At 31.9% G+C, this 63,937-nt stretch overlaps 3 protein-coding genes and 1 pseudogene across 3 annotated transcripts; 3 read left to right on the top strand and 1 right to left on the bottom strand.

Annotated features, from left to right (window-relative positions):
* Positions 1-18,515: 18,515 nt before the first annotated feature.
* Positions 18,516-34,491, top strand: LOC117908578 (annotated as a pseudogene).
* A 3,273-nt stretch (positions 34,492-37,764) lies between these two features.
* On the top strand, positions 37,765-39,138 carry LOC117908314 (disease resistance protein RGA2-like). The gene is made up of 2 exons (XM_034821919.1): positions 37,765-39,018; positions 39,131-39,138. Exons 1-2 carry the CDS (start codon positions 37,770-37,772, stop codon positions 39,136-39,138), a joined length of 1,257 nt encoding a protein of 418 aa, XP_034677810.1. The 5' UTR covers positions 37,765-37,769.
* Positions 38,885-51,324, top strand: LOC117908579 (putative disease resistance protein RGA1). Its single transcript, XM_034822227.1, has 11 exons — positions 38,885-39,837; positions 40,314-41,335; positions 44,152-44,296; positions 46,579-47,299; positions 47,454-47,639; positions 48,227-48,486; positions 48,803-48,941; positions 49,019-49,126; positions 49,387-49,482; positions 50,667-50,753; positions 50,853-51,324. Exons 1-2 carry the CDS (start codon positions 39,216-39,218, stop codon positions 40,607-40,609), a joined length of 918 nt encoding a protein of 305 aa, XP_034678118.1. The 5' UTR covers positions 38,885-39,215; the 3' UTR covers positions 40,610-41,335; positions 44,152-44,296; positions 46,579-47,299; positions 47,454-47,639; positions 48,227-48,486; positions 48,803-48,941; positions 49,019-49,126; positions 49,387-49,482; positions 50,667-50,753; positions 50,853-51,324.
* A 9,135-nt stretch (positions 51,325-60,459) lies between these two features.
* LOC117908313 (transcription factor JUNGBRUNNEN 1-like) lies at positions 60,460-62,058 on the bottom strand. The gene is made up of 3 exons (XM_034821918.1): positions 61,887-62,058; positions 60,968-61,281; positions 60,460-60,861 (listed from the first exon to the last, which is right to left on the bottom strand). Exons 1-3 carry the CDS (start codon positions 62,056-62,058, stop codon positions 60,460-60,462), a joined length of 888 nt encoding a protein of 295 aa, XP_034677809.1.
* Between the last annotated feature and the right edge of the window lie 1,879 nt (positions 62,059-63,937).

Raw genomic sequence — 63,937 nt, 5'->3', positions numbered from 1 at the left:
TCTAAATCCACTATATAAGATCAAGTTACACATCTTTACTTCACAGCTTTACCCTAAATACTTACTTTCTAGTACCTACAACTTGATCCACGTTCGTGATGCAACAACCTCCAATTACTCATTTGATTACACCTCAAGTTTGTTGAAAATGATGTAGGTCTTCAACCAACTAGATTCAATGCTTGAATCTTTCTTGAAAGTTTAGGATCTTTGTTAATAAAATTCATTAACAAAAATATATAAATAAGTTCTATAAGCTTTGCAACTTTAGCACAAAATCCTTAGGGAAATTAGCTAGATAGCTCCTCGTGATTTTGAAAACCTTTTTTAACTATGAATATCATGAAACAAAGGTGGTTCTCATTTAGAAAGATTCTTTATTCAATTTATAAAGGAATGAAACCAATTAGGCACTTGGATAATTTTAAGTTCTTAAATAAAGTTGTAATGCAATATAAACCCAATGCACTTGCAACCTTACAAAGAGATCCTTGAAAATAGGTCTTCATTTTTCTTCTTTTTGAGTCCTCTTTCTTCTTGATGTCACTTAGTTTTTATATCTCTTCAATTACTTCTTGGAAATCTTCTTACTTTAAACACAATTAGGATCAATCATTAGTATCAAATCTTGTTTTATTATCGTCAAAATCAAGATTAACCAAACTTTGGTTTAATAGAGCTTATAAGAAAATGAAGGATATTGGAAAGCCAAAATTTTATCTAGGCCTATAGATCAATTATTTTCTAAGAGGTGTGTTAGTCCATCAATTGACATCTATAAAGAAAGTCTTAAAGTATTTTTCGTATGGATAAATGACACTCATTTAGCTTTAATATGGTCATTTGTTCACTTGAAATGAACAAAGATACGTTTCAACCAAAGAAGAAAATAAAAAAGTGTTTGGTCCAAAAGTATCATATTTCAATGCAATTAACATAATGATGTGTCTTGCAAATTGTACAAATTAATGCCCTAGCAAGATATATATTTCTATCCCAACTCAGAGGCATTAGAACAAGATCAAACATATATTACAATATTTTGGAAATTCAGTTGAGCAATATTGAATTGTAGCCACCTCCTCAAATCATTCAAAAATAGCATGATTCATGAAGTCAATTGTGAATGTATGTAGTTAAGATCTATGATCAAACATATTTGATGGTGTTGTAAATTATCCTCTATAAAAGAAAATTCAATGGTAGAAAATAAATACCATATTAAATATATTGCATCATACATTAAAGATTATAAAACCAAGCATATTTCATCAAATTCTTCTACAAAAGTGTTGTCAAGTACAACACTTCAAAAGCTTATAGCTAACATTGAAGTGTGTCTATTACATGGATGAAAATGTGGAAATAGTTGAAATTTCGCTGAAATATTGCGTTTCAGTGACCGGCGATACAAAACAGGGGGACGAAAAATCGGTGAGGCAAAAAATCAGCAAAAATCGCTAAAATTTTAGTTGCAGTCGATTAATCAACGATTTTTTAAGAAAATCGCATGAGACACCAAAATATCGCCAATATTTTTGTAATTTATTGCCAATATTTCGGTGAAATTGGCAAAAAAGAATGTGAATTTTTTAGGTTGTTGACCGGTCAAACAAAAATGGAAAATTCTGGCTGCTACAAATACGGGACTCACTTGCGCACCACTCACCACTAGGCTAGCTTGTCTTTTAATATATAATGTGCACTAGAATAATATATACTAAGATAGTGATAAAAACAAAATATTTTAATAAACTAATTAATTCTAATTATTTTATTTTAAATATAATTTAATTGTCCACTAAAAATATAAAAATTACAATGATAATTTTCTTAAATTTTTTTTATATCATTTATATATTAATATACATATATTATCATTTATTTTATATCATTTAATACAATTGAATTCAATGGGTCATAATTTTAATATTAAATATATTTTAAAATTAGACATATTATAATTAAATATCATAATATTATTATGAAATAATATTTGATGTAATTTAATAACAAATGTACACTTATAAATTCATATTTTTTATTAACACATACGATATTATTATCAAATATGATAAATTATATATATATATATATATATATCGAATTCTTGAACGTAACAAATTTAAAATGTCTATTATGCTTTTAATTACATTTCTATAATATTTTTCTTACATTTTCATGAGTTTTGATCAATTTTAAGTTTATCGATATTTTTTCCTAAAATATCCATCGATATTTTTTCCCAAAATATCCATCAATATATTCATAAAATCGAAGTATCAATATATCTGTGATTACCGATATTTTCATCAATAGTCTATTAGAGTGCATGATTTACATTGTTAGCCCAAATCCTATAAGTTTAAGCTTTTAGAAAAATTGGTATTTCAATATTGGTATCAAAGTCAGGGTCATAGGTTCGAGCTACAAGAGCATCATGTTAGCAGAGGGATTGTTGGCGTGCAACAATATCGTTCTTAAGCTCAATAGATGGGTCAACTAAATGATGGTAGTCGAATGCAATAAAAGGCGTAGCCTACCATCATTGGATACCAATTAGATTTTGAATGAGATGATCAAAGTTTGATCCAAGAATCCCAAATCATACAATGTATATCATGTACTCTAATAACATCATAATCCAAAAACAGTAAATTTGATGGGCTCACAAAAGATTGTCCTAAATTGAAACTAATTGAAAGTATTTTAGTATTGTAATGCTACAATGAATACTTTTCTGATAATTATGAAGTTTACATGGATATCAAAAAGATATATTATGAGAAATGGTAACATCTATGAATTTTTGCACCTAATTAGAATACGCTCCATTGGATGTTAACCATTTTAGAACGTCTTATAAAACCTTGGTAGGAAAAACCTGGTGGAAAAAATATGAGTGAAAGAAAATGAGTATAATATTATTTTAACATTTGTATACTACAACAATTGTCTTATTAAAAACCATGTCAATTAAAACCCAATTAAATCAACTTGAGTGAAGAAAAAAATAATACAACGTGTAACATTCTTATTTATTTGTCCCCCATCGTGTTGACATGATTATACTTTCTCTAATAGGTCAACATGGAGATCTTTGAAGAAACATTATTGAACTATCAATTTCTTAAAAACTTAAGTTTGTAAGATTAAGATGATCAAATCCGATCCAAGAATTGGTATTAGAGCCTTTGTTGTAGGAGGTCAATAGTTTGAACCACACCACTGCATGCTTATTTATCCAATTTATAAAGCTCACATGTAAACCAAAAATGGAGGCTATTGTAAAGCAAAAGCTAATATATGTCATGCACTCCAACAAACATTTAAGCTTGTAAGATTAGATCTCGTAATATATATCATGCACTTTAAGAGACATTGACAAGTAAATTAAACCCAACTAAAAAATGTTTGTTCTTTAGTGTATTATTTTCTACCAAATAAAAACAAAAAGATTCTCAATTTATTGTTGAAACTTCCTTAGTTGTTGGAAGGAGATTGCTAATAAACTTGTTTGATTTGCTATTTTTTTAATATATAGTTTTTAAAAAAAGTTATTATTAATTAAGTCTATGCTATTCTTATTTTATTAAATTATAGTAAATTGTCTTCATATGCAATATTTAAATCAAACCCTTTTAGAATATTTTTATGGTTAAGTGGTAATTTGTACACTTAGTTACGAAATAAAAAAAAATGGGCAATAAGAAAAATAAAATATGAACATATAGATTTACGTAAAAAGCCCTAGACGAGAAAAACCACCGTCAGAGGAGAAGAAAATTCACTATGTCAAAAATTAGTATAAGATGAGAAAGTTACAAACGGTTACTACATAACTCTAAAACTATACATTATATATATATATATATATATATGCAGGATTAAATAACAAAGTAGCTCCACATGTGGAGGCTTCACACTTGTACCCCCAACGGGTCGGTGGTGGGCTACGGGATTAGGTCAATAAAAAATCTCATAATTTTATCTTCACCACATATATTGCATTGTGGGCTTTTCAGGTCGGACCAAATAAAATTCAAGTCACCAAACTCTAATATTTGTCAAATTTGCTATTTAATAATTTTTGAACTATGATGTCAGCAACTATTAAATTAAACCCACCTAAAAGATTTTTCTTTTTTGGTACAATATTTTTTCATGCAATGACAAAATTAAAACCCAAAAGATGCTCAATTAGCCATGGGAGCTTTCAAAGTTGTTGGAACTTGGTAGGTCAAAGTTGCTAGTAAGCTTCCTCCATTTAATAGTAGTTTTTTAATCTCTATAACACTATTCTATATCAAGGCTCTATTGGTTTTATGTATTAATTTATCATGCATTGTCTTCATGTATAATATTCAAATCAATCCCTTCTAAAAATATTTTTAGTCTGTTTCAACTTTCATGATCATAGTTAGGTAGTCTTTTTATAAGCTTGTCAAATTTGCTATTTTTAAATTTTGGACTATGATGTTTGCAATGACTAAGCTATTAAACTCACCTAATTGTTTTCTCTTACAATGACCAAATCAAACCTAAAAGATTATCAGTGACTTGTTGGAGATTTCATTTTGATTTCTTAGCTAATTGTCATTATTTTATCACTTTTTTTGCTTAAGTTTTGTCACATGTAGTATTTTACGGGTGAAGGTCACACTTTCATGTGACATTTTTTCCATCTTTATTATAATTTATTTTTAGTAAGTTTGAATTTTCATATTTACGGTTAAGTGGTATTTTGTACACTTGTCAAATTTTCTATATTAATTTTTTTTGAACTATGATGTCAGCAATGACTAAATAAAACCCACCTAAAAGATTTTTTTTCTAGTACAATATTTTCTCATGTAATGACTAAATCAAACTTAAAAGATTCTCGATTAGTTATGGGATAGCTTTGAGAGTTGTTGGAAGGAATTTGCTAGCAAGCTTTCTCCATTTGCTATTTTTTAATATATAGTTTTTTAATCTTTGCAATACTATTCTATATCAAGCCTCTATTGTTTTTATTGATTAGTTTACTGTGCATTGTCTTCACATGCAATATTCAAATCAATCCCTCCTAAAAATATTCTTAGTCAGTTTCAACTTTCATGATGATCATGGTTAGATGGTTTTTCTTTAAGCTTGTCAAATTTGTTATTTTTAAATTTTGGACTATGAGGTTTGTAATGACTAAATTATTAAACCCACCTAAAAGGTTTTTGTATTTTAGTAAATTGTTTTCTCATACAATGACCGAATCAAACCTAAAAGATTATCAATGACTTGTTGGAGATTTCATTACAATTTCTTGGCTAGTTGACATTATTTTATCATATTTTCTTGGCTTAAGTTGTCAAACATTTAGTGCTATACTGGTAAAGGTCACACTTTCACATGACATTCTTCCCATCTTTATTATAATTTATTATTTCTTTATATACATACATATATTGGAGAATCCAATGTCATATTAATTATAGATTTTTATTAATTCATAAAATTTATCACTTTTGATCATTGTGAGAATAATTAGACACAACAATCAGTATTTGAAATCCTATATAAGATGACTTTTGCTTGTGAATATAAATACATTATAGCGAAATTTTTATTTTAATAAGAGTGTATTTGGTAATGATTTTAAGAAATGTTTTTATTCTTTTTAACACTTCAAAATATTTATTTTTCAAGTATTAAAAATAATAAAAACACTTCTCATAATCAATATCAAACACACTCTAAATTAAATTTTCAATTATTTTCACTTGTTTATCCTCTCCTATAATGTTGATCGTTTGTAACAACAACGATACAACTCTTCCACATGGGATTCCTCCCATTCCGAATCATATTTGCTTGTCTACTTTTTATTGTTTTAAGGTAGTGGTATTGTTTTTAAATGTATTTTTCTAATTACTTACTAACATTTCCATGCTTAATATTGATACCCAATAAGAAAAGTGAGAGTAAAAATTTTTTAATTATAGCACACAGATGGTTTAAAATTTTTTAGATAATATTTAAAAAATTAGAATCATAATTTCCATATGAGTAAATAATTTTATAAGAAAAAAAATACATAGAGTGGATTCACTTAATGATCAAGGGTTGCTTCCACTTAATGAAGAAGAAAGTGGAATGGATTCACTTGTGGAGAGAGATGGTTCACATCATGCAAGAGAGATGGAAGAAGAACGTGATCGAATTGCAAATCTTCTTATATCTCATTGATGTTATATTATGACTCTAATATGTAAGAATATAATCCCCCTCCTTCCTTTTTTTTTTTTTGCTATGAAAATATTTATCTTCTTATTTACTTTTAATTAGAAAAGTTTTTTTTTTTTTGAGAAATTAATAGGTAATCATTTATTGTTTTACTTTGAAAATTATATTTTATTCAATGTTCTTTTTTTATTGATTTAGATGTTTTTTATAAATATTTTTTAAAATTTTATTATAGTGATAAAAAGCTATTAATTTTAAACTAATGTATAATCAAATAATTTGTTATATCATGATTGTATTTATTTATTAATCCAATTCTTTTTGTAAACATTTTTCAAAATTTTATTTAAATCATAAAAAAGATTATTTTTAGTTTTTTTTTAACAATATAAATGTATATATATTCTTTTAAGATAGATGTTTATATATTTTGTTGTAATGAAAAGTTTTTTGTTTATCATACTATTTTCTTTTTGTAATTTAAATTGTATGTCATTTTTGGTAATTTACTAATATTAAAAGTGTTTTATAATTATACAACATATTATCAAAAACACTATTATAATCATTTTTTCTGATTCTCATAAAAGTGTTTTTCACAAAAACACTAGAGAATGAAACATTTCCAATAAAAACACTTTCACTAGAATAACTATCAGACATACTCTAAATTTGACACAATTTTACTTCCAACATAATCTCCAATCTATGATCTCTTTAGTTTGTCTCATCCATGATATGTATTCATTATCCAGTTTGCAATTTTTCTCTTTTTTCAACTTTTGATCCTTTGGTCATTTTTCATTTTTCATTTTTCAATCAATTTATTAAAAACTTTGTGTAGTGCTTTTAGTTTTGATCTATTAATACTAAGATACTGAAGAATAGGAAGTTCAATGACAAACTAAAGCTGATTGGAGTTCACATTAGCCTCCTCAAAAGAGAATTTGAAAAAAAACAGATGAAAATGAAAAGAATGAGTTTATACGTGACACGACTGGAGATGTAACACCTTCGTTTTTTTCCAGAATACAGCATATAGAGGACCACGTCCTCTATTTAAACACAAAAGAAAACTGGGATAACAAAAAAAAAATAATAATAACAAAATTCTTCAAGATAAGCTCTGTTTTGAATCTGGGATTTGCTCAGTCAATTTGTTGAGATTTCCTTAACTAGTCAGACTACCATTTCGGGTTGAAGTTGTTGCCATTGAGACTCCTTCATCTTTCAATGTCTCTCCACTGTTGTAGCATTGATACCAAAAAGAGAAGTTGAAAAAACAGATGAAGAGGAAAAGAATGAGTTTATACGTGACACGGTTGAAGATGTAACACCTTTGTTTTTTTCCAGAATAATTCTGAATATTAGTTAACATACCTTGCTTACTTGTCATGTGATTTAAGGCTCCTGTGTCTGAGGTCCATTCCGTTTCAGCAATTGTGTTTTCCAAGGTAAGCGTTGTCAGTGCTTGTGGTATGTCATTTTGTTGTGTTGGCCTTTTGGGCACCCACCAACATATTTTTGCAATGTCTTACCATGCCACAGTATTGACATTTTTCTTCACGATAGAGGTCTCTTTTAGCAGGTGTCATACGTCGCTCTCCATGTTGTGGGGGGAGGGGGGTCGTCTCTGTTGAGTACTGGATGTTAGGCTAGGTGAGTAGCCATGGTTTTGGTTCTTTGATTGTTGTGCCTAGAATCCTCTTCCTGTTGAAGTGAATGTTTGTTTGTTGCCTTGATATCCTGTGGAGGATTGTGGATATCTTTGTTGTTGTTGTCCGTAGAAGGCCATTTGAGGGGTAAGTGCATGGGTGGCATTTGCATGGTTTGAGAACCAATTTCGTCTTTGATCAAGGCTTTGAAGTTGTGAGACAAGCTCAGGGTATGATGGTCTTTTTAGTATCAGAGCCACTATGACAACGACACAACCCAACATCTTACCCTCAAATAACCATGACTTTCCTCTCACTCAATGTTGGAAATTTTATTACTCTCAAACTCAACCCCACAAATTATCCATTGTGGCATGAACAAGCCTTGACCCTTGCAGAAAGCCAAGAATTGCTCTATCACCTTACTAAAGAAGATCTTGCTCCACCTCAATACACCATACCAGATTCCAGTAATACCCTAACTACAGAAATGTATGCACCAAGAATAATCGAAGCATACATCTCATGGCGAAAAACTGATCGTCTTCTTCGAGGGTGGATAATTGGAACACTCTTTGAAGGAACACTTGGCCTCGCCGTAGGCTTAGATACAACAAATGCCGTATGGGAAGCATTGAAAAATGCCTACGCTAAAGATTCACAAGAACGAGAATTCACACTCAAGCAATAAGTAACATATCTTCGGAAAGAAGATGACAAAACAATTAGAGAACATATTCGAACCTTCAAAAGCCTATGCGATAGTCTTACGGCAATTGGGAAACCAGTCCCAGACAAAGAAAAGGTATTTTGTCTTCTCACGAGTCTTGGTCCTCAATATGAAACTTTAACTACTACTATGCTCAAACCACCAAGACCATCATACTTTGAGCTTGTCTCACAACTTCAAAGCCTTGATAAAAAATGAAATTGGTTCTCAAACCATGCAAATGCCACCCATGCACTCACCCCTCAAATGGCCTTCTATGGACTACAACAACAAAGATATCCACAATCCTCCATAGGATATCAAGGTAACAAACAAACATTCACTTCAACAGGAAGAGGATTCCAGGCACAACAATCAAAAGAACCAAAACCGTGGCTACTCCCCTAGCCCAATATTTAGTACTCAACAAAGACAACCCCCCTCCCCCCCCCCCCCCCCCCCCCCCAACTTGGAGAACAATGTATGACATCTACTGAAAGAGACTTCTATCGTGCAGAAAAATGTCAATACTATGGCATGGTAGGACATATTGCAAAAATATATTGGTGGGTGCTTAAAAGGCCAACACAATAAGATGACATAGCACAAGCACTGGCAACACTTACCTTGGATAACACAATTGCTGAAACGGAATGGACCTCAGACATAAGAGCCTCAAGTCACATGACAGGTAAGCAAGGTATGTTAACTAATATTCGAAATTATTCTGGAAAAAAACAAAAGTGTTACATCTCCAGCCGTGTCACATATAAACTCATTATTTTCCTCTTCATTTCAAATTCTTTTTTTTTTTCAACGTCTCTCCACTATTGTAGCATGAATTGTGGGAGTTTTCAACCTTATCACTTCCAACCTTATCACTCATTTGACTCCCACAATTCACGCCAAGGTGTTGAGTTGTGCTAATACCCTCCCTCAAACTGTGTCGGGATGGGAGGCAGAGTTTGGTTCGAAAGTTACTGAGTGCAGCCTTTGACATTGGTTTGGTGAAGAGGTCTGCTACTTGCTTTTCAGTGGAGATATGTTGAGTGACAAGAAGTCCAAGTGCAACTCGTTCGCACACAAAATGATAATCCAACTCGATGTGTTTGCTACAAGCATGAAACATCGGATTTATTATCATGTGAAGAGCACTTGTGTTATCACAGTAAAGAGTTGGTGTAGAGGCCAACGAAATATGAAGATCTTGAAGAATAAATGACATCCATGTGAGTTCAGCTGTTGTATTTGCCATGGCTCGATATTCCGCTTCGGTGCTCAACCGAGAAACTGTATGTTGTTTTTTTGCACACCAGGAGATGAGATTTCCTCCAAGAAACGTACAGTATTTAGTGATGGATCACCGTGTGGTTGGACACCCCGCCCAATCTGCATTAGAGAAAGCACAAAGATCAAGTGTTGTATTAGAAGTAAAATGTAAATCGATGTCAATTGTGCCTTTGACATATCTTAAGATCCTCTAAACCATTTTTAAATGCACGACAGTGGAAGCATGCATGAATTATGATGCAAAATTCACACTGTATGAAAGATCTGGTCTAGTGAGGGTTAGGTACTGTAAAACACCAACAAGTCCTCTAAAATAACTCGGATATTCTAGTAAGACATCATTTGATGATGTTCTGGTTTTAGCTTCAAGAGGTGTGCTCATAGGCTTGCAATCGACCATGTTGGCTCTCTCAAGGATGGTAAGAGCATAGTGAGATTGGGACAAGTGAAGACCATCAGATGTTTGAGAGATCTAGATGCCAAGGAAGTAATGAATTTGGCTCAAGTCCTTCATGGCGAATTCAGAGCTCAAGAGTTGAATGAAAGTTGAAACTAAAGCTGTGGAAGAACTTGTGAGAAGTATATCATCTACATAAAGTAGGAGAATTAGTGTTCAAAGGTTAGAGTGAAAAATAAACAAAGATGGGTCGACTAGGCTACAAAAAAAATCCATATTTAAGAAGAAAAGCACTAATCGATCAAACCAAGCACGAGGTGCTTGTTTGAGGCTATAGAGGGCTTTTTGAAGTTTGCACACATGTGTTGGATGTTCGAGATCAGCCATTCCTGGAGGTTGTTCCATGTGTATGTCTTTTGAAATTAAACCATGAAGGAATGCATTTTTTACGTCAAGTTGACATATGAGCCATTTTTTTAATAAGAGCTATAGTGATGACCATTCGAATAGTTCCAAGTTTGATGACTAGAGAGAAGGTTTCAGTGTAGTCTAGACTATCCACTTGATGATACCCTTTGGCCACAACACTAGCTTTAAGGCAATCTAATAAACCATTGGGTTTGAGTTTTGGTTTGAATACCCATTTTGAACCAATAACATGCATGTCTGAGGTGCGTGGAACAAGCACCCAAGTTTTATTTTTATGCAAGGCGTCAAGTTCTTCATCCATTGCTGTTTTCCATCTCGGATTAGTTAGAGAAGCTCGTATGTTGTGAGGTTCACAAGGGATACTGGTTGAGTGTATGGTGGAAGTCAAGGCATATTTTGGATTGGGCTTAATGATTCCTCTTTGAGATCGAGTGATCATAGAATGTGAGGGTTGTGTTTGTGGTGGTTGTTTTTGATGATTTTGGGTTTGCAAGCCGAGTTGATTTGGTTCGATGTCATTATGTGGAGTGTTGAATGATTGTTCAGACAATTCAACCTGCAAGGGAGGTAACACATTGATCTCAGGTTAAATCCTGAGCTGCTGACTTCCATGTATGTTTGAAGAGGAACCTATGACAGTGTTAGAAACTGAAGTGAGTAATGGTATCACAAGTAGAGGACTTGTACATGGTGGGGTTAATGTTTGGGATTCAATTTCAACATTGTGAGTGGAGTTAGTATGAGGCAACCATGAGTCAAAAATGCTTATGACATGAGATGTAGGTGGTGCAATGCTTTGGTTCTGAGTGTTTTTATAAGGAAAAAAAAAGTTCATCAAAAACTACATGGCGAGATATAAAAAATTTTCTACTTGAGGGATGAAAGCACTTGTATCCTTTATGTTTATCACTATATCCCACAAATACGCAAAAAACAATTTTTGGATCGAACTTGTGTTGCCTTGTATCCCACGTATAAGGAAAGCATTTGGAACCAAAGACACGAAATGAAGTGTAATCGGGATGAGTTCCATGAAGTGCAAAGTATGGAGTTTCAGAGTTAAGAGCAGATGAAGGCAAGCGATTTATTAGATAGACAACAGTGGAAAAAGCTTCTACCCATAGAAATAGAGGAGCTCCACTATGAAATAACATGGTCATTCCAAGTTCTCATATTATCGTATGTCGCCTTTCAACCATACCTATTTGCTCTGGAGTATATGGACATGATACCTAATGTATAATTCCGGTAGAGAGGAAGTGAGATGATAACTTGAAGTTTATGAATTCTCCCCCTCCATCCGAGTGCAAGACCTTGATCTTTTTGTTAAATTGTCTGTTGACATATTGTTCAAAAGCTAAGTAAGCATTTACAAAATCAGATTTATGTTGTAAGGGAATTATCCAAGTATACTTGGAAAAGTCACCAACTAAACATGCATAATATCTGAATTTTCCAATAGATAAAATAGGAGCAGGTCCCCACAAATCACAATGGATTTTTTTCAAAAATGCTAGAACTTAGATTTTTAAAATAAGAAAAAGGTAATCTACTAAGCTTCCCTAATTGGCAACTGTCACAAATATGTTCGGATTTGACATTGCCAATAACATCAATCAACCCTTTATTTTTAAAAAATTGTAAAGCAGAAACCGGGGATGTCCTAAACGTTGATGTCAAATGTCTAAGGAACCGGATTTGAAACGATGAGAAAAATAGAGCTCCGACGAATTGGGAAGCACATAGAGATCACCCTTGCGTCTCTATGTGATCATTGGTTGTCCTGTTTGTCGTTCCTTTACACAAAAATCAACATTAGTGAATTCACAATTAACAGGAAACTGAGTTGTTAGTTGACTTACGGAGAGAATATTTTTTTTTTAAATGAGAGACTAGCAAGACATCATGAAGCAGTAAGACTTTATTCTTCTGCTTAATGCTAGAATCTCTAATACCAAGAATTGGTAGAGAAGATCTATCACCAATAAGAATTGAATCTGAACTAGAATAATTTCGAATATTAGTTAACATACCTTGCTTACGGTCATGTGATTTGAGGCTCTTGTGTCTGAGGTCCATTCCGTTTCCACAATTATGTTATCCAAGGTAAGTGCTGCCAGTGCTTGTGGTATGTCATCTTGTTGTGTTGGCCTTTTAGGCACCCACCAACATATTTTTGCAATATGTCCTACCATGCCACAGTATTGACATTTTTCTTCACGATAAAGGTCTCTTTCAGTAGGTGTCATACGTCGCTCTCCAAGTGGGGGAGGGTCGTCTTTGTTGAGTACTGGATGTTGGGCTAAGGGAGTAGCCACGGTTTTGGTTCTTTGATTGTTGTGCTTGGAATCCTCTTCATGTTGAAGTGAATGTTTGTTTGTTGCCTTGATATCCTGTGGAGGATTGTGGAAATCTTTGTTGTTGTTGTCCGTAGAAGGCCATTTGAGGGGTGAGTGCATGGGTGGCATTTGCATGGTTTGAGAACCAATTTCGTCTTTGATCAAGGCTTTGAAGTTGTAAGACAAGCTTAGAGTATGATGGTCTTAGTGGTTTGAGCATGGTAGTAGTTAAAGTTTCATATTGAGGACCAAGACTCGTGAGAAGACAAAATACCTTTTCTTTGTCTGGGATTGGTTTCCCAATTGCCGCAAGACTATCGCATAGGTTTTTGAAGGTTTGAATATGTTCTCTAATTGTGTTGTCATCTTCTTTCCGAAGATATGTTACTTGTTGCCTGAGTGTGAATTCTCGTTCTTGTGAATCTTCAGCGCAGGCATTTTTCAATGCTTCCCATACGACATTTGTTGTATCTAAGCCCACAGCGAGGCCAAGTGTTTCTTTAGAGAGTGTTCCAGTTATCCACCCTCAAAGAAGACGATGCGCTTTATGTCATGCGATGTATGCTTCGGTTATTCTTGGTGCATACATTTCTACAGTTGGGGTATTACTGGAATCTGGTATGGTGTATTGAGGTGGACCAAGATCTTCATTAGTAAGGTGACCGAGCAATTCTTAGCTTTCTGCAAGGGCCAAGGCTTGTTCATGCCGTAATGGATAATTTGTGGGGCTAAGTTTGAGAGTAATAAAATTTCCAACATTGAGTGAGAGGAAAGTCATGGTTATTTGAGGGCAAGGTGCTGGGTTGTGTCGTTGTCACAGTGGCTTTGATACCAAAAAGAGAATTTGAAAAAACAGATGAAGAGGAAAAGAATGAGTTTATACGTGACACAGCTGGAGATGTAACACCTTTGTTTTTTTCTAGAATACAACATATAGAAGACCACGTCCTCTATTTAAACACAAAAGAAAACTGGGATAACAAAAAATAAAAATAACAAAATTCTTCAAGATAAGCTCTATTTTGAATCCGAGATTTACTCAATCAATTTGTTGAGATTTCTTTAACTAGTCAGACTACCATTTCGAGTTGAAGTTGTTGCCATTGAGACTCCATCTTTCAACGTCTCTCCACTGTTGTAGCATGAATTGTGGGAGTTTTCAACCTTATCACTCCTTTGAGTCCCACAATTCACGCCAAGGTGTTGAGTTGCGCCAATATCCTCTTCATGGAAGTCTCAAAATATCTCTGCCAGAGGTGGGATTGTCCTAGTTTATACATCCTGTTTGGAATTGTCTCAAATCCCTAATTAGCAAAGATTCCTTTTTGTAAAGAATATTTTCTAAGTTAAATATATTATTGTAATAATAGATTTCCTAATAGAATAAGGAAAGTTGTTAGAAATATCTTTATAAATGTTCTAGGTCATGAAGGGAAAAAATTATAAGATGAAGATGAACATGTAGAGTATATACGACGTGGATAGAGATGTGAGGAAGAATGGAAAATACCCGAAGAGAACCCAATAGTTGTATCTAGTTCTCTTCTTTATAATATTCTCTATTATATAGTAGAATGATTCTCTTATTCGTGAAGGTAGGCATGGTTGGCTAAACCACATTAAAACTTTGTGTACCGTTTGTATTGAATTTTTTATTTTTTATCTTTGTGTTCTTGAATTAACCTTATTTGCATGAAAGCCTTCGCTATCACAACATATCCCACCACCATGATGCATTGGTCCATGGTCAAGCATCCACTTCGTTATTTGGTTGGTACACTTTCATCATGGTCTCTTAAGAATTCTCCACTTCGTCTGCATGCCTTTTTCAATGTTGATTGGGCAGGTAACTTTGATGATAGATCTTCAACTAATACCCATGTTGTTTTCCTCACGAGCAACTCCATTTCCTAGTCCTCTAAGAAGCAGAAGTCAATCGCCTGATCATCTACTGGAGTTGACTATTTGGTGGCTTATTTCCACCTCTTCACTAGAAACATAGCGTATTCAAACCCTTTTTGATACAAATTCATGGGTAATGCTGGTCTTTATCATAATCAAAATGTGTAAATATGATGAGAGATAGCATCCAAAGAAATGTATCATTTGAACATTTTGATATAATCAATTGGAAAAAATGTGTTTGGCATACACTTTTCAAATAAATAAATAAATAAATAATTTTTCAATAAATAATCAAAATTTTATATGCTCTCGTATCAAAGATATTATCCATTGGAATAAAAGTTCATAATATAATAAATATTTTAGAATTTCATGATATGAATTAAAATATGAAAAAATGAGTTTTCATTTTGTATATATTTTCAAATATGCTCATAGGGAAAAAAACATTAATTTCATGATTTTTTTATGATATGTGATCTTATATTTAATTTTAAAAAGATTTTTAAAGATTTTGACTTAATGTTAATATACTTTTATATGATTTTTTAATCCAACAAAATTTTGTGTCATTTCTAACAAAATATAAATATGCATGTCTACTTCTTTTTAAATCTCCTCCTAGGATTTTAAAATTTAAACTAGAGGTTAAACTTTCTATCCAAATTAAAAACAAAGACTCCAAAAATAAGTTTAAACACAAAAAAAACAATACAATATAATATAATATTGCAGCTTATATGAATTTATCATTTGATTACTATGATTTAATTAAAGGCTTTAATAAAATCAGTGATTTAATTCTTCAATAATTAAATTCTCATTTTCTTTGTAAAATAAAGAAAAGATTGAATCCATACATAACTAAATAAAATGGAAATATATTATTCATTCACATCACTTTAAACTTACATTACTTTTCAACTAACAACATAACATTGAATTTAATTTAGAAGAGTACAAACATGTGTCACTAACCATATATTTATTTATCATATTGAACCAAGTCACAAATAAACCAAGAAATTTTAAGATTGATGCTTCAAAAAGAGAGAAACAAATAAAAAACTAAATAAATTATTATGATACTATACTTTTAGTGTTAAATCAATTAGCATAGCAAAATTATAACAAATATAATTTGAAAAATTTTATTTGACGTAAAACAAGAATAATGACATGGTGTATCATAATTTTATTTTCTTAGACTAGTATCATTTTATTTATTATGTATTTTGATAGGATTAAGGTGTGTGGATCAAAAAATATATATTGATTTTTAACGTAAGCGTTAACATACATCAAATAAAATATAGAAAATTAATCAATTTATAAAATTAAATTTGATATATTTAATCTTATGGTACACAAACAATATTTGAAAAATTAATAACACTAAATTTGCTATATTTGGTTTATGCTTTAAAAATCTGTTTGTTATTTTTATAATTATTTTTAGTATTAGAATTGATACTAAGCTTTGACTAAAATTTAATATCTTTTTATTTAACTTTTCAATCAATAAATTCAACTGAAATTTTTAATCTTTTAACTTCATTTTATATAATTTAAGATTTTATTAAAAAAAAAAAAAAATCAAATTGATTTGGTTTGGCCATGAAAATTTTGAATTACCTTTTTCCCAACCCGACTCAAAATCCAAAGAAACCCTTCTCTTGGGAATTAACCTCATTTATTATCAAAGATTATAGTCTTTCATACCAAGTTTTACATTTATTTCTTTTTGGAGTGAGTGAACGTTCATATATGGGATTTTAAAAAATACAATAATTTAAAAAATTAATATAAAAATTGAAAAAATATTTTGAAATCTATCTAGGTGAGAGAAATCCAATCAAAAGTTAAATTTTAATTTTGTAATTGTCTTTTAAAATGAATAATTTAAATTAATACCTTAAAAAATATTATGACTATATTTGGTTCACTGAAGTTTTGAGGAAAAATATAAGAAAAATAAATAAATAAAGTAAAAGAAAATAAATAATGAAAGAAAATAAAAAATAAATTTAAATTTAATAAATTATTTTTAAATACTTAATCAAACTCATTTCACTTATTTCTCTTTTATTATATAAAAATTAAATGATTTTAAAATATATAAAATTTTAATTAATTTTAATTATATTTTATTTTTTTATATTTTCTATAATAAAATCATGAGAGCACTAGTTTCCTTTAGAACCACACACTCTCAAAGTTTGGGAATAGTTTTAAAATTATGATATTTACTAAATATTATTTCAAATAAATGATACTTTTGTCAAAATCATGATAGTACATGGCAAAAATTTAGCCTTTTTCTACGGACTTTTCACAATAGTACGGTAATTTAAAAAAATTATTCTTAAATTATTGTAGTAGAAGAAGTTATTACAAATATAAGGTAGTTTTTGTCACCTAGAGAGAGGGTGAACAGATAAATTTTTTTTCTTTAACCAAAATCGTATTTTCAAAAGACGATTTTATTTCCATTTAAAAAAAAAATTCAAAAGGGAAATCGTCTTTTTTTAAAAAATCCCAAATTAAAAAAAAAATCCCCAAGGGAAATCGTCTCTTGAAGAGACGATTTTCCATTAAAAAAATTCCAAATTATAAAATAAAAAAAAATCCTCAAGGGAAATCGTCTCTTCAAGAGACGATTTCCCATTAAAAAAAAATAATATTTTCTTTTTTAAAAAATCCCAAATTATAAAATAAAATAAAATAATCCTCAAGGGAAATCGTCTCTTGAAGAGACAAGTTCCCATGAAAAAAAATTAATATTTTTTTAAAAAAATCCCAAATTTTAAAAAAAAAAAAAAAAAATCCTCAAGGGAACTCGTCTCTTGAAGAGATGAGTTCCCATGAAAAAAATCCCAAATATATATAAATAAATAAAATAAAAAAATCCTCAAGAGAACTCGTCTCTTCAAGAGGCGAGTTCCCATGAAAAAAAATTAATATTTTTTTTAAAAAATCCCAAATTATATAATAAAAAAAATCCAAAAGGGAAATCGTCTCTTGAAAAGATGATTTCCCATTAAAAAAAATTAATATTTTTTTTAAAAAAAATCCCAAATTATACAAAAAAAAAATTTCCAAAAGGGAAATCGTTTCTTGAAAAGACGATTTCCCATTAAAAAAAAATTAATATTTTTTTAAAAAAAATCCCAAATTAAAAAAAAAATTCCAAAGGGGAAATTGTCTCTTCAAGAGATGATTTCCCATTAAAAAAAATTAATATTTTTTTTTAAAAAATCCCAAATTATAAAAAAAAAAAAAAAAAAATCCAAAAGGGAAATAGTCTCTTGTATTAATTTTTTTTAATGGGAAATCGTCTCTCTTTTGGAATTTTTTTTTTAAAAATAAAATCGTCTTTTCAAAAGACGATTTTGGTTAAAAAAAAAAATTATCCGTTCACCCTCTCTCCTAGATGGCAAAAACTATCATATATTTGTAATAACTTCTTCTACAATGATAATTTAAGAATAATTATCTTACTATTGTGAAATGTCCGTCAAAAGTATGACTTATTAGGCCCACTCCATGTGACTTCTTCTATCATCCTCTCACTAGCCTATCTGGTATTATCTCTCACAATTCTCTCAACTTCTCCTTCTCTTACCATACTTTGTTAGCGTTCTGCAGTTTGAGTTCTTCAAAAAATGGCTGAACAAATCCCATTCAATATTATAGCTGACGTTTTAACCAAGTTAGGCTCCTCGGCTATTCAACAAATTGGATCTGCGTTTGGGGTGGCAAAGGAGTTGACGAAGCTTACGATGAAACTGACCACCATCAAAGGTGTACTGGTTGATGCTGAGAAGAGGCAGGAGGAGAGCGATGCAGTAAAAGCATGGGTGAGGAGGCTCAAAGATGTTGTGTATGATGCTGATGACTTGTTGGATGACTTTGCAACCCATCAGCTGCAGCGTGGGGGAGTAGCAAGGCAGGTCAGTGACTTCTTCTCATCTTCAAATCAACTCGTATTTCGTTTTAAGATGAGTAGTAGGGTCAAGAATATCAAAGAAGAGGTTGATGAAATTGTAAAAGAAATGAATCTGCTAAATCTTGTTCAAGGGAACATAGTTCAGAGGGAGGTGGAGAGTAGTTGGAGAGAGACTCACTCATTTGTGTTGACCTCTGAAATTGTGGGAAGAGAAGAAAACAAAGAGGAGATAATAAAGTCGTTGGTGTCATCTGATAATCAAGAAATTCTTTCCATGGTTGCCATTGTTGGGATTGGGGGGTTGGGTAAGACCACCCTTGCCCAGTTGGTGTACAATGATGAGAAAGTGGTGCAATATTTTGAGCCTAGAATATGGGTTTGTGTTTCTGATAATTTTGATGTGAAGTCGTTGGTTAAAAAAATCTTAAAAGAAGTGTGTGAGCAAGATGTAGAATGGTTGGAGTTGAATGGTTTAAAAAATCTCCTTCATAAAAGAATTAGTCAAAAGAGATGCTTGCTAGTCCTGGACGATGTTTGGAATGAAAATCCTGAAAAATGGGATCAATTGAAAAGTTTGTGGATGGTTGTTGGAAGGGGGAGTAAAATTTTGGTGACCACCCGACTTAGTAAAGTCGCATCAATAATGGGAATTAATTCTCCCTTTTTTTTGGAAGGATTGAAAGACAGCCTGGCTTGGGATTTATTTTCAAAAATAGCATTCACAGAAGAACCAGAGAAAGTGCATCCAAAATTGGTGGAAATAGGAAAAGAAATTGTAAATATGTGTAAGGGAGTTCCGCTTGTCATCAAAACACTGGGAGCAATATTGCGCCTGAAAACAGAAGAAAGTCATTGGCTGTCCATAAAAAATAATAGAAATTTGCTATCACTAGGAGCTGGAAATGATAATGTTTTATCAGTGTTGAAATTAAGCTACAATGATTTGCCAATCTATTTGAAGCAATGTTTTACTTATTGTGCGTTATTTCCAAAAGATTATAAAATTGAGAAAAACATGTTGGTGCAATTATGGATGGCACAGGGTTATATTCAACCTTTAGATGAGAAAGTAGGACATCAATATTTTGAGGAATTATTGTCAAGATCATTGTTGGAGAAGTTTAGAAAGGATGCTTTTAATAATATATTGAGTTGTAAAATGCATGATCTCATGCATGACCTTGCACAATCAGTTACAGGATCTGAAGTCCTTATTTTTGAAGATGATGTGAAGGAGATCCCGAAAGAAGTTCGTCATGTATCGTTGTTTAATTCGATGAATCTCAAGTTGAAGGCTTTAAGGGTAAAACACATAAGGACCTTTTTAAGCATTCTAAAATATGGGTACAAAGATGATTCAATTCCAAATATATATTTTTCGAGTTTTAAGTGCTTACGTGTGTTGAGCTTAAATGGATTCAAAGTAAAGGAGGTACCGAAATCTCTAGGTAAATTGAGTCATCTAAGATATCTCGATCTCTCCCACAATAAGTTTGAGGTACTCCCAAATAGTATTACAAGGTTAAAAAATTTACAAACATTAAAGCTTATTGGATGTTATGTGTTAAAAGAAATGCCCAAAGATATGAGACAATTGATCAATCTTAGGCACTGGGAGTACGACGGCTATTTGAGTATGCCATGTGGAATAGGAAAGTTGACTTTGCTTCAAAGCCTACCACTATTTGTCGTTGGAAATGAGAGAGGGGTTGGTAGATTGAGTGAATTGAAAGGGCTTAACAACCTCAAAGGTAAGCTAAGGATTCAAAAACTCGAAAATGTGAGGGATGTCGTGGACGAATCCGACAAAGCAAATTTGAGGGAAAAAAATACATTCGGATCTTGGGCTTGGGATGGGAGAACCGATCAGCTCAGTCTGGCAGGGATGCTGAGAAACTGATGGAAGGCCTACACCCACCTCCAAGCCTGGAGGAGCTCAGAATAGGACGTTATGGAGGTATGGGGTTTCCGAGTTGGATGAGGAATGGTGTGTTGAGTCGACTCAACTCCCTAGAGCTTGTTGATCTGTCGGAGGTGGAGTACTTGGGGTGTTCATCAGAAGGGCCATTCTTCCCATGTCTTGAAAAACTCCTTCTCATTCAAATGCAAAAGTTGAAGGAATTGTGGAGGAGGGACACAACACACCCACCTCCTTCATGTCTTCGTCTTTCACATTTACAGATCGAATGCTGTATAGTGTTGGCATCCTTAGAACTGCATTCATTTCCTCTTCTTTCTAAGTTAGAGATCTCCGGTTGCCCTAAGCTGACATCCTTACTACTGCCCCTATCTCTTGATTCTCCTCTTTCTAGTTTACATATCTTCAATTGTCCTGACTTGGCATCCTTGAATTTGCATTCATATCCTCTTCTTTCTAGTTTAGATATCAGCTGTTGTGGTGAGCTCACGTCCTTACTAGTGCCTCCATCTCCTCTTCTTTCACAATTTAATATCAGCTCCTGTGATAAGTTGGCATCCTTGGAACTGCATTCTTCTCTTCTTTCTCACTTATGGATCTATGAATGCCGTAAGCTAACATCCTTGCTACTGCCTCCATCTCCTCTTTCAGAATTATCCATCTTGCATTGTGGTGATTTGGCATACTTGGAACTGCCATCACTTTCACAATTATGTATTGAGGATTGTGGTCGCTTGGCATCCTTGAAATTGTGTTCGTCTCCTCTTCTTTCTAGTTTAACCATCTCTCATTGCCCTGAGCTCACAACCATGCAATTGTCTTCATTACCTTGTCTTAAGACACTACACTTGTGTAACGTGAGAGAGAGGGTATTCCGGCAGTTAATGCTTGTCACTGATTCTTCACTGGAGTCTCTGTATATGGAGGGCATACATGATATGGAATCCCTCAGACGTGAGCTGCTTGCACATGCTTCAACTCTTCAACGTCTCTCAATTAAAAAATGTTATGGTTCGGCAACATTACCACACTGGATAAGCAGCCTCACCTCACTTACAGAGCTTGATATACGTGATTGTAAGCAGATAGCAGAAAGATGTCGAAGGGAAACAGGTGAAGACTGGCCCCAGATTGCTCATATCCCACAGATTTATATCAAAGATGGTGAAGAGTGAATTCATCCAGAATGTTATTTTAGGTCCGAAATCCCTCAACTTCACTCTCAATTTATTACCTTACATGCAAAATGCTCTGTTTTCATTTTGCTTTGGCACTTCTTTATTTTTGCTTCTTATATGTTTGTCAAAATGCTCAAATCGGAAAGTTCGAAAAATTTTCTATCTAACCAATTGGTCGTACTGTGTACTAAACTAATCATTTTACTTTGAGTTCTACTCTTAAGAGTTTTACGAAATACTGAGGTCTGATTTAAATATTATTTGTCTCAGATTTTACCTTCCTAAAGAAGCTTATGATTGACCTAATGCCCACAGGAGACCAGTCTTGAATTGGCCTAAAATTTCACATGGCCCACAAATTATCTCTTAGATGACTCATGAAGAGAGGAATTTTTCTCTCTTTTCAATTCTTCTCCCATTATCAATGGTTGCATCAGCATTGATTTTCCACACTCCTTGTCTTCTCTATGCTCTCTGTGTATGTATTAGCATAGACAAATCAGTAGTATATTCCTATGCTTTATACTATTTTACAAAATATCACTCAAACTGAAGCACAGCATAGACAAGAACACTTGATTATTATGTCAACCATTGATAGAGTTAGCAATTTAGCATAGAGAAATAAAATGTTCCATTGATATTATGGTTTAGTTGTCATGTATTATTATTTAGTTGAACTTTTGTGGCCTTAAAGCATGCTTGTAATTAGTCAAGTTTGAAAATTGTATCTTTAAAGATATCAATTCCTAAAAATGATCTTACTATTTTGTGTTTGGAAATTTCTCAGATTAACTATTTTATTGCAGATGTAATTGCTGCAAATTCAATGTAAAAAATGGATAATGGTGGGGCTTGGACAGCTCTATCAGTGGATGCAATATTTAATCACCTTTGAGAGCCTGAATAAATATTGCAGAGAGCATTTTGCAGAATAATGAGCTGGTGCCTCCACTATTAGGGCTTTGAAATGTTAACATTCTGGAAATCCTTACAATCATCAATTTCTCTTGTTTTGCAACTTAATCAGACTAGAAGATGGCCTGGTATCTCTTAATGAGCTTGAAAATGTTGTTGGCCTTGAATTGAAATCACTGCCAGGAGGGATGTGTCACTCAACACTTCAATTTTCCCAAAATTGATATTGACTAGCAATGGTACCTGATTCATATAGGATTTCTGTTCTTTAATTGAAGCGTGTCATCTACAATATATTTCAGGTTTGCAATCCAATGTTCTGTCCTGTGTTTAACAGCTTCAATTTTTATTATATTACTGTCTATATGTTTGATTAAATACTTAGATCACTTAGTTTTTGAAAATTTTGCATCTTCAAATCATGTACAATCAGACAAGTCATTAATTGGTAATTTAGGACCAACCTAATCATTATACTTTTTCACATTCTAAGAGTTTGGCAAAATGTTAGGGTTGATTTAATCAATATTTTCTTGCAGATTTTACCTTGCTTAAGAACTTCTGATTGTTCATAGACACAAAGGTGTCTCATATCCCAATGTAAAAAAGGATGATGGTTATGGGCTGAATATTGCCCATGCCTTGGGAACAAGCTTTTGAGGGCTGGTGAAAGGAAAGGGCTCCATTCACTTACAACATAAACTCTCCTCTGCTATCAATTGACAACATCACTAGACTAGATAGGAAGCCTTACAATACTTATGGAGCTCTGGATTCATCCTTGCCCTTAATTGACATTGCTACTAGAAGAGATGCATTCCCTCAATACCCCACAGAGACTTATCATTTGGGACTATTGTAGTTAGACAGCCTCAAATCATTTACATGCCTTGAGATTAGTCACTACCAGAAATTCATTTCTACTACATGACCGAGCAGCAAGGACCTTTCCTCTCTTTTCAATTCAGGTGTGCTATCAGACATAAATTTCAGTAAATCCTCCTCTAACCTTTGTTAGCTGCACCATCATTGTTTTTACTTTGTGCTATTGATCTATTAAGAATGTCAGTCATCTATAATTTTGTTTATTGATGGATCATGTCAAGCAAAACTTTTTTATACTACTTGTCTTATCTTTGCTTTCTATGCATGTACTAGCATAAACAAAATAGTGGTCTATTGCTATGATTTGTACTAATTTCTAAAATATTGCTCTAACTAAAACACAACATGGACAAAAACACTTGATTATTATGTCAGCCATTGATAGCATTAGCATAAACAAAAACAGTAGTCCATTGATATTATGATTTAGTTGTCATTTATCATAATTTAGTCAAACTTTCTTGCTTGAAAGAATGCTTGTAATTAGTAGAGTTTGAAAATCTTATCTTTAAAGATGTCAATTTTAATGTTATGTCTTTTCATAATTTCTTGCTAAAGCGAACTTGCTATTTTGTGTTTGCATTCTTCATGTTTGGAAACTTCTTAGATGAACTATTTTATTGCAGATGTAATTGTTGTTACTGAATGTACAAGGGATAATGGTGGGGCTTGGACGTCTCTATGAGGGGATTCAATATTTCATCACCTTTGATACCTTAAATAAATGTTGCAGTGAGCTTCTTTTGTCAGATAAGGATGAGGTTGGCCTGAAAATTGCAAGAACTCCGAAGCATGAGTTGGTGTCTCCAGTATTGAGGCCTGTAAATGTTACTATTCTTGAAATTCTTAAAATCGTCAACTGCTCATGCTTAGCAACTTTATGAGACTGGATGGATAGCTTGACATCTCTTGATGAGCTTCAAAATCCTATTGGCCCTGAATTGAAATCCCTGCTAAATGAGGGATACGCCCCTCAGCACTTCAATGTTCCTGAAATTGATATTGACCATCAACGAATGATCATAAAGGATTTTTATTCTTTAATTCAAGCATGCCATCTATAATACATTTCAGTTCAACTTCCTAAACTCATCACAATTAATTTTGAAAGATGTTTAATATGCTCGACTCTGCCATGCTTCGTTTGAATTCCTCGCCTCAAGTCTCTACAGCTTGATGATCAGGAAAAGGTGGAATACATGGAATGTTCATCAGAAGGGCCATTCGTCCCATTTCTTCAAAAACTCAATCTTACTCGAATGCCAAAGTTGAAGGAATTGTGAAGGGACTTACCAACACAACCACCTCCTTCATTTCCTTATCTTTTACAATTAGATATCGAGTATTGTAAGGAGTTGGCGTCCTTGGAACTGCATTCATCTCCTCTTCTTTCTAGTTTAAAGATCTCGCAATGCCCTGTGCTCACATCCTTACTACTGCCTCGATCTCCTCTTCTTTCGAAATTAGAGATAGGGAGTTGTGATGAGTTGGCATCCTTGGAACTGCATTCATCTCCTCTTCTTTCTAGTTTAGACATTCTTGCAAGTGTCTTTGTTAACTTGTCTTAAGAAACTACTACTGTCTAAAGTGAGAGAAGAGGTATTGCGGCAGTTAATGCTTGTTACTGATTCTTCATTGGAGTCTTTGTCCATATGGAAGATATATGATTTGATATTTCTTCCAGAGGAGCTGCATTGACATGTTTCAACTCTTCAACGTCTCTCAATTTACAACTGTTGTGGTTTGACAACATTACCACGCTGGATTGGCAGCCTCACCTCACTTAGTCACTATATACACAATTGTGAGCACCTTGCAGAAATACGTTGAAGGGAACTGGCCCAAGATTGCTTATATCCCATGAATTAACATGTACCTGCATTATTGAAGAGTGAACTTATACAGAATGTCGTTTTAGGTCAGAAATTCCCTAGCTTTCTTCTCAATTTTATTATCATACATGCAAAATGCTCTGTTTTCATTTTGCTTTAGCACTTCTTTATATTTGCTCTGTTAAATTGCTCAGATCAGTAAGTTTGAAATTTTTTTCCATTTTCAAACCATTGTCACAGATTTCAGATTCCTTAAGAAGCTTATGATTGGCTTAATGCCTAAAGGGATGCTAAAAGGGGACAGGTCTTGGGTTGCCCTAAAGATTTCACATGGCCCATAAATTCATATCTACTAGATGACTAGTGCAGAAAGGACTTTTGCTCTGTTTTCAATTCCTGTCTGCTAGTGGACATATATATTTCAGGTAATCCTTCTCCCAGTAGGGATGGCTGCAGCATCATAAATTTTACTATTGATATGTTAAGGGTGTTATACTCATTGATGAGTTTGTTTATTAATGGATCATGTAAAGGAAAAAAATGTCTACACTACTTGTCTTATCTCTACTCACTGTGTATGTATTAGGATGGACAAAACAGTAGTCCATTGCTATGCTTTATACTATTTTCTACAATATCAACTCAAACCAAAGCGCAACATAGATAAATACACTTGATTATTATGTTAGACATTGATAGAGTTAGAATAGAGAGAAACTGCAGTCCATTGATATTATGATTTAGTCGTCATGTATTATAATTTAGTTGAACTTGTTTGGCTTGAAAATCATATCTTTAAAGATATCAATTACTAATGATGTGTATTTTAATGGTTAAAATTAATTGTTATAATTCTTTGCTGAAATGATCTTGCTATTTTATGTTTGGAATAGGTTAATGATTTTATTGCAGATATAATTGTTTTCGGTTTTCTGTAAAAAGTGATAATGGTAGTGCTTGGACATCTCCTCTAGTGCATTCACTATTAACTTTGAGACCTTGAATAAATGTTGCAGACAGCTTCTTTTGTCAGATAATGAGGATGAGGTTCACATGCAAATTGCAAGGACTCAAAAGCTTGAGTTGGTGTCTCCATCATTAGGGCCTCAAAATGTTATCATTCTGGAAATTCTTAAAATGCTGTTCTTGTTTAGTAACTTCATCAGATTGGATAAACATCCAAAGATCTCTTAATGAGCTACAAAATGCTGTTTGCCCTGAATTTGAATCACTGTGCTCCTCAGTTCTTCAATGTTTCCAGAATTGATACTGACCGGTAATGGATGATTGATTCATGAAGGATTACTATTCTTTAATTCAAGCATGTCATCTACAATATATTTCAGTTTTACAATTCAATGTTTCTTCCTGTTTTTAATAGCTTCAATTTTTATTATTTACTGCCAAACTATTTGATAAAATTATAATTTTGCAAAAGTCACTAAGTTTGAAAGGTTTGCATCTTTAAATCAATGTACAATTTAGACAAGTCATTAAATTGTCTTTGAGGACCAAGCTAATCATATTACTTTTTAAGTTTTGCATTCTAAGAGTTTGGGAAAATGCTAGGGTTGATCTGATTACTATTTTCTTGCAGATTTCACCTTGTTTAAGAAACTCGTGGTTATTCATTGGCCCAAAGGTTTCTTATATGCCACTGCAAATAAGGATGATGGTGAGGATGGGTTGAATATTGCCCATGCCTTGGAAAAAAAGCTATTGAGGGTTGGTGCAAAGTTAAAAACTCCTCTTACTTGCATCAGACTCTCTTTTAACTGCTCTCAATGATAACATTACCAGACTAGATAGGCAGGCTTACAGCACCTATGGAGCTCTGAATTTATTGTTTCCCTCAATTACATCACTGCGAGAAGAGATGCATTCCCTTAGCACCCTACAGAGACTAATACAGAAAGCCACCTCAGGTCTGAATTCTCAAGATGTCTTTTCGTTTTTTATAGCTTCCTTTTTACTATTTTCCAATCAGTATGTTGTATTTACAGTTCTGCCTCGATAATTCTTTGTATTCATTATCACGTATAGAAAATAACAATTTTGTTATTTATGTTTGCATTTTATGTGATCAAATACTTATACCATGTACCAAGTAATTATGTTACTTTAATTTTTGCATTCTGAGAGTTTAGGAAAATGCTGAGGTTGATTTATTTAGGATTTTGTCACAGATTGCACCTTACTTAAGAATCTTGTGAAAAAGTCCTTGGCCCAACGTGAAATCACTCCCTACAGTAGCCTGTTCGAGCTTCAAAGCACTGCAAGAAGGTAACAAGTTTTGAATTGGCTTAAATATTTCTCATTGCACTGAAATTCATATTTATAGATGTCTAATGTAGAAAGAATTCCTGCTATCTTCTTCAATCCAAGATGCTTTGTACCATATATTTTAGGTAATCTCCCTACTATGGATGGCTATATTATTTTTGTAATTTAATTATCAATCTGTTAAGAGTGTTGTGCTCATTTGTTATTTCTCATATTTACTAGGATAGTAACCAAATTGAACAAGTCGCAAACATTAAATGTAAATTTTGTAGACTAGTTCTCTTGTCTTTTCCCTATGTGTGTGTATTAGCATAGACAAAACAGAAGTCTATCACTATGCTTTTAATTATTTTTAGAATGTCATTCTAACCAAACACAGATAGGCAAAAGACTTATTATTCCATCATATTTGTACTTTTTTTAGGTATAGGACTGTCCTTTTATGTTAAATATATCTGAATAATTTGGGCTAGAAATCATTAACCAGGTATTGCAAATGAGCAACATCTGTTAAGAGTCTAATTTTGTTGATTAATAGATGTTGGATAAAGTAATTGTGTAACTTCTGTCACTCTTCACCTCTTTCATTAACTCATTAGATTAGTAAATTTAGAAATTCTTATCTTCAAATATATGAATTGCTAGTGCTTTGTGTTGGGGTGCAAGCAGAATTGCCGATAGGTAAGTTGTGTCCCGTGATAGTGATAAATGGATAGTAATTTACTATTTTCCTCCAGCTCAGCAAGACCTGTTAAATATTACAGCAAGTAATATTTATGCAATATTTGGGTGGCTATGCCAATCCACAGCAATTATAAATATGCAGTTGGGTGGCAAAGCCAATCCACAGCAAAAATAAATATGCAGTTGGGTGGCAAAGCCAATCCACACATAGAAAATTAAATAACAAGTAAAGACACCAAATTTAATGTGGTAAAACTCTCAATGTGAGGGAAACCTCCATGGGAAAATAAATCCACTATGTGACAAAATTGGTATAACAATATTACTCAAGTGTTGCCACTACTTGAGTTTCTCACACCCCAGGATATGATCACAATCCTCACAATTTTATCACTCAATACTATCTCTGTGGAGCACTCAAAATTTTTTTCTCTTCACACTCTCCTTGGTGTGATGCCCACAACTCTTCCTGGCTGTTTCTTACAACTCTTTGTGGTTGTGTTGCTCAGAGATGAGCTAATGCTCTGCACTTGATGCTCCTTAAATGCCCCTATTTATAGGCGTATTCTGGATGCTTATTTGGTGTGTGAACTGAAGAAAAAACTTCAATTTATGTTTCCAACAAGGGTGGGCAGCCTTTGTCAAAATAATATTTCTCCACATGTGTGCATTAATGGGGCTGGACCCCATCACTTTGTACTTGGATGACTATAAGTCAATATATGATCTTGTTACTTCATTTGCCATTCTACAAGTTGGAAAATTTATTGGGTTAACTATTATTTGAGATGTAATTGTTGCCAAGTCAAAGAAAAACTAGATATTGAAGTAGCTGTCTCAAATCTCTAAATGAATTGGAAAATGAGGATTTTCATAGACTAATATCTCTCCTAGTGTCTGCCATCTCACCTTTCTAAGGTAACTAGAAAGTGGGAATTGTCATAGACTAATATCTCTCCTCCTGTCTAGCACACATCATTTCTCCCAAGTTATTGAAAATGCAGAGGGGAGGTAGCCTAATTTCTTTGTCTCACAACCCTTAGAGCCTTTAGATTGCTGACTGCTCTGCTTGAAATGGTGGTGAGAAGGGATCTGCCTATGAGCACTTCAAAAAAACTCATAATCTACCATTGTTGTTGATACTTACTAGAAACATGCCAAAGGGAAAAGGTTAAGACTGGCCTAAGATTTCTAAAATTCTTGCAATTGTGTTGTGAGTGACATATAAACATGGAAGGGTTAGCCTGTCCATGTGTAAATCCTGTGGTTAGGGGAGTGGTTGGAGCAATGAGGCTCATTGCAGTTCAAATTTTTTATTTAAGAGAATCTAGAACCACACTAAAGGGCCTACTTGAGATATCGACTAGCAAAGATTGGTTGATTCATAAACTACTCGTAGTCTCTCTAATTTGAGCATGCCATCAACAATATGTTTCAGGTTTACAATGCAGTCTTTTTCCTATTTTTTGATGGCTTCAATTTTTCTTATTATTATTTTACAATGTTCTGAAAGTGTTATACTTTTTCTATAATTTTTTTTTTTCCTAATTCTCATATACATTAGCACATATTGTGTGCATATGTAAGTGTGTTAAGAATTCTTAATATTTAATTCATTACTTCCCATTCATTTTGTTTAAATTGTTCTACTTTGTTTAGAGTTCTGATGTTTTCTGCATGCAGTAGAACACCAACAATTTGAGTTTCACATCTTACCAATTCATATGACAATCTAGTTACCTCCCTTCAGTTGAGTTTCTTGACCTCTGGGATTGGAATGCTTTGGAGTACACAAACAATAATGGTAATATCTCTCCCAAAGAAGGTACTTCAACCTGTTATAACCCTCCACATTCTCACAATTGACAACTGTTCTGCTTTGGCAATACTACTATCACTTAACTCATAGAGGTTCAAGTTCATTCTTTCTCTGAATTGATATCACTGCAGGATGAGATGCATACCTTATGACCCTTCAGAAACTCAAATCTACAATTATCTATGTCTATCAGAAAGATGCCAAAAGGAATTGGTCAAGACTGACCCAAGATCGCTTATATCTCAAAAATTTATATTTTTGTGAAAATTCTACTAATACATAAAGCCATTTCAGGTCTAAGATCCCTACTTTTCTTCTCATTCTCTGTAGCCTCATTTTAATTATTTGACAATCAATGTGCACTTGTTATATTCTACTTTCATAATTATGGCATGCCACAACATATGAAGCAAAAGATAGCTTTGTTATTTATATTTACACCTTATACATCTTATTAGCTTATACAATAAGTTTGAAAATTGTGCATCTTCAAACCAATTTCTAATGTTATGGATAAAAAATGATCATGTTACTTTATGTTTTGAATTCCAAGAATTTGTGGAAATGCTAGCTTACATTACATAATTTCAAATTTAATTAGTGTCCCTACTGCCAGAGGGATAATGGTGCAAATATCTTGGGAAAATCTATTCTTATCTTTACTACCAAATAGGCTTTAGGGTTCTTGAGAAACCCATTACATGTTGTCCTTCCTGAGTTTGGGCATCATTCTTATACTAGCTTGAGTAATATCACAAACTCATATGGCTGAGAGAGACCATTAGTTGCCTCAATTGTTTTCTATATTAGAGATGTAAGCAAAGAACAAAATATTGATATCAACAAAAGCATAAAAAAAATTTACAAGATTTTGATCTTGATTTAAAAAATCATGCAAATTATCAATAACACACAAAAAAAAAAATTAAATGAAAGTAGTTATAGAAGTATTAATGTCACAAAATTTAGAGAGAGGTATTTGCAAGTTCATGATTTATGGGGAGGGAAGAATGCACATAGCTACTCCTAATAAAACATACAAACTATTATAATATTATATAATTTTAACACTTAAAATAGATACTATAGAAATTGTAAATAAAAAAATCATCAGCTACTATATAGGATTTTAGCACATTATAAGATTTTGTACTCTAGTAAATTATGTAAGAGTTTAATAATATGATTCTTATCAACATTAGAGATTATAAGACATATTCAGGACATAGCATCAAAGATTTATATAGACAATTTATCTTATCTTTAATTTTCCATGACTGTGACGTGCTTAGCTTATTAATTATTTTAGGCCAATCTAAAAGGAATAGTGGTGAAGATCAATCAGATTTTAGTCAATGTCCCAGAGATTTATGTTGAAAAACTATGCATGGATATTGTTGCATGTGGATTTCCATCAACTCCTCAAGCTAACCTCTCTTCAATTTGTGTCTCATCCAAAATATGTCTTTGTTATTTAGGTTAATGCTTTTGGCCTTTCATTTTGCTTTTGATATGTTGTCATTATCTTTTCCCAACTAATTTGATAAAAACTATTGGACTATGGTTTTGGTTATGATTTATTAATTCTCACATGCAGACCAAAGGGTTAAGCTCTCATATGTGAACTTTTATCTTAAGGATCTACATCTATATAATGCAAGAGAATCTTCTCTAAGTTTTAGGGAAGTGCAAACATACCATAATTTATTTGTGAAAATCTCAATGTCAGGATTGTATATGTTTATGAATTTGGAAATTTACATCTGTGATAGGGAATTGAGCATGTACTATCCTAAGAAGTTAGATTTTTATGTTGTAAGAAGAAATACTTTTGTTGGATAATGGTAATGATGATGTTATAAATATTTTGAGAACATTGCTTGTATGTTTGAAACCACTGCTTGCAATCATCTGTCACCCTATCTTAAAATAACTGTAAAAATTGATGCCAAAATGAAACAGGTTTTGGATTGGGCAAAAAATTCTCAATGTCTCAGATTGATATTTAGTACATGGTTAGCGCATAAGGATTTCTAGTCTCAATTTAGGTTCTCATTACGAACTCTCTTTATTATTCAAGTTTACAATTCCAATCTCTTCCTCATTTTGTCTCTTTATGTTTTATTATTTGACAATCGATTGTTACACTATTTTACTTTTCATCTTTTGATTCTTATAAGTAGTAGAACAATATAGCTTTAAGGGCATGGCACATATTTCGAGTCAGTATTCACAAGTGTGTTTTTCTTCAAGTGTCTTGTATCTGAGGATTTTATATGTTTATAAATCAAGATATATAAATATATTCTTCTTTGTTCATGTTCTCTTCTAGAACATGAGATGGTAATGATTTCTTTCTCTTTTTACAATAGGTACCTCTCTCCAAAGAAAACTCAAGTATAAATGGTGTTTGTTTATAGGTTTCAATTCTTAAGAACTATTACTGAAGCCTAAATTCATCATTTTTTGAGTGCATTTTAAATATTAATTTCTTAATTATCTTCCTATTTTCAGGAAGTTGGTTGAGTTGTGCATTTAATCTACAAGTCGAAAAAAGTATTCATTTTAAAATGGTTTGACATCCTATCTCACTAATGTATTCTAAATTAGTTATCATAATTTTCTAAAGTTGACCTTTTTGTTTACTTCATGCTCTTTTTATATTGATAGGTAAGGGAAGACTGATGCGTAAAGACTCGTGCTCTCTTTAATTCAGATTTGCCTTCTGTCAAATATTTCAGGTTTGCAATGCCAACCATATTTACCATTTTTGTTGGCTTTATGCTTTGTTGTTTTTATAGTCATCATGTTAAGATTGTTTTCTTGTTCTAATAAAGATTAGCCATGCCATGTAGGTTAGACATGCATACATTAGTGGATACGCTTGGGAGTGAAGATAGTTTTCTGGGCTTTTTGGTAAAAGAAATCAATTGTTAATGCTCCATAATATCCTATTTGAAATAATTAAATATCGATTATAAAAGTACTTGGATTAATCAATTATTATTTTTATTTTTATTTTTGAAAATTAATTCAGTATCAATGCCAATACTAAAGACATAATGCTTAGTCTTGGTTGAGCGTTGTTCAGTACTCCAGAGGCAGATGTTGACAAGATATGGATGGGTGATGCCCATTGAAAAGGTTAGCTCAATTGCATTAGTGATTTATGCTCTGTTATTTTTTGTTACTATCTACTATAAACTTCATTGTTCAAGTTTATAATTTTTACTCTTTTTCTAACTTTGATCTTCTTTATTGTGTATCACTTCTCAACTAGTTTCTTAAAAAAAAAAGTATACTTTTTTGCAACATTGATCCGTTGATTTTCATTTTCTATTGAATTGGTATAGCATTTTGGACAATACTCCTTTCAAGCTTCCCAAGCTTAGCAATTTGAGAGAAGGGAAAGATGCTGATTTTTATGTTGAAGATAGTGGAAGAGTATGGTTTTATCAATTTATTTTATATTCCTAAAAATTGTTCTGTCCTTTTTATTTCTGAAGGCCTAAAAGATATCATTGATCTTTCCTTGCTGAAATAGGTGTTGCCTATATAAGAGCAATTTCTCATAATGGAGAGTGAAGATGGAAGTGTCAATTTCTTACACTTGGATCCAACAGACAACCTCACTTCAAAACCTTAAAATGCATTACTAAAACATGCAAAGTAAAAAACTAATGTATGGATTAAGAGGATGGTTAATTGACAAAGGAAGGGTGGATTCAAAATTCTCCATCATCTCTATCATGGATGATTGTTGAAGTTTTAGTTCAAACCCAAACACTAGACGGCAGCAGTTGTGGCTTCTAAATCTTCCTCAGGTGTATTTGTTTTCTAAACAATAATAGACGACTTTCAGTCTTTATACTTGCAATTTTAGTTTCAGTTTTTGTTCCCAAAATTATTGTGGATTCATACATCTTAGAGTGGTACTTTAATGCCTGTTATTTTAAGGGTCATTTTTGACTTGCTTGTATGTAATCTTTTGTTGAGTTCATTTTTCCTTATGATCTTTTCTAGATTCTAATATTGAGCCTAACATACGGAGTGCGCTTTATGATTAAATTTGAATTTTTTTTATTTTTTTATTCCAGTTCATTTATTTGTTCTTTGTATATTTTAATCACCAATTATTTTTCCATTTACTTGCATACTGTGGGTTTGTTACTCTAAAAGCCTAAAATGAGAAGAATTCTTAAGCCCTGAATGTTGACTGTGTCGATTCCCCAAGTACAGGGAGTCTTTGCAAGCAAAGAATCCGGTAGGATAGGTATGGTTTTCTCAGGTATAATGTTGCAAAGTGGCAGGCAGGGGACATTGAGAGGTATGAGGTGAATTAGTTCCAAAAGTGGTGCTGATTTTCTCTTTAAATTATGGTTGAAAGAGAGTTGTTTCATAAGGAGATATTCAGAGAATCCTGGGAAATCTTTGGTTAGAAAAAGTGAAAACAATGATTTATAGCTATGTAAAAACCGAATAAATTCAAATACCAAGCATTAAGGGTCTAATGAGGTTCCTTCTTTCATGGCCAATGCACAACTCATAGCATTTATAGGGAAAAATCTAGGTAGAGTATTTTAAGTAATTTTGTCCAAGTAGCTTTACCTTGCAACCTTAACCTTTTTGCCATTTTAAAAGCCTTATTGTCCTTGTGATGCCAATGTCGGTATTAAGGTTATATTTGGTTCCAAAAAAGTATTAAAGAAAAAAAAATATTAAGAAAACTAAGTTTTTTATGTTTGATTTTGTCATAAAAAATATTTTTAAAAAAATTAAATATCATTAAAATTAATTAAAAATTTATACATTTTTAAATTATTTGAACTTGATATAAAAAAAATTAAAATAAGTGAAATAAGTTTGAAGTACCATATAAATATAATTTATTTATTTTAAGTCCAATTTTTTACTTTCCTTATACTCTTCTTTTATAATTTTTTTTCTCACATTTTCCTTCAAACTTTAGGAAACATAGTAGCCGAAAATTCAATGAAAGTTCAAAAAGGGTTAGAACCCTCAACATTTAAAATACCTTAAAAAGCAACTTCTAAGTTTCCATTCCAAGGAGCAAAATGGGTTTTCCTTCCAACGGGGAATCTTCAATTACATAGTGAAGACAATATCAATTCCTCCCATGATGTGTATTAATTGTTCTCAAAGGGACCTCATGGACCACTCTCCCTAACTTTGAAGAACTTCTAGTAACAAACGTTAAGGAACAAATAAAATAAGGTCAAAACTTGCAATTGAGATAAACATTAAATTGGAGTTCAAAGTGCTCAATATCTGCACAACAGGGAACTATACTAAAGTCTTGAAAAACTAATTACACAAATATAATATTGCAACGAAAATTACTAAGAGAGCTAGCTTGAGAATAAGAAAGACTACATGAGGATGGTAGCTGAAAATCCCTCAACTTCTCTTCTTCTTTGGAGCTGCCCAAAAGCCTCATTCCCAACTACTATGAGGGATTTTGTACACCACTTAAAATAAGATGAGTTGGACTCCTCAACTGAGCAGAAAATAAAGTGAGCTTTGATCACGTTTGATCGTCTGACCCACGTTGGAGCCGGAGGCAAAAAATAAGGTGAGTTTTGACTCCGTTTGATTGGAGTTGGCAACAATTTGTTGAAAAAATGTCAACAAGAGATATTTTCCCTATTTCACATATTAATCGATAAATGCCCAAATTTCGGCAAAACATGTTGATTTTTTTGGATATTTATGCCCTTTGAAATTTTGATCTCTGTTTCATTTTTATGACTATCAAAACGTGCTATTTCCACTAAATTTTATTGAAATTTATGGAAATTTTCATCCATAATTGATATAGGATACTAGAATATTACCATTATTAACATTTTCACAAATTCATAACATTATATTTATAAAAATATGAATATGTGTCATTCATCATTGTAAACTTATCATATTTAATCAACTCTAAAATAAATCAAGGAATTTTAAGATTGAAGCTTCAAAAAGCGTGAAACAAGCAAAATAAATAAATATGTAAATTATGATGAAAATACATTTCAAGTGTTAAGTTAATTACCATAGTAAAATTTTGTAATGAGCAGAAAATATAATTTAAACAAATTTATTTGATGTAAAATAAGAATAATGAAATGGTATATAGTAATTTTATTTGTTTGGACCAATATCATTATTTTTATTTTTATTTTTATTTCATTTATTTTGTATTTTTGATTGGAGTAACATGTGTATGGATAAGCAAGAGAATATTGATTTCGAGCACAAAGGTGTTAACATACATTAAATAAAATAATGTATATTAATATATTTATATTAATATATTTATAGAATTGAATTTGATATACTTAATTTTATCATACTCAAACAAAATGTAAAAAATTAATAGTAATTACAATTACAACTTACAAGTAACATTAATATGTAGTTTCTAATAATAATTTAAAAATGACTTTGTTAGTTTTATAATTATTTATGATATTACAATTGATGTAGAGTTTTGACTAATATTCAATATCTTTTTATTGAACCTTTAAGGTAATAAATTAAATTGAAAATTTTAATTAATTTTATAAAATTTAAAGTTTTATAAATAAAAAATCAAATTGATTTGGTTGGATCAAGGTCGATTCAATTTATCTTTTTCCCATCCCCACTCAAAATTGAAAAAAGATCATTTTCTTGAGAATTAACCTTATTTATGATAAAAAAAAAATCATAGTATTTTGTATGAGATTTTATATTTACTTAATTTTTAAACTGGCGTTAATACATGAGATTTAAAAGAATATCATAATCTAAATATAAAAAATTAAATATGATAATTGAAAAAATATTTTTAAATATATCGTAGTTGAAAAAAATTCAATTGAAAGTTGAATTTTCAATTGAATATGGAAATTGATTTTTAAGATGGTAATTAAAAAAAAAAGTTGTAGCTTAGGAAAGAATGCTAAAATTATCATATTTTACTAAATATTTTAAAAATAAATAATATTTTTGTCAAAATGTCATTGATACATATGTCAAATAATAATAATAATAATAATAATAATAATAAAAGAGGAGTCTTGACAAGCTTAATTTCTTCTATGATTCCATCAACATGTTTGTGTACATAATGTATAATGGAATCCCATCTTCTGTTCACCTTCTTATTTTTCCCACTTGGATGATTTTACCTTTTTGTCCTTCAAATAGCTTTATTATGATTTCAAAGCATTAAAAAATAAAAATTAATATGATGGAAGGTCAGTTTGGCATGTGAACGCTGACATGCACGCACTTTCCCTAATCCAAACACCACAATGAAAGGGAAAAACGTGTTTTGTTACACACAAAGGAGACGTTGACCTCTGAAATGGTAGAAAGAGATGAAGATAAAGAAGAGATAATAAAATTGTTGGTGTCATCTGGGAATGAAAAAAATCTTTCTGCTGTTGCCATTATTGGAATTGGGGGGTTGGGCAAGACCACTCTTGCTCAGCTGGTATATAATGATGAGAGAGTGGTAGACTTTTTTGGGCCTAAGATATGGATTTGTGTTTCTGATGATTTTGACGTAAAGTTGCTGGTTAAAAAAATTTTGGAATCCTTAAGTGGAGTTGTAGAAAAATCTGAGTCATTGGAAGTTTTGAAAGTTTCCCTTCATGAAAAACTAAGGCAGCAGAGATACTTGCTAGTACTTGATGATGTTTGGAATGATGACTTCCAAAACTGGGATAGATTGAGGACCTTGTTGATGGTTGGTGCTAAAGGGAGTAAGATTCTAGTAACCACCCGAAATAGAAACGTTGCATCAACTATGGGTATTGATCATTTTCCTTTTTCTTTGAAAGGTTTGAAAGAAAACCAGTCTTGGAATTTATTTTCAAAAATAGCATTTGAAGAAGGACAAGAGAGAATGTATCCAAGACTTGTAGAAATTGGAAAAGAAATTGTGAATATGTGTAATGGAGTTCCTCTTATCATCAAAACACTAGGAGCAATATTGCGCTTTAAAACTGAGGAACATCCGTGGTTGTCCATTAGAAACAATGAAAATTTGTTGCTATTGGAAGGTGGAAATAATGATAGGGCTTTATCCGTGCTCAAGTTAAGCTATGATGATCTATCATTCCATTTGAAGCAATGTTTTGCTTATTGTGCACTATTTCCAAAAGACTATGAAATTGAGAAAAAATTGTTGGTGCAATTGTGGATGGCACAAGGATATATTCAAGCTTCACACGTAGGAGATCGGTATTTTGATGAATTATTGTCAAGATCATTATTAGAGGAGGCTAAAAAAGATGCTTATAATAATATATCAAGTTGTAAAATGCATGATCTTATACATGATCTTGCACAATCTATTGTTGGATCTGAGCTCCTCGTTTTAAAAGAAAATGTGGAGAAAGAGAAGATATCAGAAAGAGTTTATCATGTGTCATTCTTTATGATGTTGAATATCCATTGGAAAGATTTGAAACACATAAGGACCATTTTGAAATTTGATAAATGGGTTGAAGCTAATTATTCAATTCGCAATACACTTATTCCAAATTTTAAGTGTTCCCGTGTGTTGAGCCTAAATGGAACCGTTGCAAAAAAGATACCAAAATCTATAGGTAAATTGAGTCATCTAAGATATCTCAATCTTTCATACAATGATTTCAAGGTACTCCCAAATGCTATTACAAGGTTATATAATTTGCAAACATTAAAACTTATTGATTGTAGAAATCTAAAAGAATTTCCCAAAGACATAAGGGAATTGATTAATCTTAGGCACTTGGAGAATGATAGGTGTGAAAGTTTGAGTTATATGCCATGTGGGATAGGGAGGTTGACTTTGCTTGAAAGCCTACCACTGTTTGTTATTGGAACTGGGAGTAAAGTTGGCAGATTGAGTGAATTGAAAAGGTTGAACAACCTTCGAGGAAAGCTATGGATTAAAAAGCTTGAAAACGTAAGGGATGCTAACGTAGAATCCGAGGAAGCAAATTTGGGGGAAAAACAATACATTGAGTCCTTGGAATTAGAATGGTCATATGGTGAAGAAGCTCAAGCTCAATCGGGTGAGGATGCTGAGTCTGTGATGGTAGGCCTACGACCACATCGAAACCTGAAGGAGTTTTTTATAACAGGATATGGAGGTAGGGGGTTTCCAAGTTGGATGATGAATGGTGGTTTGAGTTGCAGACTCCCTAACCTCAGCACAATTAATTTGAAAAGTTGTTTAGGATGCCAGATTCTGCCGCCATTTGTTGAACTCCCTCACCTCAAGTCTCTGAAGCTTCAGTGTTTAGAAAAGGTGGAGTACATGGACTACTGTTCATCCGAAGGCCCATTCTTCCCATCGCTTGAGTACCTTGAACTCGAGCGCATGCCAAAGTTAAAGGAGTTGTGGAGGAGGGACTTATCTCCAACACACCCACCTTCATTTCCTTGTCTTTTAGAATTAACACTCACAAATTGTGATGAGTTGGCATCCTTGGAACTGCATTCATCTCCTCTTCTTTCCAAGTTAGAGATTAAAGAATGCCATAAGCTAACATCCCTGCGACTGCCTTCTCCTATTCCTTCACAATTAAACATCAGGGCTTGCCCCCGACTATTTTCTCCACCTCCACCTCCACTTCCACTTCCACCTCCACCTCCACTTTTTGAATCGAAAAAGTTACTGATTCGAAGTTCACTGATCGAACCACGATCGAATCGGTGACGTCATAAATATATAATTTATATATTATTGAAATTAAAATAATTATAAAAATAAAAATAATATAATTTATATATTCGAAGGAATAAGACATAATAGTTTTAAAATTATTGTGAAAATCAAATTATTTTATGAAATTATTGTTTTAAAGAAATTATTTTTGTCCAAACACATTAGAGAAAAAGGAACTGCATTCATCTCCTCTTCTTTCCAAGTTAAAGATTACACAATGTCCTAAGCTGACATCCCTGCGACTGCCTCCTTCTCCTCTTCTTTCGCAATTAGATATCCGGTATTGTGGTGATTTGGCATCCTTGGAACTGCATTCGTCTCCTCTTCTTTCTAGTTTAGACATCAGGAATTGCCCCCAACTGACATCTTTACTATTTCCTCCATCTCCCTGCCTTGAGAAGCTGTACCTATGTAAAAGTCAAAGAGGTGGTACTACGGGAGTTGATGTTGGCTACTGCTTCTTCATTGGAGTCTGTGTCTGTTGAAAGCATAGATGATTTGATGTCTCTGCCAGACGAGCTTCGTCAACATGTTTCCACTCTCCAAACTCTCAAAATTTGGGACTGCTCTCGTTTGGCAACAATACCACGCTGGATAGGCAACCTCACCTCACTTACAGAGCTTGGAATCGGATGCTGCCCTGAATTGACATCATTGCCCCAAGAGATGCGCTCCCTCACCAACCTACATTCACTCTCAATTGACTACTCTTGTGGTTTGGCATCATCACCAAACTGGATAGGTGGCTTCACCTCACTGACTGACCTTGAAATTTGTTCTTGCTCTCAATTGACATCATTGCCAAAAGAACTGCGTTCTCTTGGAATCCTCAAGAGTCTCACAATTCACGACTGGTCTGGTTTGACAACATTACCAGATTGGATAGGCAGCCTCAGCTCGTTAACTGATCTTGAAATTGGTCCTTGCCCTGAATTGACAATCACTGCCAGAAGAATTGTGCTCTTTTAGAATCCTCAAGAGTCTCACAATTCACGACTGGCCTGGTTTGACAATGTTACCAGATTGGATACGCAACCTCTCCTCACTTGAAGAGCTTCGAATTTGTAAATGCCCTAAATTGACATCACTGCCGGAAAAGAGGCGTTACACAGTCGAAATCATTTGTTAACAATTCGGGAAATGAGTGGCCCAAGATTACTCGTGTCTCAGAAATTAGTTCAGAAACGAACTGATGCAGAAAGCCATTTCAGGTCTGAAACGTACCTTTCTTTTCATTCTTTGTTGCTTTAGTTTTTATTATTTTTACAATCAATATCCTGTAACAACATGAATTCTATTTAGGTTATTCATGTGAAGCAAAAGTTTATATTATATTCTCATATAAGGCAAAATTTGATTTTGTTATTTACGTTTGCACCTTATCCATTTGATGAACCTTAAAGATTGCTACTGACGGTACAAAGTTATACTTCATAGATTGACCTTGATTTAGTTACTACAGCAGATCCACCTTACTTAAGAAGTTTATGATTATTCCTTGGCCCACCTTGAAATATCACTACCTGCATTCTTCAATTCCCCAGCATAAAATCACTGCCAAAAGTTTAGTTTGGTCTAAGGATTTTTCAAGGCCCAAAAATTCATATAGATGGCCAATGTACGTAGGAAAGACATCTACTCCCTTTTAAATTCAGGTGTGCAATCTACCATAACTCTCTTCCCACTATTAATAGCTACATCATCTTTTATTTTGATACTGATTAGTTAAAAGTGTCATACTTACTAAAATTTGGTTTTTTAATTCTCATAGTAACATATCGTGTGGGACAACAAACATGTAAAGCAGAAATTTTGTTCCTTTGTATTTGCTCTGTGTTTATTAGCACAGACAAAACAGAAGTCCATTTTTTGTGTATTTTTCATATTTGAGAAATTTCATAGTTTAACTATGTTATTGTAGATGTGATTGTTTTCATAGCATGGAGCTTAGACACTTGACTTTCTTTAGTAACTAGAAATTAAGGGTTTGCTTAGACTAGTATTCTGTATCAGTGGCTAGCATACTCGACTCTTTCAAGTATTTGAAAATTCAGAGATGTGACAACATAATGTCTTTGTATCAATAGATTCTCTATGTCATCTTAAGAGTTTAAAATGAATGTTGCTTAGAGCCTCATCATTTATATAAAGAGGATGAAGTTGTCATGCTAATCCCAAGGAATTAGAAACTTATTTTATTTTGCTAACCATTAGGTGGTAAACAAATTGCTTATCTCATTTTGCTCTTCCCCTGTTTTATAGATGACTAAAGTTTTAAATTCATATCTTCAAATGTCAATTGTTAAAGTTGTGAACTTCGATAGTTACATCTGATCAATTATTGTGATTGTTTACTAAAATGATCTTATTACTTTATCTTTGCATTCTATATTTTGGAAATTTCTTCAGTAAAGCATTTTATCGCAGATTTAGTCAATGCAGAAAGGGATAAGCATGTGTGGCTTGGACACTTAACTTCCTTGAGTAACTAAAAATTGAGGGTTTCCATGGACTAATGTTTTGATATCAATGGCTTCCACACTTGACTCTATCAAGTATTTTAAATTTCAAAGGCGAGATAAAGTAATGTCTTTGTATCAATTGATTGCACAATTCATCACCCTTAAGATCCTAGAATGAATCTTGCACAGAGCTTCATTTATTATATAAAGAGGATGAGGTTGGCATGCTAATCCCAAGGAGTTAGAAGCTTGAGTTGTTGTCTTTACTATTACGGCTTCAACATGTTACTGTTATGGAAATTATAAAAATCATCAGTTGTTTTGGTTTAGCAAAAGACCACTTCATGCACATTTCTTAATGAACTACAATTTGCTGCCTGCCCTGGATGGATATGACCTTTAGCACTCTTATGTTCCTTATATTGATATTACCTAATTCATGGACTCATAGGTTCTTTAGTTATTTCAAGACCATGATCTAAACTCTCTTCCCTTTTTTGATGGCTTCATTTTTTTTATTACATTGCAGTTAAAGTGCTAAGAGAAAATGTTTGTACATATGAAGAGAAAATTTGGAGCCAAAGTCGTATGATGTGCCTTTAGTTGTTCAAGATATCACTTGTGTTATACATGTGACAGTCATATAACACATAATGCAAGCCTTTTCCATCATTACTTTAGGTTCTTGCATTTTTTAAGAGCTTGGGAAAATGTCGTGGCTGATTTAATTACTCTTTTCCCCATGGATTTCATATGGCTTAAGCAGCTTGTGATCATTTGTATCTACTAGGTGGCTATGGTGTCTACTAGCTAATATCCTTCTCCTCTTCTTTCACAATTAGATATCTGGAATTGTGGTGACTTGGCATCCTTGGAACTGCGTTCAACCCCTCTTCTTTCTAGTTTATACATCTGGGAATGCCCTAAGCTGACATCCTTGCAAGTGTCTTGTTACCTTGTCTTAAGACACTAGGACTGCATAAAGCGAGAGGAGGTATTACGATAATTAATGCTTGTCACTGCTTCTTCATTGGAGTCTCTGTATATTTGCATCATAGATGAAATGATATTTCTCCCGCATGGGCTAAGTAGAACATGCTTCAACTCTTCAATATCTAAAAATTCGCGAATGTTTTGGTTTGGCAACGTTACCACCCTGGATAAGCAGCCTCACCTCACTTACAAACCTTCACATATCTAATGTGAGCACCTAGCAGAAAGATGTAGAAAGGGAACTAGTAAAGACTGGCCCAAGATTGCTCATATCCCATACATTTATATCTACGATTATAAGAAATGAATTGATACAGAAAGCCCTTCAGGTGCAAAATCCCACAACTTTCTTCTCAATTTTATTTTCTTACATGCAAAATACTTTGTTTTCATTTTGCTTTTATATTTGCACATCATATGTTTGTCAAAATGCTCAGATCAGTAAGTTTGAAAATTATTTCTATCTAACCAATTGCTTGTGTTGTGTGCTAAACTAATCATTTTACTTGGAGTTCTACATTCTAAGAGTTTTACGAAATACTGATGTCTGATTTGAATGTTATTTGTCTCAGATTTTTCTTTCCTAAAGAAGCTTATGATTGACCTAAAGCCCAAAGAAGACCGGTCTTGAATTGGCCTAAAATTTTACATGGCCCAGAAAGCTATATCTCTTAGATGACACATGCAAAAAGGAATTTTTCTCTCTTTTGAATTCAGGTAATCCTTCTCCCACCATCAATGACTGCATCATCATTGATTTTCTACTCTCTGTCTTCTCTATGATCTTTGTGTATGTATTAGCATAAACCAAACAGTGGTGTATTCCTATGCTTTATACTATTTTCTAAAATATCACTCGAATTGAAGCACAACATAGACGAAGACACTTGATTATTATGTCAACCATTGATAGGGTTAGCATAGGGAAAATACAATGTTACATTGATATTACAATTTAGTTGTCATGTATTATACTTTAGTTGAACTTTTGTGGCCTGAAAGCATGCATGTAACAGTAATTTGAAAAATGTATCTTTAAAGATATCAATTCATAATTCTGTTTTGCCAAAATGATCTTGCTATTTTGTGTTTGGAAATTTCTCAAGTTAACGATTTTATTGAAGATGTCATTGCTGTAAATTCAATGTAAAAAGGGATGATGGTGGGGCTTGGGCATCTCTATCAGTGGACACAATGTTACATTGATATTACAATTTAGTTGTCATGTATTATACTTTAGTTGAACTTTTGTGGCCTGAAAGCATGCATGTAACAGTAATTTGAAAAATGTATCTTTAAAGATATCAATTCATAATTCTGTTTTGCCAAAATGATCTTGCTATTTTGTGTTTGGAAATTTCTCAAGTTAACTATTTTATTGCAGATGTCATTGATGTAAATTCAATGTAAAAAAGGGATGATGGTGGGGCTTGGGCATCTCTATCAGTGGATGCAATTTTTTATCACCTTTGAGAGCTTGAATAAATATTGCAGAGAGCGTTTTTGTCAAATAAGGAGTTGGTGCCTCCGCTATTAGGGCTTCAAAATGTTAACATTCTGGAAATCCTTACAATCATCAATTTCTCTAGTTTTGCAACTTAATCAAACTAGAAGACAGTCTGGCATCTCTTAATAAGCTTGAAAATGCTGCTGGCCTTGAATTGCAATCACTGCCAGAAGGGATGTGTCACTCAACACTTCAATTTTCCCAAAATTGATATTGACTAGCAATGGTACCTGATTCATATAGGATTTTTGTTCTTTAATTGAAGCATGTCATTGACAAAATATATTTCAGGTTGCAATCCAATGTTCTGTCTTGCTTTTAATAGCTTCAATTTTTATAATGTTACTGTCTATATGTTTGATTTTAGATCACCAAGTTTTTGAAAATTTTGCATCTTCAAATCATGTACAATTAGACAAGTTATTAATTGGTAGTTTGGGACCAACCTAATCATTATACTTTAAGTTTCATATTCTAAGAGTTTGGCAAAATGCTAGGGTTGATTTAATCAATATTTTCTTGCAGATTTTACCTTGCTTAAGAACTTCTGATTGTTCATAGGCACAAAGGTGTCTAATATCCCAATGTAAAAAAGGATGATGGTGAAGATGGGCTGAATACTGCCCATGCCTTGGGAACAACCTTTTGAGGGCTGGTGAAAAGGAAAAGACTCCATTCACTTACAACATACTCTCTCCTCTGCTCTCAATTGACAAAATCACTAGACTAGATAGGAAGCCTTTCAATACTTATGGAGCTCTGAATTCATCCTTGCCATTAATTGACATTACTACTAGAAGAGATGCATTCCCTCAATACCCTGCAGACTTATCATTTAGGACTGTTCTAGTTAGGCAGCCTCATATCATTTACATGCCTTGAGATTAATCACTGCCAGAAATTCATTTCTACTACATGACCAATGCAAGAAAAGACCTTTCCTCTCTTTTCAATTCAGGTGTGCTATCAGACATAAATTTTAGTAAATCCTCCTCTGACCTTTGATGGTTGCATCATCATTATCATTGTTTGTACTTTGTGCTATTGATCTATTAAGAATGTCAGAGTCATCTATAATTTTGGTTATTGATGGATCATGTCAAGCAAAACTTTTTTATACTTCTTGTCTTATCTCTGCTTTCTATGTATGTACTAGCATAAACAACATAGTAGTCTATTGCTATGATTTGTACTAGTTTCTAAAATATCACTCTAACCAAAACACAACATGGACAAAAACCCTTGATTATTATGTCAGCCATTGATAGCATTAGCATAGACAAAAACAGAGTAGTCCATTGATATTACGATTTAGCTGTCATTTATCATAATTTAGTAAAGTTTGAAAATCTTATCTTTAAAGATGTCAATTTTAATGTTGTCTCTTTTCATAATTATAATTAGCTCATCATTTCTTGCTAAAGAGATCTTGCTATTTTGTGTTTGCATTCTTCATGTTTGGAAATTTCTTAGATGAACTATTTTATTGCAGATGTAATTGTTGTCAATTGAATGTACAAGGGATAATGGTGGAGCTTGGTCATCTCTACGAGGGGATTCAATATTTCATCACCTTTGATACCTTGAATAAATGTTGCAGTGAGCTTCTTTTGTTAGATAATGAAGATGAAGCTTGAGTTGGTGTTTCCGGTATTGGGGCCTGGAAATGTTACCAACACAACCACCTCCTTCATTTCCTTATCTTTCACAATTAGATATCGAGTATTGTAAGGAGTTAGCGTCCTTGGAACTGCATTCATCTCCTCTTCTTTCTAGTTTAAAGATGTCGCAATGCCCTGAGCTCACAGTCTTTTTTCTATTTTAGACATCCTTGCAAGTGTCTTTGTTACCTTGTCTTAAGAAATTGCTACTGTCTACAGTGAGAGAGAGGTATTGCGGCAGTTAATACTTGTTATTGATTCTCCATTGGAGTCTTTGTCCATATAGAAGATATGTGATTTTGATATTTCTTCTAGATGAGCTGCGTCGACATGTTTCAACTCTTCAACATCTCTCAATTTACAACTATTGTGGTTTGACAGCATTACCACATTGGATTGGCAATCTCACCTCATTTGCACACCTTAATATATAAAATTATGAGCACCTTGCAGAAAGATGTCGAAGGGAACTGGCCCAAGATTGATTATATCCTATAAATTAACGTGTACCTGCATTAGTGAAGAGTGAACTTATACAGAATGTCATTTCAGGTCAGAAATTCCCTAGTTTTTTTCTCAATTTTATTATCATACATGCAGAATGCCCTATTTTCATTTGCTTTGGCACTTCTTTATATTTGCTCTGTTAAACTGCTCAGCCCAGCAAGTTTGAAATTTTTTTTCCATCTTTAAACCATTGTCACAGGTTTCACCTTCCTTAAGTAGCTTTATGATTGGCTTAATGCCTAAAGGGATGCTAAAAGGTGACAAGTCTTGGGTTGCCCTAAAGATTTCACATCGCCCATAAATTCATATCTACTAGATGACTAGTGCAGAAAGGACTTTTGCTCTGTTTTCAATTCAGGTCTGCTAGTGGACATGTATATTTCCGGTAATCCTTCTCCCAGTAGGGATGGCTGCAGCATCATAAATTTTACCATCGATATGTTAAGGGTGTTATGCTCATTGATAATTTTTTTTATTAATGGGTCATATAAAGGAAAAAGATGTCTACACTACTTGTCTTATCTCTACTCTGTGTATGTATTAGGATGGACAAAATGGTAGTCTATTGCTATGCTTTATACTATTTTCTACAATATCAACTCAAACCAAAACACAACATAGATAAATACACTTGATTATTATGTTAGCCATTGATAGAGTTAGAATAGAAAGAAATAGTAGTCCACTGATATTATGATTTAGTCATCATGTATTATAATTTAGTTGAACTTGTTTGGCTTGAAAATCATATCTTTAAAGATATCAATTACTAATGATGTTTATTTTCATGGTTAAAATTAACTATTATAATTCTTTGCTGAAATGATCTTGCTATTTTATGTTTGGAATAGGTTAATGGTTTTATTACACATAATTGTTTTCAGTTTGCTGTAAAAAGTGATAATGGTAGTGCTTGGACATCTCCACCAGTGGATTCAATATTAACTTTGAGACCTTGAATAAATGTTGTAGGCAACTTCTTTTGTCAGATAATGGGGATGAGGTTCACATGCAAATTGCAAGGACTCAGAAGCTTGAGTTGGTGCCTCCATCATTGATGCCTCAAAATGTTACCATTCTGGAAATTCTTAAAATAGTGTTCTTGTTTAGCAACTTTATCAGATTGGATAAGCATCCAAAGATCTCTTAATGAGCTACAAAATGTTGTCTGCCCTGAATTTGAATCACTGTGCTCCTCAGTTTTTCAATGTTTCCAGAATTGATACTGACCGGTAATGGATGATTGATTCATGAAGGATATTCTTTAATTCAAGCATGTCATCTACAATATATTTCAGTTTTACAATTCAATGTTTCTTCTTGTTTTTAATAGCTGCAATTTTTATTATTTACTGCCAAATTATTTGATAAAATTATAATTTTGAAGAAGTCACTAAGTTGAAAGGTTTGCATCATTAAATCAATGTACAATTTAGACAAGTCATTAAATGGTCATTGAGGACCAAGCTAATCATATTACTCTTTAAGTTTTGCATTATAAGAGTTCGGGAAAATGCTAGGGTTGATTTGATTACCATTTTCTTGCAGATTTCACCTTGTTTAAGAAACTCATGGTTATTCATTGGCCCAAAGGTTTCTTATATGCCATTGCAAATAAGGATGATGGTGAGGATGGGCTGAATATTGCCCATGCCTTGGAAAAAAGCTATTGAGGGTTGGTGCAAAGGTAAAGACTTCTCTTACTTGCATCAGACTCTTTCTTCACTGGTCTCAATTGATAACATTACCAGATTGGATAGGCAGGCTTATAGCACCTATGGAGCTTTGAATTTATTCTTGCCCTTATATCACTGCCAGAAGAGATGCATTCCCTTAGCGCCCTACAAAGACTAATACAGAAAGCTACTTCAGGTCTGAATTCTCAAGATGTCATCTCATTTTTATAGCTTCATATTTACTATTTTCCAATCAGTATGTTGTATTTACAGTTCTGCCTTAATAATTCTTTGTATTCATTAGCATGTATAGAAAATAACAATTTTGTTATTTATGTTTGCATTTTATGCAATCAAATACTTATACCATGTACCAAGTAATTATGTTACTTTAATTTTTGCATTCTGAGTGTTTAAGAAAATGCTAAGGTTGATTTATTTAGTATTTTGTCACAGATTGCACCTTACTTAAGAAGCTTGTGATTAGTCCTTGGCCCAACGTGAAATCACTCCCTACAGTAGCCTGTTTGAGCTTGAAAGCACTTCAAGAAGGTAACAAGTTTTGAACTGGCTTAAACATTTCTCATTCCCCTGAAATTCGTATTTATAGATGTCTGATGTAGAAAGAATTCCTGCTATCTTTTTCAATCCTAGATGCTTTGTACCATATATTTTAGGTAATCTCCCCACTATGGATGGTTGTATTATTTTTTAATTTAATTATCAATCTGTTAAGACTGTTGTGCTCATTTGTTATTTCTCATATTTACTAGGACTGTAATCAAATTGAACAAGTCACAAACATTAAGTGTAAATTTTGTAGAGTAGTTCTCTTGTCTTTTCCCTATGTGTATTAGCATAGACAAAACAAAAGTCTATCACTATGCCTTTAATTATTTTTAAAATGTCATTCTAACCAAACAAAACTAGGCAAAAGACTTCCTTATTATTCCACCCTATTTGTAATTTTTTTAGGTATAGGACTGTCCCTTTATGAGCAACATAGGGATCGTTTGGCTAGAAATCATTAACCAAGTATTGAAAATGAGCAACATCTGTTAAGAGTCTAATTCTGTTAATTAATAGTTTTTGGATAAAGTAATTGTGTAATTTTTGTCATTTTTCACCTCTTTCATTAATTCATTAGATTAGTAAATTTAGAAATTTGTATCTTCAAAGATATAAATTGCTAGTGCTTTGTACCTGGATGACTATAAGTCAATATAAATGAAATTCATTTATATCCCAAAGTTAATGAGAGAAGGGAAATATGCTGATTTTTATGTTAAACATCATTGAAGAGTATGGTTCTATCAATTTATTTTTTCTTTCCTAGAGATTGTTCACTTTTAATATAATTAATTAGACAATTTTCCTATAAATGTTTGAATTATAAGCATAGTTATCCTTTTATTGACACGCTTTGATGATATTAGTTGAACCTATAAATCACTAGTTTGAAGGTTTCAACTATTGAGAAATACTATTGAAGCCTTGCTTTTTTTTTTTTTTTTTTTTTTTGTGTTGAATTTCAAATGATAAATTCTTTTCTTTTTTATAGGAAAAATAAACCACTTCAGTGTTTGATATAAAAGTGGGTAGGAATCGTTCATTTTCGCAATATATGGCTTCATGATAGACATTGTTCTTATTGGTTCTTTTTGTACCATTCTTTTAATATAAGAATTTTAAAAAAGACATGACTCATAGTCTAATAAGATATATTTATTCGATAGGTTGTTTATATAAATGAAGTTCATTTATATCCAAAGTTAATGAGAGAAGGCAAAGATGCTGATTTTTATGTTGAAGATCACTGAAGAGTATGGTTTTATCAATTTATTTTATATTTCTAAAGATTGTTCTGTCCTTTTTATTTCTGAAGGCCTAAAAGATACCATTGATCTTCCTTGCTGAAATAGGTGTTGCCTATATGAGAGCAATTTCTCATAATGAAGGGTGAAGATGAAAGTGTTAAACTCTTACACTTGGGAACCAACAGACAACCTCATATTTCAAAACCACAAAATGCATTACTGAAACATGGAAAGTCAAAAAGGAATGTATGGATTTAGAGGATGGCTGATTGAGAAAATAATGGTGGATTCAAAATTCTCCATCATCTCTATCATGGGTGATTGTTGAAGCTTTAGTTCAAACCCAAACACGAGACGACAGCAGTTGTGGATTCTAAATCTTCCTCAAGTGTATTTGTTTTCTAAACAGTAATAGACAACTTTCAGTCTTTATACTTGCAATTTTAGTCTGTCAGTTTTTGTTCCCAAAATTTTTGTGGATTCATACATCTTAGAGTGGTACTTTAATGCCTGTTTTTTTTTTGGGTCATTTTTGACTTGTTTGTATGTAATCTTTTATCGAGTTCATTTTTCCTTATGATCTTTTCTAGATTCTCATATTGAGCCTAACATACCGACTGCGCTTTATAATTAAATTTGAAATTTTTTTATTTGTTTTATTCTAGTTCATTTATTTGTTCTCTGTATATTGTAATCACCAATTATTTCCCCATTTACTTGCATATACTGTGGGTTTGTTACTCTAAAAGCCTAAAATGAAAAGAATTCTTAAGCCCTGAATGTTGACTGTGTCGATTCCCCAAGTACAGGGAGTCTTTGCAAGCAAAGAATACGGTAGGATAGGTATGGTTTTCTAAGGGATTTTTCTCAATAGTACGGTAAATTAAAAAAGTTATGCTTAAATTACTGTAGTAGAAGAAGTTATTACAAATATACGGTAGTTTTTGCCACATAGGAGAGAGGATTTACCACTTAGGAGAGAGGAGAGAGGGTTAACGGATAAATTTTTTTTAAAACCAAAATCATCTTTTCAAATTTCAAAAGTCAAAAGGGAAATCGTCTCTTCAAAAGACGAGTTCCATGAAAAAAAAAATTTTGTATTTAAAAAAATTCCCAATTTACAAGGGAACTCGTCTCTTCAAGTGACGAGTTCCATGAAAAAAAATATATATATTTTTAAAAAAATTCCCAAATTATTATTTAAAAAAAAAAAAAACAATTCCTCAAGGGAACTCGTCTCTTTAAGAGACGAGTTCCCATGGGAAAAAAAATATATATATTTTTTTTAAAAAAATTCCCAAATTACAAAAAAAAAAAAAAAAAAAAAAAAAATCCACAAGGGAACTCATCTCTTCAAGAGACGAGTTCCCATGGGAAATTTTTTTTTTTTAAATACCCAAATTAAAAAAAAAAAAAAAAAAAAAAACAATTCCTTAAGAGACGAGTTCCCATGGGAAATTTTTTTTTTTCAATATTTTTTTATAAAAAAATTCCCAAATTAAAAAAAAAAAAAAAAACAATTTCACAAGGGAACTCGTCTCTTGAAGAGACGAGTTCCTATGGGAATTTTTTTTTTTAATTTCTTTTTAAAAAAACCCAAATTAAAAAAAAAAAAAAAAACAATTCCAGAAAGAGACGAGTTCCCATGGGAAATTTTTTTTTTTTAAATATTTTTTTATAAAAAAATTCCCAAATTAAGAAATAAAAAAAAAATTCCACAAGGGAACTCGTCTCTTGAAGAGACGAGCTCCCATGGGAAATTTTTTTTTTTTTAATATTTTTTTTATAAAAAAATTTCCAAATTAAAAAAAAAAAAAAAATTCCACAAGGGAACTCGTCTCTTGAAGACACGAGTTCCCATGGGAAAATTTTATTTTATTTTTAAAATTTTTTTTTTAAATACCCAAATTAAAAAAAAAAAAAAAAAAAAAACAATTCCTCAAGGGAACTCGTCTCTTCAAGAGACGAATTCCCATGGGAAAATTTTTTATTTTTTTTATAAAAAATTCTCAAATTAAAAAAAAAAAAAAAAAAACAATTCCACAAGGGAACTTGTCTCTTCAAAAAAAACAATTCCACAAGGGAACTCGTCTCTTCAAGAGATGAGTTCCCTTGTGGAATTGTTTTTTTTTTTTAAATTTGGGAATTTTTTACAAAAAAAAATATTTAAAAAAAAATATTTTTTTTTCCCATGGGAACTCGTCTCTTCAAGAGACGAGTTCCCTTGTGGAATTGTTTTTTTTTTTTTTTTCAATTTGGGAATTTTTTATTAAAAAAAAAAATTTTAATTTTTTTTTCCCATGGGAACTCATCTCTTCAAGAGACGAGTTCCTTTGAGGAATTTTTTATTTTTTATTTTATTTAATTTGGGTATTTTAAAAAATTAAAAAAATTAAAAAAAAAAATTTTCCCCATGGGAACTCATCTCTTCAAGAGATCATGAGTTACCTTGTGGAATTGTTTTTTTTTTTTTTTTAATTTGGGAATTTTTTATAAAAAAAATATTTAAAAAAAAAAAATTTCCTATGGGAACTCGTCTCTTCAAGAGACGAGTTCCTTGAGGAATTGTTTTTTTTTTTTTTTTTTTTTTTTTTTTTAAATTTGGGTATTTTTTTCCAATCAAGAGACGAGTTCCCTTGTGGAATTGTTTTTTTTTTTTAATTTGGGAATTTTTTATAAAAAAAAATATTTAAAAAAAATATATGTTTTTTTCCCATGGAAACTCGTCTCTTGAAGAGACGAGTTCCCTTGTGGAATTGTTTTTTTTTTTTAATTTGGGAATTTTTTATAAAAAAAAAAAAAATTTTAAATTTTTTTTTTTCCCATGGGAACTCGTCTCTTCAAGAGACGAGTTCCTTTGAGGAATTTTTATTTTTTATTTTATTTAATTTGGGTATTTAAAAAAAAAAAAATTTTTTTTTTTTTTTCCCATGGGAACTCGTCTCTTCAAGAGATGAGTTCCCTTGTGGAATTGTTTTTTTTTTTTTTTTAATTTGAGAATTTTTTATAAAAAAAAAAATATTTAAAAAAAAAAAAATTTCCCATGGGAACTCGTCTCTTCAAGAGACGAGTTCCTTTGAGGAATTTTTTTTTTTTTTTTTTTTAATTTGGGTATTTTTAAAAATAAAAAAAATAAAAAAATTTTTTTTTCCCATGGGAACTCGTCTCTTGAAGAGACAAGTTCCCTTGTGGAATTGTTTTTTTTTTTTTTTTTTTTTTAATTTGGGAATCTTTTTATAAGAAAAAATATTTTAAAAAAAAAAAAAATTTCCCATGGAACTCGTCTCTTAAAGAGACGAGTTCCCTTAAGGAATTGTTTTTTTTTTTTTTTTTTTTTTTTTTATTTGGGTTTTTTTTTTTTAAAAAAATATATTTTTCCCATGGGAACTCGTCTCTTCAAGAGACGAGTTCCCTTATGGAATTGTGTTTTTTTTTTTATATTTTATTTTGGGAATTTTTTATAAAAAAAAAAAAAATTTTAAAATTTTTTTTTCCCATGGGAACTTCCCATTGAGGAATTGTTTTTTTTTTTTTTTTTTTTTTTTTTTTTTTTTTTTAATTTGGGTAATTTTTTTTCCCTTGTGGAATTGTTTTTTTTTTTTTTTTTTTTTTTTTTTTTGTAATTTGGGATTTTTTTTTTTAAAAAAATATTTTTTTTTCCCATGGGAACTCGTCTCTTCAAGAGAGGAGTTCCCTTGAGGAATTGTTTTTTTTTTTTTAAATAATAATTTGGGAATTTTTTTAAAAATATATATATATATTTTTTCATGGAACTCGTCTTTTGAAGAGACGATTTCCCTTTTGACTTTTGAAATTTGAAAAGATGATTTTGGTTTTAAAAAAAATTTATCCGTTCACCCTCTCTCCTCTCTCCTAAGTGGCAAATCCTCTCTCCTATGTGGCAAAAATTACCGTATATTTGTAATAACTTCTTCTACTACAGTAATTTAAGCATAACTTTTTTAATTTACCGTACTATGGAGAAAAATCCGTTTTCTAAGGTATAATGTTCCAAAGTGGCAGGCAGGGGACATTGAGAGGTATGACGTGAATTAGTTCCAAAAGTGGTGCTGATTTTCTCTTTAAATTATGGTTGAAAGAGAGTTGTTTAATAAGGAGATATTGAGAGAATCCTGGGAAATCTTTGGTTAGAAAAAGTGAAAACAATGATTTATAGCTATGTAAAAAACGAATAAATTTAAATGCCAAGCATAGGGGGTCTAATGAGGTCCCTTCTTTCATAGCCAATGCACAACTCAAAGCCTACAACCAATAGCATTTATAGGGAAAAACCTAGGTAGAGTATTTGAAGTGATTTTGTCTAAGTAGCTTTGCCTTGCAACCTTAACCTTCTTTTTTTCATTTTTAAAGCCTTATTGTCCTTGTGATGCCAATGTCAGTCTTAAGGTTATATTTGGTCCTAAACAAGGATTAAGGGAAGAAAAAAAAATATTAAGAAAAATAATTTTTTAATATTCAATTTTATCATTAAAAATATTTTTAAAAAATTAAATATGATTAAAATTAATTAAAAATTTGTGTATTTTTTAATTATTTGAACTTAATATAAAAAAAGTTAAAATAAGTTAAATGAGTTTAAAGTTGCATATAAACATAATTTATTGATTTTTAAGTCTAGTTTTTTACTTTCATTTTACTTCTTTTTTTTTCTCATGTTTTCCCTCCAATTTTAGGAAACAAAGTAGCCTAAAGTTCAAAAAGGGTCAGAACCCTCAACACTTAAAATACCTTAAAAAGTAACTTCTAAGTTTCCATTCCAAGGAGCAAAATGGGTTTTCCTTCCAATGGGGAATCTTCAATTACATGGTGAAGACAATATCAATTCCTCCCATGATGTGTATTAATTGTTCTTGAAGGGGCCTCAGGGACCACTCTCCCTAACTTTGAAGAACTTCTAGTAACAAATGTTAAAGAACAAAGAAAATAAGGTCAAAACTTGAAATTGAGATAAACATTAAATTGGAGTTCAAAGTGCTCAATATCTACACATTAGGGAACTATACTAAAGTCTTGAAAAACTAATTACACGAATATAATATTGCAACGAAAATTACTAAGAGAGCTAGCTTGAGAATAAGAAAGACTACATGAGGATGGTAGCTGAAAATCCCTCAACTTCTCTTCTTCTTTGGAGCTGCCCAAAAGCCTCATTCCCAACTACTATGAGGGATTTTGTAGGTCCAAAATGTTGTCTTAAAGGTTTGGTGATGTAGGACCATATACACTCCCAAAAGCCAAAGCTAAGGGGGTACATGTAGTTTCATATAAGGCCCAACCAATGTCATTAATCAATCAATTTGGAACATTGACTTCCATTCATCCTATGTCAAACACCCTCATTTAGTTCTTGATGTCCATATCAACAACTACTAGGTAAGCCAACCCAAATATCGGTCTAATATTAAATGATGTCGAACCATATACACTCCTAAAAGTCTAAGCTAATGGAGGATAGAGGTAGTCCCACATGAGGCCCAACCAATGTTGATAATCAACTGATGTGGGACAATAAACTTCCATTTGTCTATGTCATTTGGCTAAGTGGTAGCATCTTGGAAAGCAGTTGGCGGTCCAATAAGTGGTAAACAAAGAAAACATGCAAGCCTAGGAGAATTCTAGTGTCTCGAGAGAAAGCACACCTTGAAGATTGTACCATTTTTTATAGTGTGAATTCTTTGCTTTGGTTTATGTCTCTTTGTCCCATTTTCACTTTCTCATGCTCGTAATTTTTTTTGCATTGGGCTCTTTCATTAACTGATATAAATAAGCGGATTCTTCCAATGTATAAAATAAAAATTCCAATTTGTACTCCACAGGGAAAGTAAGAGAGTTGGGGGAGAAGAGAGTTTAAGGTCGAGATTACACTTACAATGTGATTTTTGTCCCAATTGACATTGTGATGACCTAAAAGTTCACTGAGTTAGTGAAGATACAGTATTTTAGAAAGTGACGATTTGCAAAGTGAATAATTAGTGGAACTACCTTTAATAAAATACTGCTAATTTTATGGAAGTGACAATTTGCAATGTGAATAACCAATGGAACTACTTTAATAGATTAATATAAAAGAAAGGGTAGTGGACCCCAATGCATCACTTATTTCAACTACTAGCTTCCCTCTTGCATTGTTAAGATAGGTATTTTTGTAATTAGTCTTGATTTTTGTTCTTCAGGGCTTATTTGGCTATGTGATTAGAGAATAGTTTTTTGTTCATATAAACAAAAAGCTATTTTAAAAATTCATAACACTATTTAACTATTGTTCTTTATTTTAAATTTTTGAAAATAAAATAAAATAGATAACAATTGTTAGAGAATAAATAAAAATTGTTTTCACCAATTTTTAAAAATAAAGACACATTGATCAAATAGATGACTAAAACTTAGAATTGATAGCAGTTTAATTTGAATATGACTATTGGTAGCGAATAAGATAGAATAGGTAATTATTCCATTAGGCCTTTATGGTAGAATCAATCAAGGGGCTTAAGAAACATTTTGAAACTCAAAAACCGATTTAATTAGTATTAAAAGGTCATAAAACTCAATAATATTAAAAAGTCATACACTAAAATTTATTTTGAATGACTTGACTAGTTTCTTCTTTGCATATAATTATATTTTTACAAATTATGTTCATTAGGAAAACAAACTTCAAATTAAGTAATACTTAATGTCTTGGATTCATTCATGAATCTACTAATTTTTAAAAGTAACTTGAGACTTAAATAGTGATTCAATTAATATTGTAAATTTATGAGTAAAAATTGATCTAAAATGATTCACTTGTTTCTTTTATACATAAAACATAGCTAAACGAGCCCTTATTTTTTAGTAGTTTTTTTTTTTAATTATTATTATTATTATTATTTTTGAATTTCTTTTGCAAAAAAAAGTTGAAATTTAAATGCATATGAATCAAGAAAACTTTGATCGAGCTTGGGAAATACTTAGATGTTTGTCAATAATGATTTATCTTTGTTGGTCAAAGCAGGTTTTGAAATTAAAGTTTGAAAGAAATCAACTAGTAATGATCAATAGTATAATGGACAATCTGCCATTAATAAATAACACTGTGCCTTCATTTGAATCTAAAAAGGGAAATAAGCAATACAACATAAGATCATCTAAATTTTGAAGTACAACTTAATGAACTATTTTTATTAAGTTGAAAATTTTATTCCCATCATCCTAATTTAGGACTTTGTGTACTTTTTTATAATTTACATTCATTTGAAGATTCAAACTTGCTATAGAATTAACTTGGGATTAAATAAATAAGTATGGTTCAATGATTGAGAATAAAAAAGTAGTGGATTTACATGAAAATTAGAAATAACATTAATTTGAAAATAATTTTAAATTGATAATTTTAAAAGAATTTTTTTCCAAATAAAAAAATTATTTTTAAAAATGATTTTAAATTTGAGAATTTAAAAGGAGATCAGATGTTGCTTAATCTTTCTTTTCAACACCTAGTGTAAGGTCCTTTCAATATTGCTCCACTCTTCTTAATTTATAAGGTCAAACTTATTACTACATCATTAGTACAGTACCCACATAAATGCATTCAGATGGCTTTTGAAATTTAGCTCCATTGATTACTTTGGGGCACATTTTTTATTCCTTCGTTTTTATATATTTGTTAGCTACAAAACAAAAGATAAGAGGTAACTTGGACTTGGTAAGGATGGTTGAGTTCGTGGAGGAAATGGATGGATTTAGCCTTCAGGGGTTAGGATGCTGAGTGCTCAAGCACTTGGTACCTTGCTTGAGTGTTGGAAACGCTCAAATGGCAATTGGGGGCGCTTCAGCACAGCGTGCTGGGAATGCTTAAGCTCCTGGTAAGGTTGCTTGAGTACTAGAAACGCTTAAGTGGCCATTGAGGGTGCTTGAGCGCAGCTTACGCTTGAGCGGCCCTTGAGGGTTCTTAAGTGCAAGGCTTTGGAGAGCGCTTGAGTGGCCCTTAAGGGCGCTTGAGTGCAAGGCTTTGGGCACCCTTGAGTGGCCCTTGAGGGTGTTTTGAGTGCAATGCTTTGGGAACTCTTGGACGAACCCATGAGGCGCTTGAGTGCTATATGCTCAAGTACTGAGATTAATATTTCTATTTAAAATTTTTTTAAATGTCTATTTTCCTTTTCCTTGATATAAAATATGTACATAAAAATTTGTTTCCAAAATAATTATATTTTTAATTTCTATACAAGTTAATTTTTACGTCATTATCTTCAATTAACTTAATCATACTTATTTGTGTAATCCAAGTTGATTCTGCAACCTCGATTCTATAAAAATAGTATAAATCATATAAAAATACACAATGTCGATGAATGAAATAAAATTGTCAATATAACTAAATAATGTAATCACATTATATTATGATTCAATGTTATTTCGCATACAAGATCAAACCAAATTATAAATTAATTTTGATAAATAATAGTTAATAAATTTATTAATGTAACCACTGCCTCTATAGGAAAACCATAATTGGCAACCCAGCCCGTGTGGCCATATTTTTTTCCTCCTCTTTCCACATTCAAAAAACAAGCCACTGCTTGAGCCCACCTTGGGTATGTAAAACGTAACCCTTGCCACTAGGGCAAGTTGCCCTTAATTATTTATAATCACATATATTAAATTTATGCTGATTGTGTCAATTAAAGCTTTTTCCAAAACCACTTAAATATAAAAATAAAATTTAGATAAATCAATTAATTTTAATTATCTCATGATATAAAAACATGGTGATAATTTTTATAATGAATAATTTTACAATAAAAAAAATGTATATAAATATAAACTAATAAATAAGTCATAAGAATTTTTAAACAAAAAAAAATTACATAAATCATCTTCCTTTTTTATATCAATATATCTATGCAATATTTTTTCTAGTAAAACAATTTTAATATTTATATTATTTCTTAAAAAATTCATAATATTTATATCAATTTTGATTCATTTTAATCTCATCGAGTTTTTTTGTCAAAGTTTTTATCAATATTTATGATATTTTCATGATATTTATGATTTTTATGTAAAATCTAAGGATTGATATTTTGGTTATTTTGATATTTTAATCATTGAGTGTGACTAATAAAAGATAAGAAAAATATACAAGACACCAAAAATTTTAGAAATTTAAGAAGACACTATGATTAATCCCATTAAGATACATAGTAAATAATGAAAATATAGAAATACCAAGAAAAATACTGTAGCATCCTATGTCAGTATACATATACGTCTATCTGTTTGTGTATCTATCTGTGTGTGGGTGTGTTATCTATCTGTCTGTGTGTGTTTTGACTATATAACTAAACCTAGAGCTATTTATGTGTGTGTGTGTGTTGACGATACAGCTAAACCTAGAGCTATTTATGTTTCTAACAGCTAGATGGTGAAGCCGGCCACTGATCAGGGCCAAGGTGTTGGTAGGTTTACATTATTAAATCAGCCCCCAAATCCAATCTTGAAACCCCAGCAGCCACAAAATCTATCAACTTGTGTGGTGACCATGATTTCCATAAATTAATTTTCCCAATATGACCACACTAATTCTGCTAAAGATGATGAGCAGTAAGTTACTAGAAAGAGAGCAATATTCAACCACGAAATTAGTTTTATGCATACATCAAACAGTAAACTGCACCCCTAGTTGAAGACCATATATAACTAAAATTCAGTACTAATGCATAATTTTAAAATTATTTATAGATGATGGATCAAAAGAAAGCTCCATGAATGATACGATCTCATCCCAATTTCCATGTGCAAAGAACTCCCTAGCATCGTTACTCAAAATGCTTGATGAACATGACTCTGGTTGTGAACCTTGAACAATCGAGCTCACCTGGCCTGCGGGCAGTGGGTTCCCTTCATAAATGTGACTACCAACAGGCTTCTTCCCTTTATGAAGAGAAACCGGAGCCCCAGAACTAACGTAGCCTTCCCAATTTTCTGGACTCATATCACATGTTTCAGGTTTTGAATTCGTTGGGTTGCGTTTAGCAGGTACTTCTCTCCAATCTGGTGTGTACCTTCTATGTGGCACATTTCGCTTAAAAATTCGACAAAGTGTCCATACTTCCTACAATCCCACAAAGCATAACACAAATTTAACCAACGTACTAGAGATTTGGAGAAAATGGTAAATTCAATGGCACATATATATTTGGGAACTGTTTTTTTCTTACAGCTTCTTGATCAGCAGCCTTGGCAGTGGGAAGAGTAGCATTTTTCTGGTCTGCGGGGAGGCGGAACTCATGCATCATCCAATCAGTTTTGGTGCCTTTTCCTGCACTTCCACAATAGTACACTAATGATTTCTTTAACCCAATGCAGTCACCGCGGCTGTGTCCTTCTTCAACAGAATATATTGGCTTGTCTATGCCGGTTGCTTTCCAAAATCCAGACCCCGTGACTCTATTGGGCCTTACGCTATTCCTATATTTTCTCCCTCTTTTGCAAAAGAAATACCACTCTTTGTCTGTAACAGTCCGGCTATTTTCTGCATATTTACAAAAAAATAGGTATGTGAGAGCGAGAGAGAGAGAGAGAGAGAAAGTTGGATCTTCATTGTAGATGTCATAAGAAAATACCCAACTGTTAAGATATATCCACATAATTTTCTAGGGTCAGGAAGATGAAAAAGGCTTGAAAAGGAATGAATGGTTAAGCTTAATATATAAGAGAAACCGCATGCATAGATTTTCTCAGGATTTGATGATGGAAAAATCAAAGAAGAAAAAGGATGGAACAACCTCTTCCTATTAAACCTTTTATAAACTGAAACTCGATATTCAACTCATCTCAAATTCTATAACGGACAGTTTACAGGTGCCGGAGGATTTGTTTTTACAACATGCATGCCCAAGAATTATAAAAGCTGGAGATGCTTGGATTATTGTTTGTTTTACCATGCAAAAGCTACAAATCCTGTTCTTTTTCTTTTCTATTTTTGTTGGGTGAATATGAAGCCAGTTCCTTCATATGCACTAAATATCATTCCAAGCCCTAATCAACAGAGAACTTAAGTAAAGAACTGGTGCAGAAATCGAAAGAAAACAGGAATGAAGAAAAACAATGAAAAGTTAGAACTATAGAATTGCATACTTGCAAGATCCCAGGGGTCATATTTGTAGATGTCAATCTGTTTTATAAGCTCAATAGCGGTCAGCTTCTTCTCGATCTTTTTGCGAAGATAAAAGGACACTAGCTCTTCATCGGTGGGATGAAACCGAAACCCTGGCAACAAAAATTGATCATCTTCTTTATCAGCATCCATGCTTCTCATCATCATCTGTTGCACCTCTTTGTTTCTCTAGCTGTCTCGCCCTTTTTAGTTGGGAGAAACTTCTTTATAATGGGAAAGGCACCGGTCAAGTCATGAATTTTGAGTCTTTGCTAATGAAGACGATAGATCTTAGAAAAAGTCTTCTTTGGATCATCTCAGCCTTACATAAAAACCATCCCAATAGATACGAAGGTACGTGAAGGACATGACTTTGTATCGTAGTCTTCTCCTTCCCGCAGTCCATTAAATATGCCAATTATTGCATCACATCAAATAGAGGTTGAAAAAGTAAAACATATTTGAAAAATAAAATTTTGAATTTTCAGCTAAATTTTTGGATTTGAATGCCTGCAAGACACAATTATACTAATCTAATTCTTTTAAACATCAAAGGATGTAAAAATTATAGAATAAAGAAGATTTAGTCTAAATTTATTTTTACTTTTTTTTTTTTTCATTTTCTTCTTTGATACTTTTTCACCCTATTCTTTTGCAATATTTGATTCTCAAAATGTATTAAAAAAACATATATATTAAAAAAATTATTTTCTCACGGTGGGCTATCTTATAGAATTTTAAAAAAATATATATAAATAAAATTAATTAAAATTTTATATATTTTAAAATTATTTAATCATTATATTAATGAGTTAAAAAATATAAATTTAAAATAACAAATAAAAATAATTTATGGATTTAACTATTTTTTTTTCTATTTTTCCTTTTTATTTTTCTCTCACCTTTTTCCTCAAATTTTTTGAACCAAACATGGCATTCAACTTCTCCTTATCCAAATAGAGCTTAAGAATAAAATATAATTTATAAATTCACAGTGCTAAAATTGTAATTCATAAAATTTAGCGTCCCATTAAATGTCTATGTATATATATTCAAACTTTGAATTTTGACTTCAAAGTCAAATTTTGCCAACTCAGTTCTGTGTCTCCGTACCCTTAAGATTAAATCCTGTAATGATGAATAGAAGTTTGCAAGGATGTGGAGGATGTGTGATGGTTAATTAATACTTAACTAGAAGAGAGAATTGCCATTTGTATAATTCTTAACTAAAAAATAGAGCAAGGAGAATGAGATGAAGGGCTAATTGTATCATCCATAAATAATTGATTTGAGGTTTCTTTTTCCCTTCTTTTTTTCCCCTTATTTGATGGTAAAGTGAATTATCATTGTATAATCCTTTGTTAGTATAAAATATTTTATAAGATGAGCGTTAACTCGTAGTGAGGAATGACTTTATTAATAATTCGTATGATAATTATTCTAAGAAATATTTTTAATTTAAAGAATGTTTTTGAAAAAACTTAGGTATTTGATAAATTTTATGAAATATTTTTTAAAAAATTAAAATATCACTTATAACGTTTTTTGAAGACACATTTATAAGATATTTTTTTAAAAACATTCGAACATAAAACACTTTACTAAAAATATTTTAAATAGAAACACTAATGCACTCTAAATCAGCAACTAAGGAAATTAGTGATATTGAGTCCTGAGAGAGCTTTGATTTAGGCTTCCCATGCTAGGCATTTTATCATGTATTAATAATTAAATTGGTTGGTTTGGACAATTGTTTAGTGAATGAGAGAATTCAATCTTAAAACTTAAAGTCCGTTTGATCGTAATTCTATAAAGTACTTTTAACCTAAAAAGTATTTTTTAAAAATAATTAGGTGTTTAACAAATTTTAGGAAATACTTTTAAAAATATAAAACATCAATTATAGTGTTTTTTGGATACTTAAAAAAAAACACTTTAAGTAGAAGCACCATAAAAAATACTCTTAATTTTCTACTTATATTTGTTGTATCTATATCAGAGGTAAAAGAAGTGTGTTTGATTATGGGTTGAA

Source organism: Vitis riparia, chromosome 19 (assembly GCF_004353265.1).
Source record: "Vitis riparia cultivar Riparia Gloire de Montpellier isolate 1030 chromosome 19, EGFV_Vit.rip_1.0, whole genome shotgun sequence".
Taxonomy (NCBI): domain Eukaryota; kingdom Viridiplantae; phylum Streptophyta; class Magnoliopsida; order Vitales; family Vitaceae; genus Vitis; species Vitis riparia.
This window is presented reverse-complemented; position numbering and strand designations above follow the sequence as displayed.

Coding starts and splice junctions, on each gene's coding strand:
- LOC117908314 (XM_034821919.1), top strand. CDS start 37,770: ATGGTAGAAAGAGATGAAGATAAAGAAGAGATAATAAAATTGTTGGTG.
- LOC117908313 (XM_034821918.1), bottom strand. CDS start 62,058: ATGGATGCTGATAAAGAAGATGATCAATTTTTGTTGCCAGGGTTTCGG. Junction 61,282..61,886: donor TGACCCCTGGGATCTTGCAA/GTATGCAATTCT, acceptor GTAAATATGCAG/AAAATAGCCGGACTGTTACA. Junction 60,862..60,967: donor AGGCTGCTGATCAAGAAGCT/GTAAGAAAAAAA, acceptor GTGGGATTGTAG/GAAGTATGGACACTTTGTCG.
- LOC117908579 (XM_034822227.1), top strand. CDS start 39,216: ATGCCATGTGGGATAGGGAGGTTGACTTTGCTTGAAAGCCTACCACTG. Junction 39,838..40,313: donor AACACACCCACCTTCATTTC/CTTGTCTTTTAG, acceptor TGCATTCATCTC/CTCTTCTTTCCAAGTTAAAG.